Source organism: Eleginops maclovinus, chromosome 3 (genome assembly GCF_036324505.1).
Source record: "Eleginops maclovinus isolate JMC-PN-2008 ecotype Puerto Natales chromosome 3, JC_Emac_rtc_rv5, whole genome shotgun sequence".
NCBI classification, from domain to species: domain Eukaryota; kingdom Metazoa; phylum Chordata; class Actinopteri; order Perciformes; family Eleginopidae; genus Eleginops; species Eleginops maclovinus.
The window spans coordinates 4,058,521-4,113,985 of NC_086351.1; the positions used below are offsets into that span (position 1 = coordinate 4,058,521).

Below are 55,465 nucleotides of genomic sequence, written 5' to 3' on the forward strand. Positions count from 1 at the left end.
TCCATCACTGTCAGCTAAATTAACTGATCTCCCTTCCTTTGCTCTTCCCCTCTCTCCCCTCGCTCTCTGTATATATTACAGACCTGACGCCCTGCCAGACATTGGTTTAATATAACACACATTCTCTGTGCCTTCCACCCGCTCTCACATTACCCTCTCTTTCCAGCTCCCACCACCTTGCTTTCATATGGGCACTGGCCGCTTGCTTTTTTCCATACTTTACCCACCGCAAAAGGAGCTTTTTGTTCTTGAATAGCTCCCTCATTGCCATGGTAATCCAACAGAAAAGAGAGTGTTTGGTTTTTCTGTCCAGGGCCTCGCGGCTGAAAATAGTAAGTCATGATGGATTTCTTTAAGTGGCCCTGAAGCTCAGAAATCAGTCGCTGCATATTCTGAGCAATTATGAAGAAGTCACAAGTTGATATTTGAGTGTAAGGTGTGTGTATAAACTTTAGATTAGTCACATCGTCTTCTTCTTCCAGGTGGATTTCTTGTTTCCACTTCGGCCTTCCCTGTTGATCCCTCTCTTCCTCTGTCTCACTTGTCCTCCAACGTCACCCTCCTCACCCCCCTCACCCCCCTCACCCCCCTCCTCCACCACACATCACCACTCGCTGTGGTAATCCCATTACTCATGTGCGAATACCAGCTGGGGAAGAGAGGGAGGAAAGGAGGGAGGGAGGGAGAACATAGACAGAGGGATAACTGTGTGGAGGCCTTGAATCTCAACTAGGCAGTTTTTTTGTAATTCTTGCTCTTCGACAAGGAAATGAATATTGCAAATTGTTTCACTGTAATTTAAAACTCCCCTTATGACCCCAGTTTGAGTAAGGAGGGCAAAAAAGTGATTCAGAGGGACAGGGGGAGTGAAATCTGGCCATGTCTCGCGACGGTTAGACTGGCAAGCTTGAAAATAAACAAGTTCTTTGATGACAAAGAACCCATTGACTCTTATTCCCTCTCTCTCACTCTCCCACTCCTTATTCTCCACAGCTTTGCTCTCTTTTCCTCTCTCTGTGTTTTTTATTCCTTATTCGAAAGGGGTGAGGTTGGAGGGTGTGTGTGTGGAGGGGGGAGGCATTAACCGCCACCCTGCTGCACTTGTTGTCCCCTCAGCTGCCGGCTTTTTCTTTCATCCGGTGTGCTCTCGCCCTGCACGCCTTTTAGTCTAGCGACCCATCTTCCCTTCTCCTTTCACGCGCGCACTAGAAGTAAAAACCTTTTTCTCCCCACTCAAGGTTCTCCACGTGAAGGATTGAAGCCGAACAAGGGTTTAACTTTGCAGACTTTTCATACAATACCGCCTGAAGTTGATTATGTAAGATCACTTGCTGGAAGTCAGAGATAATTGAAGCACTTTCAAAGAATAGCTGAATAATAAAAAGAAAGCCAAAGCAGGAGAGAGTTTAAAAGAGTGTGTGTGTGTGTGTGTGTGTGTGTGTGAGTGTGTGTGTGTGTGTGTGTGTGTGTGTGTGTGTGTGTGTGTGTGTGTGTGTGTGTGTGTGTGTGTGTGTGTGTGTGTGTGTGTGTATGAATCATCACATGTACATATAACACCTACGCTGGTTGTTTTACACCCTGTCCAGGAATTATAATCCTGCCTTGCTTCCACTGGTTGCTGAAATTATGTTCATCATGCATGTACATACATTGTGTGATCATGTGTGTGTGTGTGTGTGTGTGTGTGTGTGTGTGTGTGTGTGTGTGTGTGTGTGTGTGTGTGTGTGTGTGTGTGTGTGTGTGTGTGTCTGCACTGCCTGTGGTGGCACTGGTTAGTGGGCTACCACACCCATTGTCCACGGTAATTACACTGACTGGAGCCATCTGTGTTGTCGAGGCAAACACCAGAATAAACCAGTGTGTGTATTAGTGCTAAGTGCATGGCATGCTATGAAGTAACCTAAGAAAAACTCTGTAGGGTTTTTGACCTTCTTGAACCACTGCATCAGTTATGATTGTTTGGCACTGATTTAAATCATGTCGTCCAGATTGGGGGAATTCGCATGAGATAAAAAGTGCAGAGGATGGGGGGTGGGTGAAATCTTCAATCTGAGATATCTGGTGATGTTCACACCCGGCCCCAACGGCGTGCATTCACATACACACAAACAGTCCAGTGACAAAATCTCCGCTCTCCCTTTCATTCTCCCCGTCTTTCTCTGCGGAGCGTCTGTCTGTCACTCTGATTAGGAACGGACAGAGTCACATAAAGCACGCAGGGGATGAAAAAGGGCGGGATGGGAGATAGAGGGAGTTACAGATGATGTGGAACCAATAGGACAAGGCTCTTCTGTGATACACTCTGTTTGTCAAACACATCATCAAGATCGCTCCCCGAGATCCAGCCGGGTCTGATTTAATGACCAAATGCATGTCCATGTATTCAAAGAGTAAATGTGAAAAACTCATTGCATACATGGAAAATGAGCCTTCTTCTACATTGCAGATCATAATGCTTAATATCAAACCTCCTATCCCATCTGATCTTTCTGACTAGGCTTTTCCAAAACACACATTGTAAGTTTTAACACATTCTTTAGGACATCTTATCTACATTTTAGAAAGATGGCAAGAAAGGGAGATTTAGAAATTAATATGAAAAAAAAGCTTTTATTTCAGTTTCAAAGCGAAAGGGCTAAAAGGTACTTACTGTAATTTGGCAACTTCTGAGAGAGAGTTTTCTTTGAATTGAGCTGACATTTGCCTCCCATGGTAACTACTCCATTGCTTAGAATGATTCTTGTTGTTTTTACTAAAAAAAACATTCTGTCATTGGCAAGCGCTTACATCCTAATGAGACACTCTGTGATAACTTTATTAAAAGCAAGCACACTGCAAAGGTCCACCATCTGTTACGAAATGCACCAAAACAACAATAACAGACAGCGCTTTCATTAACAGGAGGACAAATACAATTTATTTTGTCTGCTATGTTTGCCTAATTTATAAAGCGTTGTCTAATATGATTGTCAATTTCCAATAAAACAAAGGGAATGACCTTCCCAGATATCCACAAATGAGACCCCAATGGTGCTATTACATGAAACCTGATACCTTTAAGGGTATTAAAATGAGCACAATTATTTAGATTTAAAAAATGGGGATGTGCATAAACTTTGACTCACAATGCTTATAGGCCTACACATGAAAATGTATAACCACGCTTAATATTTTCTCACACATTCAACTCGTGAGTCCATCAACCTTGAGCTCAAATAATAATGACCTGAAAATGAGTGTGAGGGAGGCAAAGAGAGGGAGGCGTGGAGCGGGAGGAGAAACAGAAGAGGTGTGAGAGTGAGGGAGGAGGAACGGACGTCTGGATGAGTGGTGAAAGACGACAGGACTGCAAACAAACAGAGGGAAGTAAGGAGGGAGAGAAAACAGAAGAGGTGGATAAACAGTGAGGAGGAGGAAGAGGAGGAGGAGGAAGAGGAGGAGGAGGACAGAGAGAGGCTGCTGAGTGTAGCGCTGTGTTTATCAGTGTTCTGAATGTACTGTGCTGTAGATTTGTCTGTAAATGTCATCTCTGTGCTTGAGTTACAATAGAGCCTGCTCACACACAGGCACACACACTGTTTTCCAACCCTGCACTCAATCGCTAAATCCATCTTATTTGACTGTCAGGTGTTTTTTCTCTCTCCTTGTCCCTCTGGAGCTTTACCTCTTGTCCTCTCCGTGATTTCTTCTCTCTCATCTTTCCCTCGGTGTGAAAGCCTGGGGGATGCTGAAGAGCTCCTCACCTCAGTCAGAAACACAGGCATCAGAAGATGGGAAATTATAGTTATGTAGTGGATGCATGCTCAAGGAACAAATAGAGAAACAAGGGAATAATGCCAGTCTATTGTTTCTCAGCCTCATCGTGAGAAAATGCTTCAGTGTAGAGGGTTTTTCCTGCTCTGAAAAAGAAGAAGAAGACAGGACAGTATAGCTGTTTCCTGAATGTGAGTTTGTCTCTCTCTTTAGGTCCAGTTCCTTATCAGGCAGAGCAGAGTGGGTTTCCTGTGACTGTCAGAGAATGGCCAGTGAAGGGAGGAGAAATCCTGTTTGTAAATCACCCTGCAGGGACCTGCTGCTGTCAGGGGACTTTGTTTATTTTGTTTTACTACTGCTGTCTTATCCTGTTGACAAGGCAGGGCAGTGGTGTGTATCACTGATGTCACAACAAATGCACCAAAAACACACATAAAGCCTCCATCCACTGCCCCAGGTGTGACACGAGAAGGCAAAAGAGGAGATGCACTTCACCTCCCATGTATGACGCCTCACACACCCACTCATCTGCACTTATCGATAACATGTGACATCAGGGGCACAGGAGGAAGCAAAAGGTCACAGTGACAGGAAACAAGCCTGGGCATGACACCGGTCTGCACAATCTAACGAGCCATGCTGAACATCTGATCAGATGAAAGAGTTACATATGGCATGACCGGATATCTCTGTGCTCTGATGCACATGCTTAAATATAGCTAATACACACACTACGTTATTGCACGTGTGTGTTTCATTGTGACTTAAACGCCTAATTTAGTTGGTTGCACCTTAAGAAAAAAACCAGACGAAAAGGTTGTTGGTGCCCCATGATAAACTGGCGTCAGAACAGGATTCAGGTTTATATTCAGATGCAATGTAGGCTATATTGAGGCCTTCTCCACATCAGAATTTCAAGGATTACTCCATAGCAATTACAGGTAATGCCTGCAGGAAAGGTATTCATTATTTTGTAACTGGGTACCTTCTTACAAGGAAAAAGAGTGTAGGCTGTAAGGGGTTAACACACTTTTGTTAAGGTGGACATAACCATGAATTACATCTAGCTTGCCTTGTTTTACAATTAACTTTTCAGATGAATAAGAAATGTATTTGAAAAATAGGTGAAAATTACAATATTTGGAAGAAAATAATGTATTATGGCTTTTCTAGGTTAGAAAAAGCAGAATTGGATGGTTTCTTCCTTAGTAACTATAATAAAAAAAACATATTGGACTTAATTGTTTTATGTATGTACCTTCCTCCAAACTAAAATGAATAAAATAACAAGATTAATAGAAATTCTGATTTTGAATTGCTTGTTGTTGAGGTTGGTCAATAACTTAGGTTTTCATGTTTAATTTATCAATTAAAAAAGTGTAATGATCTGATGTAAAGGGACCTCATCAGAAACGTAACCGAGGATTGTTTACGTAAAAGGCCGAGCGGCTCTCGAATCTTTTAGGACCCGGATATGACGTTATCACGGCAGCGCGCTTTGGCGGTCTCCAAGGCAACGCCGCGTGCTGCAGTGACGCCAGCCCAGGCCCCCGGCTCGTGGTGAGTGGGCGTGACTCGCCACGTTAGCCCCCCCCTCTCGGTCTCTCCCGTCAGTGTGGGCGGGCCCCGCGCTCAGAGGGAGAGAGAGCAAGAGAAACACGACACCCCGAGGACGGAGAGACGCACGGGGGGGAGGAGAGAGCAGCATTGAATGGTGTGAGAGAGTGTGGAGAAAAAGTCCGTTAAGAAAGAAAGAGAGTTTCTTCTTCTCCAACGTTAATTCGTGTCAAAGCTTTTGCGGCGGAGTGATGTCAAACAGCGACGAAGATGCGGAGTGAACAGCTTCTGGACAGTTAGCGAAACTACTTGTTCAAAGAGGCTCCGGACGGGACGGTTAGTCGTTTTCCGGCGCAGATTTCAACGGTCCAAGTTACTAGGAGCAACAGCGAGGTGTTGACGGTCGGTTTGGACGGTTGGCAGAGAATCCGGGGAACCGGACCGAGAGCGCGCGGCGGCGGCGGCTCGTGAAGAGAGAGCCGCTGAAGCTACAAAAGTTTGCTGTGTTTCTTCACCTACTTTTCCCTGATTGCAAACTAGAGAGAAGGGGGGAGGAAGAGGCCGAGACACTGACTTTTCTTTCCACAGGCAACTTTGTGGAATTCAGCACCAACTTTAGCTTCTGGCTGCACGAAGCTAAAACATGAAAACACCTGGAGATAATGGTAAGTTTGCGTGACTGTACATTTCTATCCGCCATTGTGTTTCTTGTTTACTCGCAGAGGTGGGAGAAGTACTCAGATCTTGTACTTAAGTAAAAGTAGAAGTATCAGAGTTTAATAATACTCAGTTACAAATGAAAGTCCCTGCAATCAAAATATTACTCAAGTATAAGCATCAAAACATACTTAAAGTACCAAAAGTAAAAGTACTATTTATGCCCATTGGCCCATTTTATATGTTTTGATTATAATTATTGATGCATTAAAGTGTTATCAAAGCTGGTAAAGGAAGCTAGTTTTACTCACTTTGTATACTGCAGGGTAGCTTGTGAATTTACTCCAGGTTTAACTAATGTCTTATTTAAGAGTTTATTATATTCCACATCATTAATCCAAATCTGCTAAGTAACTAAAGGTATTAGATCAATGTTGTGGAGTAAAAGTACATTATTTACCTCTGAATTGTAGTGTAGATGCACGAAGTAGCACATTTTTGAATACTTAAGTCAAGTAAAAGCCCCCAAAATGTACTTAGTTATGATACACCACTGTGAATTTCTATCCTCCATTGTGTTTCTTGTTTAGCTGACAGTAAGTGCGTCGCTGATAAACGCACAGTAGTTATCAACATCCGCTTCCAATCAAAAAACCTGTTGATTTTAGGTTGCTTTCAGGATCAGTGCAATAGTCCGTGGTTTGTATAGATAAGATACTGAAATCTGGTGCAGCATTTACTACTGTACTCTGGTTCAAGAGGAAGTGGTTTAACTACTGTACAGTTGTTACAGCGACATCCTCTCTGTCACCCTGACAACCTTATTTCACCATCCACCCACTCTCAGAGAATAAAATGAAAATCCTGAAAGCACGGCAAGTTTCTTTTACAGACTGAGAGAGAAATAAAGATTTGGATGTGTTGATTAGTTAATTTCAGAATGTTTTCCTCTTGGTGGTTGTGTGGAGGTGATTGGATCTACACAGGTCTGCACAGAAAAAGCTGATCTGACCCAGTAACTGTCTAAGCATACATTTGTCAGGTACTTCTCCTGGGAGCACGTTGAAGTGAGAGCAGCAGGGGGGTTTCCAGTAGTCAGCTGAGGTGTGTGTGTGTGTGTGTGTCTGGTATTGTCTAATTCCTGAAATGCTTGCATAAGTTTGTTCTTGCCCTTTTCTCTTGAAGCCAAGGCGAATTTTCCATAGAAGGAGGAAGTGAAAGAACTATAATGTTCGCCAGCTATTCAGTTCATTATTTCAGTAATAAAGTGCCTTACATTTTTTATTAGAGACACAACAATCACTTTTGACCAAATAGACTTTAAGCACCATGGACAACATTTGAAAGTGTCTAACACACATTTATTGTCTGTGCCCTTTTGTGTTAAACCAAATATACATATTTAATATGTTTTTATTCCTGTTGGAGCAACGTGAGGACTTCCTAAGTAGTTACTGGCAAACATTTGGCACGCGGCTGTGTGAGTGACTGACAAACTGTGTGGGACCCTTTTCCACTTGGGACGATCCCCTCCCTTCCCCCACCCTGTCCCCTCCTGACTCCCGCTGCACCCAGCCTCAGCCCCTCAGCCCTCCACATTCCTGCACACACACACCCTCTCCGCCAGCAGCCTGAGGAAGCTGCCATGACATCACACCACATCCCACCACAAGTAGCCCTTTATTACAAGGACCTCAGTGTTTGTGTGGCAGCATATATCTTAAGCCCTTCTGGGAAGCTGCTAAAAATTGATTGTGTGTGTGTGTGTGTGTGTGTGTGGTAGGTTGGCCGTAACAGTAGCTGGACCTACTATATTTAGGATTAGGGTAAAGTTGGTGGATGGGGCAGCTTTTAATGTTTGTAAATAAAACTTTAAAAGTTAAGGATTTCTTTTGCTTGTAAAATAGACTTAAATGCAAAGCTTTTATCAACAAGAAAATAGTCTACTAATCAGCCAGTACAATAATTTGCTATTCATTTCAGCTCTGATGATTTGAAATGTGGGAAAGCAGACAGCATCTTGTCCATGTGCAGGCTTAAGATCCATTGAGGTATTTGTCAAAGTGTTACATTTGATGAATTCTTGTAATAATTGTTTAATCCTTTCAGCACTAACTGATAAACATCAGAACTGTGCCTGAGAGGCATTATCTAAAAACAACTCTGATCTTATAACAGCACCTTTAAATAGTTGAATTATGGAACTGGTTAATCCGTGGTGCTTTTTCTGGTCTGTCTGATCTCCTGCTGTTGCTGTTGCGGCGGTTGCAATCAGTACACAAGTTTTAACCTTTAACTTGTGTAGATCCCATCGCCTATAGTAAACACATTTCTTGAACATAGAAGACATAATGGTGCCTGGATATGTGTAGGATAAAGAATGTAATCATCCCTTCCTGGGACATTTGGTTATGTAGGATTATGTCCCATACGGTAAGCTGCCTCTGTATGGAGCTTACCTCCTTTCTCTCCATCACCAGACACTTCCCCTTGCACTCCTGTTTTCCACAGTCACTTCATTAGTCTGCATAGATGATAGGATTTCTGCTGAGATAGAGAGTTGATATGATGAAGCAGGAAATGGCGGAGCTACAGCTGCATCTGTTGTTGTAGGCAGATCTGTGTTGGTTTTGTGGTGTTGGAAAGTATCCGATTTAATTTAAATCTTATCATTGCTGTTTACAGTTGTCTGGTGTGATTTGTTAGATGCAAAGTATTCTACAGGTTGCAAATGTCAGCAGACGGTTGTATCTTATCTCGGCTAGACTAACACCAGGTCTGAAACTAGTCATTATTTGAATAGCAAATAATGTGCAGATTCTTTTCTAGATTAATCAGATATATCCCCTATAAAAATTTCCATCCCAGTTTAAAAAGGTCCAAGCTAATGTCTTGTTTTGAATTTTCAAACCTGAAAGAATTTCAGTTTATTATGATATAAAACAGAGGATGCAAGAAAACTCAATATCATAGCATTTTCTTCCTTGTGTGCATGAAAAATGACGATTAAATCACATTAAAAATAGTTGAAGATTATTTGTTTTTAATGGGTTTATCTATTAGAAAACTAAAATGTTCAACTGACTTACAAATGAATATATCAAACATTTTGTTGATTGATTTACTCATGGATTGTTTAAACTTTAGAGATAAGGTCAGGACACACACTATTAGCTTGCTGACTTGGCCTCTCGCTCCCTAATATGTTATCTACACTCCTGCCACACACACTTTGCACTTTGTGTTTCAATCATTTTCTTCCATCAATCCCTCCCCAAGGGTTGCAATTTTTCTTCTGCCACCTATATCATTCTTTTCTCTCTCTGACAGGATAAGGACTGGTGTGTGTCTTTGTGTGATGGAATTGCATAGTGGGACCGCTGGCTCTGGAGTGGCCATTGTGTGTGTGTGTGTGTGTGTGTGTGTGTGTGTGTGTGTGTGTGTGTGTGTGTGTGTGTGTGTGGAGAGTATGGGACAATGGTGGGAGTGGGGCAGGCCTTGGGGTTGATTGTGTGTGGACTTGTGGGGCCAGGGACCTCTCATTGTACTCATAATGGTGCGGAGTAGCTCATAGTTTGGTGGTGCTTTTGACAAGTGAAGAGACTGCACTTCTGTGTGTGAAATGCATTTGTGTGTGTGTGGAGAGAGAGCGAGAGTGTGAAAGAAAGCGTCGTAAATGTGGACATCCCAGTAGATTTTTCATCAGTCATTCAACTACATAGTTTAATGATTATTGTTTTGTCCCAGTACCCCAGAAAGATTGACATGCTGTGGAGCCAGTTTATCATTTATTCTAGACACACACACACACACACACACACACACACACACACACACACACACATATATATATATATATATATATATACATATATACATACATACATACATACATACATACACACACACATACATACACACACACATACACACACACACACAGTCCTGCTTTATGATGTGGCATGGCAGGAGACAAAAGGCCTGCTTGTGAGCAAGTAATTGAGAGAGAACATTTCACCTTTTCCCTACCCCGTGTGGGTTTAAGTGTGCGTTTGGGAGCATATGCTTTTCAATCTCAACACACAACCACTGTGACGATAAGCGCAGCGATTACCCTTATCTATGAAAACTCCCTCGCAGTGCTGACCACAGCAAAACCACTACCTCCCATTATCCCAATACCGTTTTACAGCCTGGTTTATGGGACAGTGCCATGCTGTGATCAGGCCCAGACAACATGGTTTAAGCCTGAAGCAAATGATGTTGAACAAAAGTTGTTATCTTCTATCTGAAAAGGCTTGCAAATTGAGTTGGTTGCCAAGAATTAACTTTGAATGTGAACATATCGAGTATTGATAGAATACATTTACTGACAAAACTGTCGACTAAAATCTTATGCATTACTTTCTATCTCTATATTTGCACTGTGATAATAGTGATTTTCATTTTGAAGTATTGCATTTAACGCTCGATAATAAAAAGTTTGTTTTGCTCACAAACAGAGAAAACACTCAGAGTGGAGAGGAAGCATGGCCTACTTGTACTTGTCACAACAGTTCTTCATAAAAATTTGATATGGTCGACTCGTCCGTGACGCTAAGTTGACAAATGACTTCTGGTAGGGGGACTTCAGTTGTGGAAATGTCTGTATTTAGCCAGGAATGTGACCAAAGGGAACAATGTGCTTAGCCAGTCGACACTAACGGACCTCCCCACATTAGTCCTGTGCCGCCCTTGACCAGAGAGAACTCAGCCAACAAGGCAGCGTTACCCTTGGTGGCCCTGGTGCTTCTGACCACTGCCCAGCACTGCTAGCGGCCTGTCATTCCCACCCCCACCACCCCAGGGACCCACACATTAACCTCAGATTTGACCATTGAGTCCCATAGATTATTGGCCTCTCAGACCTGTGTGATCAGCTGCAGGGTTGTGAGGTTCGACACTAAAGACCTCCATTTGAAATTCACTTTTCACACACTCAACACAGCAGTAGAACTAAATGTGTCCTGAGGCAATGCGTCTGTGATGTGTGTGGAGCCTCATTTACTGCGATGCCATTGGTTGTAGCCACAACATGACCCCATATTGACAGTATTGGTTATTGGTCTGGCATGGTAAAAGGGTGGGTCGGAATGGAAGGGACTGTTGATGGATAACTGTAACAATTTGAGTAACATATGTGTGAGTACACATAGAGAGATTGCACACACTTGCACACACTGCTGCTTTTTATTTGAATTCTTGGACCTCCCACATTCCTGCTTAGAAGGTTAATAGTTGCCGGCTGTGTTGCATTACACATGAGGGGAAAACACAACAGTCACTATCTCTGCAAGTCTTTCCTGAATACATTTAAAGACTTGCAAAGGCATGCATGCATTTATATAGAAACATCATTTTAGTACCCAAATATGAATAAAACAGATTCAAATAGGGCCTATTATTTTGAAGTAACATTTTAAATTGAAGCTTACTCTTTACCATTGCACACACACACACACACACACACACACACACACACACACACACACACACACACACACACACACACACACACACACACGTGCACACACACACACACACACAGGGTCTCTCTTCAAATGGGTATCAGAATTCATGTTGAGAATGCAGTAGGGTGTGTTGGTTGACCTGCACTGTTGCGCAGCTGTTTGTGTTTGCGCATGCATGTGTATTGTAATATAATATGGGGAGTTTACAGAGCTACATTGTTGTAGAGGTGACTCAGAGTGAGAAGCAGGATGGCATGTTATTGTAAAAGAATATCAAGTGTGTATATGAAGGAGACACGGTCTTCTGGGTGTGTGAAGTTATTACTTGCGAACAAAGTGTATGTGCCTCTGCATATGGGTGTATGTATACAGTTTTTGGTGACGGCGGCGCCACTGAAACTGATCTGAGTCTGATGACATGCACACACACACACACACACACACACACACACACACACACACACACACACACACACACACACACACACACACACACACACACACACACACACACACGTGAAGATCAGGTAACTCTATTCCTCTGATCCCTCCAGATGAGAGGTTTTATTTTGGATCCTCACAATGACCTGTCCTTTAGGTTAGATCCTGGAGTGTCACCTCTCCGCTGGCTGGTCATTACAGCACTTAGTCAGTCAATCAGTCATGAAGACAACTTCCTTCACCCCTTGGTCATTGCACCACAGCCTGGCCTGTTATGCACACACACACACACACACACACCCACACACACACACACACACACACACACACACCCACCCACACACACACACACACACACACACACACACACACACACACACACACACATAGGGGAATTTCTCATAATCCTCTTCCGATGCCGTTGTACCCAACACAGTGGCCGTTTCTTGCCAATTGAAAAGCTCTGCCCGCATGTTGTTGTAATGTATACTCCTAATCTGCTTAGATTAACCCCAATAATACTGGTCATGCTGAGGGCTTCTTTACAGGAGGGATCAGCACCCAGTGGGCTGCTAATGTACATTCCAGGCGGGATCAGAACAAAAGGAAAGGACCTTTCTTCCACTGTGAATTAAAAGTAGCAGCATTAAGTTTTTGACTAACTTTCATATGGCCCAATTGGACAATTTGGAAACAGCAGTCAGAGAAAGAGGGTATTTTTTCTTGTAAATTCCAACAATGACACAATGATTAAATGCTTGATTGGTGCGTTTGTCTGTGAGTGTATAAGTGTGATAGATCTTTGGCTGTCCCAGGCCCTCTGGTTCAGGGAGGTGGTGAGTGGGGCTCCTAACCCCTCTCTAACCCCTTAAGTCCAGGGCAGTCAGCAGACACTCCCTGCAGAAAGGCAGCAGTGTTTGAATAGTTCCTCCGGCTATTTTTATCTGGGAATCTGCCTCTGTGCTGGACCCAGGGAGTGGGGGTGGAGGGCAAATATCTAATCTAATTTCAGCCGATGGGAAGTCACCAAAAGAACTTCTGTGCCACTTGCATAGTGTCGATATTTTGTGCGAGCGTCTGTGTGGTTGCCTGTCGGGCACTGAAATGCTGTCTGGCGCCAAGTTAAACTTTCTCACTTATCACTCCCTCCTTTTCTCCCCCCCCCCTCTCCCTTCCCCCATCCCTCCCTCTTTTTTCTTCACCTCTCTCTCTCCTACCCTCCACCCCATGTAAGGAATGTGAGATCACGTTTGGAGTTTTTCTTTTCAACCAGTCTTTCCTCTTCCTCTGTCTTTCAGTGCGCCTTCTCTCTGTCTTCACGTTGTTCTTCTCTCCCTCCATGTTCAGACCTGTTCTCCTTTGTACGGCAGAGCTCATTTTGAACTTTGAGCCAACTCATCGCAGCCTATGTGAGTGAGAAAGTTATGTGCATGTGAAAGGCAGGGCTGTAGGTGAGGGAACAAACTGTCCCAAAGAGCTGTGATTAAAGGATTTGATTCTGTGTACCTTTAGGCGTTTTAAACACACTTTGAATTTCAGTTAACACTACCTTGAAGCCATGGAGCCAGATTTCTGAAAAAAACCTAAAGTGCACAAGACTGTTTGACACCACACAGAGATCACATAACTGCAAACCAAATGGCACTCTGTCCACTATAAGCAGTAACAAACTGCGTGTGAGGGAAAGAGATAAGAGGACATCCTCTGCCTTTTATCAGCTGTGGCTGCTTGATGTAATTTCATCCTTCTGGACAACCCAATACGGTATATATTGTCTTCTATACTCTAGATTTAGCAACACAAACCAACCGTCTCTCCGCCTAAATTAGACCAAGTGATTGCTAATCTATGTCTTGTTGGAATCACAGGCCTGCCGCTGAATGCTGCTCCTTCTTTTGACTTTGGAGCCAGATGGAGCCATCCTACGAAGTGTGTGTGTGTGTGTGTGTGTGTGTGTAGGAGAGATAATGTTTTCATTTGGATCAGGCTGTTGTGTGTTTGCGCACACATGTCCCTGTAGGGGAGTGAAACCTTTTTAGGCATCGATTGACCCTCCCATCCTCTCCTCCCTCTCACTATCGTTTCTGTGTCACCAATCCATGGACTAATACCCCAGTGGCAGCTCCTCTTCCATTAGCCCCCCCCCCCCCCCTTTCTCCTGCTTCATGTCACCCTACCCTCTTTCTTTCACTGGACACCTAGATTTACCAGCCAGCATGACTCGATGAGCAGATCCAGCATGGTTGTCTGCGAACACGATTTAAAGAGTATAGAAAGCTGTCAGTCGCTGTCGAAATAGGTGGTGGCTGAAAACTCAAAATATGAGCTGAAAGTCACAAGCACAAGCTAGTGCCAAGTGCAAGTTTCCCTCAGTGCATGGAGCAGTTTGAACATATGTTTATACCCACACACTCGCAACCTTGGGCCCTTTCCAAGATGTGCGGTCATGGGCAGAATAAAGTGCATTGGATTGCACTCCCAGCAGGACAAACATCTGACTCTATTTTTGCCCGCTGGCAATCGTCATCTTAAATGTTCATAAGACTTCCTTCCTCCAGGGCTTTTTCTCTATGCTCTCCAGGTGTGTGTCTCTGTGTTTCTCCGTGTGTGTGTGTGTGTGCGTGCGCATCTGTTGGTTAGAGAGAAACTGAATAATGCATTGTATCATTGGAAAGGTATTTATAGGGAGACAGAATGATTAAAGTTTAATGACAAAGCAGACCATCAGTGCTGCACATCATATATCCATGCACACACAAACAAACACACCTGGACACTTAGCTCATCACATATTTCCTTCAGTGATCCTTAATAAGTCAGTGTGCCAGCCAGTCTGTGTGATTCCTCTCTCTGCTCAGTCCATTCACACAAACTTTTTCCCATATCCTATTTGTCTTGTCATCACAGTCTCTGTTTGAGTACATTTTTAGTGCTGGAGTTTTTCACTTTGTTATAGAGAGATTTTTGTGTAATAAATAAATAACTGGCTGCTCTTTCCTTTTACCAATCCTCCATCAATTTCAGTGTAAACTATACAGACTGTACTTAAATACACAGTCTTTACAGTTTATTCTATCATGTTTAAGGTTTTCATTAAAGAAAAAAGTGTGCATTCTGTATCCTAGAAGCCTTTAATGCTTTAAATCAACTATTGAATATAAACATGTGTGTCGAGTGATTAAGGGAAAAGTTTTCAATTTGCGTTTGATTCATGACATCAGGGTTAAGCAGCTTGACATGCCCCTGCTGTCTGTGTGTACATGTGTCCTGTGTGTGTGCGCCACAGCCTCTTTACAGCAGCCCTGCCCTCGGCCACAATAGTTTTATCCATGTCCATTTTTAGCATCAGATGTGGCCCAGTGAAATTACATAACAACCAGGCAGTTGCATGCGGGTGGGCGCACACACATATAGGCCCACTGTACATACACACACACACACACACACACACACACACAGTGATTGTTGTTTTAGGGGATTAAAGCTTTTGATGTGAGCTAGATCCCCTGACCAGTCACAGGGTGACGGGGAAAAGGAAAGTAAGGAAGAATGGATCAAGGGCAGCAGAAGAGGGATTTACTAAGCATGAGGGGAAAGATGACGAGCTAAACGGGAACAACCAGAAATAGGGTAGAGGAAGAGGAAATGAACAGGAAAAAAGGAAATGAATGTTCTGCAACTGGGTTCATTAGAAATTATAGCAAGTTCTTTCATGTATCCGCGATTTAAAAGCTAATCTGGATTAGGGTGTTCTGGTTTACAGGGCACGTAACATCAATAAAAATACTAAATGGCATCAGAAAACTCTTTAGCAACATAAATCCTGAGCAGTCAAGTGTGTGTGTGTGATGACTGTCGGCATATGCATCTGTGGTAATTGTGGTAAATAATAACACTTTGTGTTTCCTTGGAAACAACCCCTTAGTGCAGCATCTTTTACTGCCAGAGATGTCATTCAAATGTTTTCTATTATTACATCCTTGACTACAGGCTACAGAAACAATGCAAATGAATTTAAAAAATGTAACTGTACTATTAGTGAATTACTTTTGCTCATAAACACACTAATATACTCAGCTCTTTGTAATCTCTCTCACACACGTGTGCACCTAACATCACACACACACACACTCTCGCACTCCTCTCCAGCTGGCCCCCAGCTAGCATCCTCACTGTTTGTGTGTGGGTGGTGTGTTAGTAGGGTTATTGTGTTCGTCTGGCCCAAGTATTAGCCGGGTTCTGTGCGAAGGTACACTCTCTCCCTTAGGTTAGTTGTGAGTGGAGGCAGAGTGCAGAGGTGTGTGTGGGAACGTGGGATCCTTACGTACGTGAGCGTGTGTGACTCATTGATGTCAGGGACATGAATGTGGAAACTAGTTTCTTTGTTGTACAGGGTTGGGCAATAAGTCACAAAATTGTTGACACCCTCATGCATTTAATCTGTAATATAAATAATTACAAATATTTGCTGCAAGGTAACATGTCTGTGTCAGATTAATCGGAGCCAATCATATTGCTGATATGAACACCATGCCCACATTGTGCTTGTCGGTGACAGGTGTCTTAGACCCTTTTTACTGCCTGATGACTGATAACGTTGCAGGAAGTGTAAATTAAAACTGCCAACATAAGAAATATCTACAGGTGCATTCTCTTTGATGGTTTATTTAACATACTTTTACAACAAAAGTACAATTAATCAGCATATTTACTCAAACACATAATGAAAGACAGCAGTTTGTTTTAAAGAGGTTTTGCAATCAAAAATGATTATTATTTATTCAACAGTTTGGTTAACGTGCGGAAATATTGCAAGAAGGGGAAGGAATATTCAAGGGCAATGTTGATGCTCCTTTAAGACAGTCAAATGTTCTGCAACGGTGATTTCAGAGCTTCTACAATAATCAAACTAAAATAACACAAGTTAGATTTTAATTGGAAGTACTTCCTGATTACGCAATGCTCATTCAATGTGGATGTGGACGGACTCAGCCTGAGCTATTGTATGCATGCGTGTCATCAAACTTGCATTGTGGAGGTGTAACTGTAAGCCGGTGCAGCTGTCACAGCATGGGGAACCTCCCGTGCTACCTTACACCTAGGACTGATGATCTGAGCCCTTTGGAATAGGGACGGAAGTTTGTATGTATGCGATCTGTACGATATGCTTGTCCGTGTCTTTGTGCGTGAAATTTAACTGAGAGCTCTCACCATTGTATGTTCACACACATGTACCCACACACAAACTCATGTTATGAGTTCCACGGAGCAGAGGTAATCTCTTACATAACAGCATCTGAGCAGTATACTAACGGAGGGGTGACAGTTCATTGCTCTCCCTCTCTGTGCTTTATCTCCGTGAACTTCCTTCCGCATCGCTCATTCATTTCTCTTCTCTTTTCACTTCCTTCCTCTGCGTCTCTTCCTCTTTCTGTCTCCTGACACCTGTGTATTTAGTTTGTGTACTTGACATGCACACTATTTGCCAATTGGCATAACAGCATTAAGCATTGGGTATAATGAATAGATTTGATAATATACTATACTTAGAGTTGGTACCCACTCAGAAAAATAGTGATAAAATAAGTAAGTACTGTCAGGGGAAGAGAACGTTTTGTTGAGGGCGAATCATTTAATGTGGATTTAACTGTATCATCCTTCCTGATGTCCAATATTCAATTTATAATGACTTATAATAATCATTGAATCTTTGGCCATTTCTTTTAACGTTTTTTTTGCTGGACAAATACCCCCAACAAAAAAACTATTATCAAAATTGTTGCGAAATGTTTTTCGTATACTCCTTTCATTGCTAAAATAAGTTCAAACGCACTAAATGTTATTGTAGAATTAATGTGAATTTACAACATAACCTTTATCCAGCATTTTCTCCATCTGTGGTGTTGAGTCTAAGTTTCTCCCACACAATACTTTAAGTCAGATGGTTTGGTGTCGTGATTTTCTGTTCAGTATGTCTCGCTAGTTTGTTCCATTGTTTTAGCAGAGAGGACAACAATTGTTTAGTCTACTGAACAGGGCAGAACATTTCACAAACACCCCCACTCGGCATGGGCTGCTGCACTTTCATGCTGTGAATTTTAAATTTGATCACATCATTACTGATTACATTTTTTCCTTTGTTTGAACTGTGAAAAGTGACGACCCTTATGACTCACAATATCCATTACCATGTGACGCACTTCGGTGGATGCTGGTCACACACTGTCCATTTTACAGTGAAAGCACCGAGATCAGAGCCACTTCCGTTGCATTTACTGCCCCGCCTGCCTCTGGCCACATGGAGCACATTGTGCGTTGAATCAGGAACATAATTGTCTCATATATGTCACTTAGGGAGACCGTAATGACACCATTCACCTGCAACTCTGAGATAGACATTAATTTGTGGGTAAAAGGGTGAGAGAGAGTGAAAAGAACCTTTCTCTGCTACTCGAGGGCGAAGTGTGTTTACTGCTAAGCTCATTACATAGAGCTGATACCATTGTTCCGATGAATGACTGGCACCTTTTTGACTTTTGTAAGGTGACCTGCCTCAAGGCGTCCCATCACCTCTTTAGAGCTTCTTCTCTTTCTCCCCTGTTATTCATTTCAGTATTTTGCTCTTCTCTCAAGTTACATCATCATCAGCCTTTCTCTCTCTCTCCTGCTCATCCTCCCTCTCCGGGCTCTTGCATAACGTCCAGCTTTATTTGCTCCAGCTGAGGATTCTAATCTTTCCCACGAGGCAGAGCGCGAGAGCAAACCAGGAGAGGAGTCGAGTCGGGCGAGTCGACCTTTCTAACCTGCCTGTGTGCGCTGCCTCGTTACCTCAATCACTCAGCCAATTAATGAGATCTGGAGCAGGGCTTTATTAACAAGCACCACCAACACAGTTGTGTGTGTGTGTGTTTGATTATTTATGCCTTCAGTTTGGCATGTCAAATGTGCTGGATGCAGTGTGTTGTGGTCTCTTTTGGCAGCCCAATGCTAACTGGGGGATAAGTAGTGATTATCAGCCCGCAGTCAGGGTGCACACACACATTCACACACACCTTGGGAGACCATGATGATGTGCACATTCCACCATTAGGGCCAAATGTGCTAATGTCAATGAGACCATGCGCCGACTTGGCTCCAATCCAAGAAGACATAGTGTTACCGTAATGCATGCACACAGGCGTGTGTGTGTGTGTGTGTGTCTCTCGCAACTGAAATACTCCACGCAGAGCAATGTTCATTGAAGCAAATTTTTCCGTCTCTGATTTCTCTCACACACATTCACAGAGGCACAAAGACCCTCTGCTGGCTGGCTGGCAGCGACGTCTGTGCGAGGTGAATGTTATGTAAGGCTGATCAACACTACTTAATCAGCTTTGGGAGACGTGCTTAACAAGCTGACCAAGTTGAGGGTTAGAGGAGAAGGAAATGGAGGCAGTGTGGAGGCTAAGGGGGCACAGGAGCAGGGCCTGATGGCAAAATTAAGTAGAGGGAGAGAACAGTAGGGAAGAAGAGAAAGTGGTGACAGGCGGTGACACGGCATGTGTCTCTCGTCCCTGTTTACGACAGGATAAACACAAACACATAAACACGCTGTGCTCTGCCCTCTGTGTACCCCTCACAGCCCACTGCTATGCACAGTCGTGATTTCCAGGATCCTGAGTGTGTGTGTGTGTGTGTGTGTGCATTTTTCTATGTGCATGTTTGTCTATAGCTGTGTAGGAGTATGTGTTTCTTTGCTGTGTCCACGCGGGGTGAAAGACGACCATGTCACCCACATTCCAGACAATGTGAGTCTTTGTTTGGGCCACGTCTTACAGCGGACACATGTAGCCTCCTGCTGACAAAAACCTGATATTTGTACGATCTGCGTTCAACAGGACAGCACGATGAACGTTGAATTCACCGAATCAGCCAGCATGTGTTGTTGCCGTTTCAATGAGTCACCGCTGTAAACACCACTCTTGCAGCTATTAATGTTCTGGGAAAATGAGCCAAGACTAATAACCAAGCTTTACCGTAAAAAAATCCCTACAAGTTGGTCTTAATTAAACACCAGTTTTTTGGAAAGAGTTTTACTGCATTTGCTGCTATTTACTTTTATGCACGTTTTTTCGACTCTCCTTTCTTTCCCTCAACCGTACCTCATTGAGGACAGAGCTTTATGCAACTCAGCAAAGTCATTTTTCTAATTTATTTGAAAAAGCAGCTTTAATCTGTAAAAGCTTGCGTGCTGACTGAAATTCAAACACAGCCCACTCGCCCCCAAGGCAGTAAACATAGAGGACACACCTTCATCATGTAAAGGTACTTTTTTTGTTTAATTTACTCAGAAGTATATCTTTAAAACAGCACTTAAAAACCCCTGCAGAATAGGAATGTGTTGCGTACTATAATTCTGCTGCGAAACAGACATTCCTCTACTCGACTTCTCCTGTGGTCAGCATGTCCAAACTGTGGTTTTGCATTCTCCCTCTTTCTTTTTCTTTGGACTACATCTTCTACCAATTTGGATGATTGACGATCATTAGAGAGAGAGCAGTGTTTCCAAGCACTCTGCCTTCACATTTGTCTTCTCTCAGGGCAAATTGAGTTAAATGATGATGTTTAGTTTATCTCGCACTCTCTTTACTTGTGATGGCAGTGTGTTGCTCTTGTGGTTCACCACTGTCAAGTAAATGGAGAGAAAACACTCCAAATCTGAACGATTGTATTTTAGTCATGATAAACGTTTGTTCTGGTTGTGACAGCGACTCTGTCTTTACCCCTGGTTGTTTTATATCTTTCCTTTTTATTTCTCTTTCAGCACTTATTCCTGTGCTTCTTCTTTCTTCTCCCTCCCTTTGACCTTTCCCTAGTTTCCTTTCTCTCTCCTCTCAATCCCAAACACACACACAATCACAAAACTCTTAAAGAATGACTAGCAGATGTGGACAGAGCTTTTTCCTTCATCTAAAATTAGCTGGGATAGAAGAATGGCAGGAAAAGCGCACAGGGTTGGACGCACTAACAGGAGGGGTGGCGGGGTTGGGATGGGGGATTGATGGAGAAATAGACTAAAAGCGGAGGAAGGAATAGGTTGATGGGACTCGGGGAAGTTGTGTGTATTTTTGGTGCTGGTCACACATTGCTGACGCACAGGAAACACTCCGAGTGCAAAGTCTAGCTCCGCCTAATGCTTTGCTTGCAATGCTGTTTAATAAGTTGCGTTTAGTTATTTCTGTGGGTGTGTGGACCTGTGGGAAATGTAATATGTCAAGGAGCAGCTAGATTTGAATTGTTTATCAGAATGGATCTTTTTTTTAAACCTTCTGTATTTACATTCTGCACACTTTGTGACTTAGTTGAAAAGTATATGAAAAAAGTAATATTTTTTGCATGATTCCTTTAGAGAAAGTAACTTAAGAGAAACTGGTTCATACAGGAACATTTCCCTACAAGGTTTGTGATTATGAGTATCTTTGGCATGGTTGATGGAGGAAAAATACTCAGCATTTTGATGAATGCTGAACTCCTGCTTCTTATCTGTGAAAGCAAAGCAGACCTATGAGCTCCAGTCTGTTTCTCTCCCCCTCCCCATGATGAAATGCTGCTGTGAAACTTCACATCCTTCTATTTTTCTAATTACTCATCAATTAGCACTATGGAAGCTGGATGTTGTACACAGCTCCAGAGCCGCTCTCCCCCCGCCAGCAGCAGAAAGGTGTTAGGGACAACAGGGTTGGTTGGCAAGCTGCCGATGTCCCCTGTTCACTCGCCACCCAAGGGCCCGCAAGCAGACCTCTGCTTCACCCTGAAGTTAGCTCCATGTCTCCCCCGATGATTGCATAGTCTGCGTGTGTGTTGGATGGTTGTGTGCTCACGTGGGCAACAAGTGATACTTTTCATTGTGTTTTCTGCATTCAAGAACCGTCAGTACATTTTTGTTTTGCAGAAAAGTATGCAGCTTTTATGACAGTTGTCATACTTTTTCAGAAAAACACTCAGTAAGTGTGTGTGTGTGTCTATGTTTCTACTCACCCTGAATACCGTGTGAATGCAAGCCCTCATCAGCACTTAGCAGCATCAGAGAAAAACACAACTCCCCAGGGTCACCTATTGCTCTCTCACCTCCAGCCTGAACAACAGCTCATAACAAGAGACACACACACACACACACACACACACACACACACACATGCATTTAGTTCATCCACACGCTTCCCATCGGAGCTTTGGAGTTATTTTAGATGAGTGTGAAGATGTTTTTTTCTGTTGCTGTTTTGAACTGATTTGAAATGTAGCTCCAGCTGAACGAGTTACATGTAGAAGAAAATGAATGGAAGCTTCTTCTTTTTTTTTAAACACAGTAGAGTACTGTATCAACATTTTTCTCCATGCATGCAAAGTCAAGCGGGGTGTGATAGAACTATTGAGCTAGTATCATATTGCGATATGATTTATTTGTGATACTGTATCGATTTTCCTAACACTCAAATTTCTATGAAATAAGTTTAGATATAACTCATTTCATATTTGATTTCATTTGCAAAAAGCCCCCTCTCAGTGTGTGTATCCTCTCAAATGACAGCTTTGATGTTGGTGATAAAGTGATGAATCCAGATCTTCTCTTTGTAAGGAAGACAACTATTTGACTGAGAATGTATGCATATGGTGTTTTTAGAGATCAGTTTTCCATTGTTGTAGGTTCGTAACTTTTTACTTATTTCCATCAGCATTACAAATGCAGTAAGTTGTCTAATGAGTTACCAAGCAGCTATGTTTCACTCAGGTACTTTGTCAACTGTGAACAGATTTGAGAACAAAACAACTATAAGAAAGAAGACTAGTACCATACTTCTCAGTATAGATGCATTCATTCAGATGTCACAGCCATGATATGTGTCACTGCGATGAATGTAAGGCTTTGTTCAGTCAAATGTAAAAAAGATCATTTTTGTAGATGCAGCAGCTGCACTTTTGAATTTGAATGCCATAAGTGGTTCTGTAAAGGCAAGATATTAAAAGCCTTTGTACAGGAGTCTAGCTAAGTGTCCCAAACATAAAAACATCTAATATTCAGCTGCTGCCATTAACAATTGGTTTGTCTCTCGCTTATTTTCAGTTCTCTGCCAAATGGTTTAAATTTCAGAGCCCTTTTTAACCGTTTTACTTCAGGAAACAAACCAGAAACAAGCAGATGCAATACCAGATAAAGACACATTGCACCGCCCCGATATGGCCGTAAAAGAACAAGAACTGCTCCTCCTACACTGTCAGACGTCTGGTGTAAAGATCAGGTGTCTCGCTGCTTTGTCTCTCACTTGCCATCACGCATCCAGAGAAGTTAATCCACTGAGGAATGTGTCTGCCTCACACAGCGGGCCTCTGTGTGTGCTCACGACTCAGTTTTCTTTTGCAGTGTTTCATAACATTGTTTATTTCATAATGTTGTAGGAAGAGGAGGGAAACGATCTCAATAAAAAGTGCTCGCCGTCAAAGAGACAAAGGCCTTGTTGAGTGTTTTTGACGTGCTGCATTTTATTCTCTTCAAACCCGGGCCTTTGTGCCCGCGTGTTGTTGGTTTACACTGGAGCCTTGTTTGCCTTGAGCGGCCAATGCTTTAGAAGAGGGTGGAAAAGTTCTGTCCTGTTCCCAGCCAAGGCTATTGGGCACACACACACACTCACACACGCACACACACATTGTCATGTAGTACAGATCTCTGTCTCCTGACGACTACCTGTTGCTGGCCGATTCCGCCCCCCACTCCTTTCTCTCTGCGTCCCTCCATCTCCTGCTCCCTCGCTCCGACCCTGCTCTTCCCCCTTTTCTAATACCTGTACTATTTGAGTCCATGTTCCAGGCCTGAAAGGATTAATTGCCGTTTATGCTTTATTTTTTTGTTCTGTTCGTTTCTGGGGGGTTATTTTTAGGCCTTAAGTGTCTGGTTGCTAAGAGACAGTGTGAGAGAGAGAGAGAATGGAGGACAGTTTGCGTTGTGAAGGCTGAATTACAAAATCATTCACGCACTGAGTCAGCACTGACACACACACAAACACACACACACACAGGGTGTTTGAGTCTGAGGTTGTTATTGTGGACTTGTTTTTCTGGTTCTGTGTATCTTTTCAGCGCTGCGTGTGTCACTGTTATTAATGTCTAAATTCTGGCTCATCTTCAGAACCTGCTGTTACGTGCACATCTGAACGTTAGTTGCAAATATCTAAGAGTGCCTTCTCAAGATTGTCTAGTGCAACAAGTGTGCGTCACTGTCATACTTTTTCTCTTTAAAAAAATAAAATAATGTTAGCATTCAAGCTTTTACAATTACACAGAAATGGGGAAAAATGGACACGAGTGAGCATGCCCACTAAGGTACCGGTGCCGCAATCAAAGCTTGGATGTTGCACTTAAATGCATGCCCGTATGCAAGGCCCTTTCAGTGTTAAGCCTGGTCTCGTATCTCGCTGCTTTGTTTGCAATTACATTGTTAATCAGCCCAGAGTTGGGGAACAACACACAGCACTTTCACCAAAAAGGGTTATTGGTGTCCATTGTGAAACCCAAAGTCAGCCTTACGTTCATTTAATGTATGTCCTTAAGTTAAATAAGATATAAAACATACTTATTTTATGCCCAACCATGTTTTTACAAAGCCTAACCAAATGCTTTTGCTGCATTATTCTTCGATTTACAACTTAAATGCTTGTTATTTCTAATGTCCTCTCAGTTCTTGCCTCTGTTACTGCCTGAGTTGGCTTTGATTCCTGCCAGATTTTAGCGTGTTTCAGAAAAGACATGCGTGGACACACACACACAGGAAACAGATATGTTGTTGTGGTGCATAACAGTTGCTAACATCCTGTACCCGCTCTACTACCACATTCCAGGAAACCACCTCCCAAAAGTGTCACCTATCTCTTACTCACATGCACACAAGCCTGACAGATATATGGTTCGATGATGCCACAGCTAATTTACTCCTGTGTGGAGTGAAGTCACCCTTTGACCCACTGACCTAACAAACACACACACACACAGACACACACACACACACACACACACACACACACACACACACACACACACACACACACACACACACACACACACTGCGTATTGGGCACCTTCACAGCCACATAAGCACAGGTCACATACTGATAAATGTAATTAAAAACATGTTATGTTTTTCACTATGTCACGAAATTATGAAATATGCCCATTTTAAATTGGTCAAAAGCTAAGAAAATATATAGTTTCTTATCAAATCCTTACATTTGAAAAGTAAAACCAGCAAGTAATTAGCATATTTGAAACATGCAAATGATTTAGTCAGCTGTCTAACTGTTCTATGGCTTTGTTATTTTTACTCTAAAAGTTAAGCTTGTTCAAATGAAATTGAAATTATGCAGAAATCGATTACAAGATATTTTCTGTGTGTGCGTCGTTAACACACAGAGGTGCTTGGCTAGTGGAGCACACTCTTACTGGCAGTAGTGTGTGTGGTCAGTGTGTTGTTGAAGGTGAAGCATCAGCTCTCTGCCAAGCTGTTGGCCGGAGAAGTACATTAACACCGGCGTGTGAGCTAGGGCGACAGAGTGAAAGAGAAGAGAGGCGCCTGTGGCCTCTAACATGGCTGTGTTAGATCTTTACAGCGTTCCCAAACTTTGAAGAATAACCCTATGATGGGTAGAAAACCAGCTCAGATGGGACTGTCTATATATGTTTCAATTCATCGCTAAATTCTAACGTTAAAACTTAAGTTCTGTCCTGCGCATGACGATCACATCGGCCACAGGTGTGTGTGTGTGTGTGTGTGTGTGTGTGTGACGGTAAACGTCCTGGGAGCAGCGTGACACTTTGGTGAGAGTAAATATACCTAACAGCACCCTGAGAGCACCAGGACTCTTCTCTCACTGACACAATATTATTCTGCCGTTCTTAAGGCACTCTGGGGAACACACACACTCTCCCAACAGGGTTGTTTATGAGTGTGATGATTTCACTAAGAAGAGTCCGATGGTCCGGCCCACCTGAGAGCGCACCAGGTGCGGCGCCTCAGGGCTGAATGTGTTTGTGCGTGGACAGCGCTCCGTGTTTTTGTTCACATGATGCTCGTCCTTCGTGCGTTTGTGACTTTTTGCTCTTTTTAGTCCTTCAGTTCCCGTGTGAAAAAGCTCCACAGGTGTGTGTGTGTATTCTCTAGTTCCCAGTTGGAGAAACAGCCGTTGTGTGTACATGTTGGTAGTTACAAGGTTGTACAGTGTGTTAAGTTATCCCTTGGGTAGATACTAGAGTGGTGGGACTCTCACAGCCTAAAATCAAGCTCAACACCAGGATCAGCCTCTTTAGAAACCAAGACTAAATTACAAAGTGCTCACTTAGTTAGGTTTACATCTTGATTAAACAGTTACACTAGGGGCAATAGCTTCAGTCAAGCAAAGGCTTCATGTCTTTCAGAAATGCTGAAAATGTACTTTAAACTTCCTTCGTGTCAAGTTTCTTTTTTTTGGGTCAAAATTCACTGAAATCTTTGTTTTTCTAAATAGTTGACTCAGAAGTAAGTTATGGACGTTTATTAGCTAACATAACAATCCAATTACTGGGAGAACCTTAAAACATAGAAGTGCTTAAGTCGGTTGATACACCTTATGTAGTCTGAGAGAATCTGCTTTCAACCTGAAATACTTGTCATCACACTTTAATGCCAATTTCCCTAAGCTAATATTCATTTGAATGATGTTACTGAACATGTTTCTAGTCCAGCATGTGAAATCCACGTGTATGGCTGCAGAAGAAGAGCTTGTTCTGTAAGAGACGATCCCTATGGATACGTGTACTTTTTTCTTCTTCTGCTCCTCCTCTACAATTTCCAGGAAAAGACTGCTTGTCTGTTCACTGGAAGACGAGCTATAGAGAGGTAGCGATATTAAATCTTACGTCATGTCCTTCTTATTCTCTGTCCCACTTGTTCCCTCATCTCCTCCTCTTCCTACTTCAGCCCTTCTGTACTTTCCCTCTTGTCCCCATCCGTGATGTGTGTTCTCTCACTGTTGAACAATAACCCCCAGTGTGTGTGTGTGAATGTGTGTGTGGGGCGCTATTTTTGGCCTATCCAAGGCCACAAAGCACTCTCTTGCTCTTTCTCTGTAACTCTCTTCTGCAGCTATATGGCAGGGAGTAAGAGCCTATAGAAAATGTAGACTGTGGGCGACCTCCAAGAATAGTTAAGCAGCCTGCGAGGCGTACATGTTTTTCTATGTGATGTGTATTTAACCCCCCCTGGCTCTCAGGTTAGGCAGGGGGCATGAGCGCTCTTGGCTCCAACAAGAACAATTGCTCCGAGGGAAATTAGTCTCTACCTGGATTATTTACAACCCACAGTTCTTCCAACGGCTGTTTAAAACCAGTAAAATCTACTCTGCATGCTTCAATAAACCATCACCACAGGTGTGTGTAAATAATCAAACAACTTGCCTTCCTCTTTGTCTTCAAACCATCTCAAGTTCTGCAGAATTTCAAGTAAACAGTGTGAAATTTAAATAGAAACTTTCCAAAACATTGGCATCTGATTCCAGCATTCCTTCCACTTGCAGAGAATGCACTTCTAACATTTTGAAAAGAAAATCCACTTTTAATTCGACTGCTCTGATGTATATTGTGAAAACCAAAGACTGATGCTGGTAATTCAAGCTGTTTTGATGATTGATTGATCCGTATGTGAACAAAAAAACTATTGCTTAAAGTCCGTCAGAAGTCCAACTCTGTTTATTTGAGTTGTATACTTAAGGGTAAATCTAAAATAAGGACGATATACCTCAAAATAAGTCAAATAATTGGAAAAGGTCATCTTTCGGGGCAGTTTTTCACATTTTAGCTGCCATTTTATCGACCAGCCAGTAAAATGTTAGGTGTTTAGTTGTGTATACAACAAGTTGCAGTTTATAGTAATCCCAAAGTACAAAAAGTTAAAAGTCATTGGGGATATTTTTTAAAGCAGCTTATATTTTAAGATTAAAAACATTGTTGGGTGAAAGTTATCCTTGGAATGTTTTACTATCAATATGTTTCCAAACTTTGAACGTTCTCCGTCCCTCTCCTGTGTCCCTGTCTCTCTGTCTGCGTCTCACTCTCCAGTCTTCCTCAAGTATTGGCCTAATGAATTTTTAATGGACTTGGTGGGAAGAGTCCAGACACTTTGGGATTCAGGCGTACGGGCTCTGATTACCCTCCTCCTCCTCCTGCCGTGGATCCCACCCTCCTCTTTTCTCTCCCTCCTTTCACTCTTACTTTCTCTGTCTCACCCTCAAAGTCTTTTATTATCCCTCCCCTCCACCTCCTCCTGGTCTTGTGTTTCTGTCGTCTCTGTTCCCTGAGCTCTGCGCTTCAGGCAGATTTACTTGTCCAAGCAGCTGTGACAAAGACAAGGCTGTGTATACTTGTATGAATGTGCTATGGGCAAACACCGACTGTCTCCCAAGTTTTAGTGTTTTTTCAGACTCTCCTCACCCACACACACTTGCACTGGTCGTTTCCCATATCCTCGCTAAAGCTAAGTTGGGTTAAAGTAGCGAGGTACTAGCCAACTGCCGCTAATGACTGTTCAGAGGCCCTTGCACTGTTTAAAAACCCTGAGTCTGCAACTCCACTGTTAGTTTGCCACAAGCCTGTCAGTTGATTTGCTGCTGAGTAGGACTCGCTGCTCTGGGAATCTCTCCTCCTCACCTCTTCTCTCACTCCACTACGTGTGACTGCCCGTCTGTCTCTGCCTCCGTCCCTTCAGAGTTCACCCTTTCCTGGCAACAAAGTCACCAGCATGACTGACTTGACTTGAAATACTTTCATCAATTCATTGTTTTTCTCAATCAAATAATGGCACATTTTGTCCCTGAAATGTAAGACAAATCAATATATATTTATCATCAAATTCGAACACGAAGCAGATTCATATAAATGTTCCCTAACAGCAGTTTTTGTTTTAACGTAAACAAACACTGTTTCTGTCCCAACTGCATTGTGTGTTTACATTCCCCTCCCTCATAAATCATCTGCAAATATTGCATTGTTTACATCCATGTTTGCTTTCCTGCAGTCGCTTCCTTCTTGCCTCTTGTGAAATGTTGGCAACTGTTGTTGTTGAATGTCAGAATATGGAAACCCTCCATCAAAACCGTACCACTACTAGTTGTTAACATTAAGTCAATAAATTAAACATTTATGTGAAAGAAAAGCAGCAAATCGTCACATTTAGGGAGCTAGAGCTGGAGAAAGTTGGACCTTTATGCTTGTTTAAGCAAACACACGGCAGACGAGACAAAACTTAAGGTTGATAGAAACTGCAATCACACTGCAAAGAACTCCAAGTTAAAGCACCTGAAATCATGTAAAACTGTGCCAAAATGCAACAGGCATACACCGACAAATCTTCATGGTGACCCATTGTAGAGGACCAACACGATGCCCTTCACGACTTCTCAAGTCTTTTGTAATTTTCTCTTTCTTTCTCTCACTCTTTTCTCACTCTTTCATCTGCTCCGTGTGTGAGAGTGGAGGTCATTGTTGGATCGGAGAGCGGCGCACATAGCTGGAATAGCATCAGTGTTAGAAGTCTGCCACCGAGATCACACAGAGGAAAAGAGGCATCCGCACTCGTAGAGGGGAGGAGGGTGAGGGTGAGGGTGGGGAGGGGGGGATAAGCAATCTGATCTGGATGACAACAGACTACCAGACGAGCTATGATCTCATCGCTCCCTCATAACCTCCCCCCTCCTCCTCCTCCTCCTCCTCCTCCTCCTCCTCCTTCCTTCCCTCCATCCACCCCCTCGCTCTTCTCCCACTCTTGCCATTGTCTCTCTTCTCTCTCTTCCCACTTTTGTTTCCCCGATCTCCCTCCCCCGTCTCTTTTTCCCTCTGAATTTCTTTTCTCCACCAGTCCCGGTCCTCACCCCTTCTCGTCTTGCCTTCTTCTCTTTCACCCCGACCCCCTCTCTTGCACTCCCTCCCTCCCCTTCATCGTCCTCCTCTTCATCCCATTTGCATCACTTTCTACCACCTGCCCCTCACTTGTCCTGACACACACACGCGCACACACACACACACACAGACACACACACACACACACACACACACACACACACTTCTTGACGCACTTGCACTCTCTAGTGTCCCAGGCCAGAGATTAGGCACACCCCTATCGTCAACCCTCCACACCACCCTCTACATTATTGATGCTGTGTGTGTGTGTGTGTGTGTGTGTGTGTGTGTGTGTGTGTGTGTGTGTGTGTGTGTGTGTGTGTGTGTGTGTGTGTGTGTGTGTGTGTGTGTGTGTGTGTGTGTGTGTGTGTGTGTGTGTGTGTGTGTGTGTGTGTGTGTGTGTGTTTGAGGGAGTGTGTAAGAGAGTGAGGCTTGTGTATGGATGCTGTAATGGCTATCTGGTGTCTCCCTTGGGGGGAGGGGGGGTTTGAGGGAGGAAAGTATCCAAAGCGAGAGAGGGTCGAGGTCACAGGGGTTAAGTGTGGTGGAGGGGCTTCGGTCGGGCTCTTCCCTGCTGCTCCTCTTTCTCTCTGCTCCGTCCGAACTTCACACACACCATTCGCTCACACACAGATCCCAAAATTCCTATCTGAAATTCTCCTATTTAGTGTACAAGGCACGATAAAGTGTGTGTGTGTGTGTGTGTGTGTGTGTGTGTGTGTGTGTGTGTGTGTGTGTGTGTGTGTGTGTGTGTGTGTGTGTGTGTGTGTGTGTGTGTGTGTGTGTGTGTGTGTGTGTGTGTGTGTGTGTGTGTGTGTGTGTGTGTGTGTGTGTGTGTGTGTGTGTGTGTGTGTGTGAGATAGATGATCCCCGTTGAGTCAGGACAGATCCGCCTGGGTTGGACTCTGGGAGGACAGAAAGACAAAGGCACCTGTTCTTGCTCTCAGCATTCCTTTAAACCTAATCCCTACCATCACACACACACACACACACACACACACACACACACACACACACACACACACACACACACACACTATGCTTTAATAAAAGGCTGTCGCTAATAACGTTGTAGAATGTTGCTCTTCAGGTGGAGAATGTCGTCTTGCTTTTATTCACACACCCTGACTTTTATTCCGTCCTCCAGAGATCCAGAGAGATCTGGTCAGTCGTGCAATTGCGCTAAAAATCCCAAACTCACATTGTCATGAAACTCTAAAAGCTGTAATGTTGTATCCTTTTTATCTGTTTGAATTCAGGTGATTATACTTACGTAATACAGCAAATATTTTCTTGACTAATTACCAGCTTCTCAAAACTCAAGTTGATGTCTTATACGTGTCTTGTCTTGGTGTCGCTTCTATGGATAAATCTGCCACATTAACCTGATGGTGTTTAATGCTCATGTTATTTAATTCCCATTGTCCCTTCTTGAATAAAGAAATACTAAATATTAAATGTAGTAAAGCAGATACAGAATGTTCTACCTTTTTATGAAAGATTACACAACAATTGATATTACGGTAGTTGGCTCCTTTTTTTGCCGTCCATCTAAGTTCCCAGAACAGACGGGGATCTACTCTTGGCCAGTGAGCCACTTCAGATAAAGCTAAAGTCAACAGCATTACTCATTTATTAATCGCAGCCAGATTGATCAGTCGCACCCGACTTATTTTGACACTATCAGTTTGCGATGTCTGGAAAGAATGTGTTGTCCTCTGCAGTAGGAGTGTGTGTGTGTGATTGTGTGTTATTGTTGCTCAGCCAGGCCAGTATGTTTATGATTACCCCCGGTGTGTTCCTCGGTGATTGTAGTGTTTGATCGAGCAACAAGTGTTCCTCTGAAAGTGAAAGAGGAGGAGGAGGGTGGGAGGAGAAAAAGGAAATAAAACGGCAGTGAGCGAGGGCTGCTTCATTCTCATGCTAACTGCTACCTACTTGTGTACGTCTGGAAAGTCTGAGAAATTACACACACAGTTTATGCCGTTTTTACACCCATTGTCATTTCACACTTTGTATTTTTTGTTATGAAGAACCTCTTGCTTCAGCCACCTCTGCATAATATCCAACGCTCATAAAATCCTGCATCGAATTTGAAGATTTCAAATGAGTAGGCCCATCGTTTGACTGAAATTCAAAAACAAAAATGTTGCTAAATCATTCCTTAGTAGGTGGGTTTATTGACCATCTTATCCAAATATATCACCCAAATTTGATGAAAACAACCAAGAAATAATGCTGAGGAATATATGATATCCTACATAAATGTCCTTTCTGCACATTTTACTAAGAAAACTGGAAGCCAAAATGTGCCCGCTTCTTGTGAGTGTCATTACATAGCACTAAAAAAAAGGGAGTTGAGTCATGTTGATGAAAGGCTTAAGTATTCTGTTCAGATTCATAAATGTCTGGCAGATGTGCTCAGCATTATTTAGTGTTATGCAACAGTGACTAAATGGTCAGAACATGCCAACGGAGATTATCAGAGCTATCCTTCTCTGCCTCAGGCCGCCATCCAGCAGATCCATTGACAAGCCTGCACATCCATTATCCTTTGGTTTGGGCGTGTTTGGTTTTTTTCAATTTCTACAGCAGCTTGTCTCATTTCCTCTGTTTGCATTTGCATGTGGTGCAGTTAAACGCATTGCAAACACTGATTTCATGCTAGTTTATATGTCTTTCCATGTCCTCCCAAAGAAGGAAGTAATAAGAAAATAAAGCATGGAAATAGAAAACCCATCCCTTGTAAAACAGCAGAACTGTAATGAATCCTACTTTTAACTTCCAACACCTTTTTGACATATTTTCTTCGATATGTGTAACTAATGCTTCACAGTCACTCGTAATAATATGGAACTTGTGCAATATTACAATCACAGAAAGAATAAAGATGTGTGAAGACATCTTTTGAAATGAAGTATTGACGAGCTACACAGATATCCAGGCCTACGAAGAGTATTTTACAGAATTAGAAAACATATTTTCTTGGTACAGATCCTCCTAAAAAATCACACCATGATCATTTTAATATACTCCTTTTTATAATCCCTATTTCGTAATTGCAATTCCCAAATCGTGCAGCCCTATATGTAACTAAATTGCATGAAATAATAAGAAAAGAACACCTTTCCACTGTTCCATTGCATTACATCAGATCAGTCAGTGTGATGTGATTATATGCACCAAACATTATGAAATAATATCATCTGGCATTACATATCCTGCGCAACAACACTTCAGGGTGGTTGCTTTTCCTTCGGTTACTCCACCTCTTCACTCGTGCCTCTATAACTGCTCTGAGGAGGATTGTTGGTGAAATAAAATCAGAGCTATATCTGGCTGAATATTAGTCTGTTTTGCTGGGTCGTGTCAAATTATGTTGACCACCCAGGCGACAGAATGTTAGTGGGAGACTTGCACAAACATTTTCAAACACGAGCTCTGGCACATAAAACTAACTTGTTCAACATTTGGGCACACACACACACACACACACACATGCTCATGAAAACAGTCATATGCCCACACCCACAGTCTCTTACTCTGCAGCGGGTGGAGAGAGATGGAGGGACAGACAGGAGAGATGACTGGCCATGTTGTTTTCCTTCTGGTCATAGGAAAGAGTGACTGCATGAGGGGAAAGAGGTGGAGGAGAGGTGGAAAGGCTTTGCATGTGCCGAACTGTTCCAACGAAGCCCACTAACACTACCACTTTCAGTATTGTAGTTTTAGTGTATGAGTGCGTTTCCTCTGAAGAGCTTCTGCGGTAATGACAATAGAGAAGTGCGGTTTATACAAAAGCCTTAGACTACCTCCACATTAAGCGCTCTACACATTTATTTTGCATCACCACTTTTCTAGGTTGTCTTGGTGACGTCCGCAGTCAAACACCTAAATAACATGAAAAGGGACAAATCTTTATCTCTGCAAAAACTAAACCGTACTAAAAGGGAGCCGGACCAAATCATTGTCTTTTGTTGACTTTATCATCATTGTGGAAAAATTGTGTTTGTCTTGTGCATGCTTGAAAAAATAACCCAGGTTTTCTGAATTTATGCTCCCCCTTTTTTTTAGTCTGGACAGATAGGTGAATCCGGAAGAAAATATACCATTACAAATAGCACAAGCTTAAATCCTCCACTGCACTCACCTGAAACAGCTACATCTGCTGCTGTAAACATATGTGTTCTCTTTAACCTGGCTTTAAAAGCAGTTTCCAATCGTCTACATTTCTCTGCAGAACCGAACAAGATACTTCAGGGCTTATTTGATAAAAGACGCAGACTTAGTGTTCTTCTGTTTGATTTTCAACATGTGTTTTTTAACAGCATCATTCACTGTTACGTACACTAACCGGCCCGCTCTCTTTATCTCTCTTTTATAGGGATCGCTTTCCCAGAATGGGCTTACAAGCCGGAGTCGAGCCCGGGGTCCAGACAGATCCAGCTGTGGCACTTCATCCTGGAGCTGCTCAGGAAAGAAGAGTATCACGATGTTATCGCCTGGCAGGGGGACTATGGAGAGTTCGTCATCAAGGACCCAGATGAAGTGGCCCGGCTGTGGGGGGCCAGGAAGTGTAAACCCCAAATGAACTACGATAAGCTGAGCAGGGCTCTCAGGTATGAAGACAAAGACATTGATTCATATGGTATCTGTAGGTAAAAGTGTGTATTCACTCAGTCATTTCCTCCTGTTCCTGCTCTTTAACTTCTCCTCTGGGGGGGACCAGCAAATGCACCAGATGAGCACATACTTATGATAAGGATCTGTGCTCCTGACAGAGGTCTATATTCACATGTAAATGACCATATGCTAATACTTAAAGAGCCCACGTGCTCCAGTTTAAAAGGGTTATTTGCAAATTACACAACTAATTACAATAGCCACGGTGCTTATATAAATACACAGTTCACTTAGAGAAATAGAATTAGGTAACGAAGGTGGAAATTCACTTTTATAGAAGAAATACATTACAGGTGGATCTGAATCCAGGCCTGATGAGTAAACTTGAAGAAATCTCTCAACACATTTAACATCTGTTGTGGGTTTGTTGTGTAGGGTTGTAGTGAGTGACCACAGGGACAGTATGAAAAAGCAGGAGCCTTGTGGGACTAGCTCCTTGCTCTCAGCACATCAGAAGAGCCTGCGCTCGTACTGTCTCTCTGGTTAATTGACAGAGGATGAAATTGCTGCTTTTCCATATAATTCGAGTAGGACAGGCAGTACCTTTCCCAGGCTCTCCTCGGCAGGAGAAGAGACCTGCTGACTGAATAGGGATATTGTCGGGTAAAGGAAGGATGCTTAAAAGAATTTCTAAGCCTATCTGACTAGCAAGTCTTTTTTATTATATTTAGGGGAATTGTATGACTATATTAGATCATGGGAAGTGTAGAGATGAGAGCAAATGAAGCGAGAGGGAATGACAAGCAGAAAGGGTCCCTAAATGGAAATTATACATACAGCCTGCGCCCAAACTCCAAGGACCACCAGGGTTCCTTAACCTGAGTATTTCGTCGGTGGAGGTCACTGAAGTTGTAAAAGATTCTGCAGTTACATGACGGAAGAGAACAATGAGATGTGTCCAAGGCTGTGAGCATGTGTTTAACTGCTCACCAACCAAGCTCTGCTTCTTTTAAAGTCTACCAGAGCTTAGAGAATTAGTCAGAACCCCACAAAAATGTGCTCACACTAGAAATGGACTGGAACCAGGCTTAGTTTGGCCTTGAGCGACACCACCTCTTCTCCTCCGACCGAGGTCGAGCTGTTTTTGTCAGAGCATGGTCAATCGGTCGAATATTAATGAGATGTGTCTGGATTGATCCAGCAAGAACTTTCTTTTCATTGGACTATTGTGGTAAAGAGAGAGCTGAGCCTGAAGGAGACGCATCAGTCGATACATGTTCCGACCTTATCCTTTGGTCGTGAACTCCTGAGCTGCCAGTCTTTAAAATACTTCGTCACGAGTACACTACCAGCTCCTTCCCAGCAGCAATGTGGTTTCCATGTGCGAACAGGCTGTGAGCACGTGTTGAGTGATGAGAGAGTTTCACACACGTAGATAACTAGCCCTGGTGCAACTATTTAGTAAAGGATGTTCTGACTCTTAATCACACACAGACACCCCCGAGGCTACACTCATTATGAAGAAACATTCTGTCGTCTAAATTGCGATAACCATCTGTGACTGACATTTGATTCCAGTCATATCAACGACCTGCTGGAAGCATTTCATTCAGACGCACATACCCCAATTGCTTTAACGCCCCGTCTCCGTTTCAGCCACACGTTGCATTAGTCATGCCTGAGGAGGCAATAATAGCCCTTAATGAAGTCTAAATAAAGTGTGAATGTGGCCGCATGCCTTCACACGCTATTGAGCTGGACAAGTTTAGATACTATTATGCTCCAAGTAGAGTAACAACACTGACCCATTTGGCCTGTCACACCTATAACAACTTTTCCCATTAAAGCAATTCCCCATCATGATCAGGAGTGGCTTTATCCGCTGATCTTGACATTATTATAAAGAATAACACATATTTCAAACTTTGTGTCCGATGTTTGGTTTGAGTTTTTCTCCGGGTAGATCTGCTTTTCCTTCTTTTAAAGGGCTTCGCTTTGTACGAGGTAAATCAAATTGGACTGATATGTCAATAAAGCAAATTGCTTCAAGACCAACAAAATAGTTTAGAGTTTTGCAAGAGAAAAAGTCCTTTAAAATAGATGAAAGCGGAGCTGCACTACACATGCTTCTGATTTTGCTTGTGCTTTTTTCTTTCACAGTGAGACAATAGGTCACAATATTGGTTGATTATAGAAAGAAGAAACGTCTGAAAGAATCTTGTGATCTATATTATTACACAATAACCTCTATATGACAGACGACACATATCTCTGGGGGACTTTTCTCAGCTGATGCTCGTTGTGCTAAGAAGAGCATCTCATTCTCGGTGTTGTGTGACCCCGGCGTTTTGTTTACAAACAAACAAAGCTAAGATTAGGCTAAGCACTTCAAAGAAAGCTTGCATAGGGAAATGCATTGAACTTCTTAATTTAGAATTAGCAGGGGGGGGGGGGGGGCTTATGTGTGTGTTCATTTGCGCTGGTGAGATTAAGATAATGTTCCGTACAGATGGGATCCTGTGGGAACATGGGGAATTACCATGGACTTCTAATGTGGGCATGTAAACATTCCGAGTCTGGATTTAGGATTCCTGAATTAGAGAGGAAGAGAATATAGACGAGGAAACGTGTGGTCAAGCTGTGTATTTATAGCAGGTCCATCCTCTAGAGCTGTAGGAGATTTTGAGCTTAGGCTGCAGTAAGTGCGTATATATAGCGGTACTTAGTGCCCTGCAATGGGAACGGACTTAGATGCTGATTATCTGAAAGTTTCCGACACAGGAGTTTCCCCTCTGGCACTCACGTGTCCTCATCCACCCTCCTTCAGCCAGGTTGCCTCCCTCTGTGCTTGTAATGTAGGCAGAGTCACTTCAGGCTTAGAGTGGGAGAACAGTCAACAAAAAAAGCACACACACCCACGTCCGCTTAGTCACCTGATTTGACACCAGAGCTTTGGTCAGGAGACACTTGAAATGAAGACCTTGCAAGATGCACATCAATAGTAATGTGGGAGGAGGATTAATGGCACTGAAGATTAATGAATGTATAAAGGAGGCGCAGAAACACATGTGCATGGTAACTGTCCCCATATGTAGCGGAGTGTTGGAGAGCAGGCCACCTTGTGCCCTTCATATGGAGAAAACCTGGAGTCTGCTTATAATGGAGAGCACAGTCGGCATGTGGCAATTAGCATACACACACATGCTCTCACACTTTAAAGGCACGCCTGTTTTGAAGTGTTCTTTTTATCACTTAGCCTTTGTAATTATTATTTTTACCTCAATGATCTTATGCTTTCCTGTCTGCCATGCACATGGTGGAAATTCCCTTAATCAGCACTGAGGGTGTGTGTGTGTGTGTGTGTGTGTGTGTGTGTGTGTGTGTGCACATGTGCTGGCTTTCCGTTGAGGGGACACAGCCTCAGTCCATGCGTCATCTTGTTCTCCCGCTCCCACGGCCGCTGTGATATTCCCACTCCTGTTGAGAGGATTACACTCTGACTGTGTGTGTGTGTGTGTGTGTGTGTGTGTGTGTGTGTGTGTGTGTGTGTGTGTGTGTGTGTGTGTGTGTGTGTGTGTGTGTGTGTGTGTGTGTGTGTGTGTGTGTGTGTGTGTGTGTGTGTGTGCTATAAAAAAGACTGTCAAGAGTTGATCGTGGTGAATCTCCATTACTGATGACTTAAAATTAGAAGATTTCTCTTTTTTTGTATTTCTGAAGGAGGAGCCTCTGTTTACCTCATTCAAGATTGTTTTCCTTTAAAGGATTTTCACAAAAAAAGACGCGTGTCCGATCTTCGATGCTACACACATATTTATTTCCCCAACAAAATGTAAGGAAAGGTTTTAGTGCCATTTTAAGAGGTTCAGTTTGTGTTTCTGACACACTGTTTTCATTTGATCCCATCTCCCTATACTCGTCACTGATTGGTTTATTTATACATGGGCTCTCCTCCTTTCTTAAAACCATGGAGGCATACAGGGAACTTCACTTGGGTCCTGAGGAGATGCAGTGTTTATCTAGAGAGAAACTGGCACCTACACTGTACATTTACTACCACTTGACAACTTTACTGTTCATTTCTCCTCCCAACACATGCTCGCTGTAAGCGTAGCGCATTCTCTCTCTCTCTCTCTCAATTCAATTCAAATCGCTTTATTTTGCATAACACTGTACCTTTTTCCAAAGCATATTTGAATGTTGTAATGATAACACCACCACCACACATACTCCGCACTGAACAAACAAGCTGTTACTCTAATGAAATGACAAACGCTTTGCAGAACTTCCTTTTATTGGTCCAAACCATCCAAAAACTGCTTTCACACTAGGAATAGACCGGACCAAGGTTCAGTCCGATCCAGAGCAAGACCCTCTCTTTTTTTCGTTGGACCCACGTCTGGCGGTCTGGTAAGGACATTCCCGGATGATTGTTAGGGTGAAAATATTGTAATTGCAACATTTCTTGGCCCCAAAAATATTGACATTATCTTTTCGTCCATATGAGCGCCAGATGATTCATAAATTCAGCTCTTTTAAAACCTTACTCACCTTATGATTGGATATTCAGGGCTTTGTGACATGATTTGTAAAAGTAATAAAGTACACAATCTTTGACCAGCTCCATGTTTGGGACGAGGAAATAAACCTGTCCACTTTTAAATGGCCAACCCCCCCCCCCCCTGCTCCTCATAAATGACACGTGTACCGATACACAAATGAGAGTGAGGAAATGAAGCCTGCTGCCAATCAGTCAGTGCAGCGTGCTGTCTTAATGAGCGTAATCATGCTAAGAGGTCCCAGCTTCTGAGACCTGCAGCCCAACACAGGGGTCAGAGGTCAGGTGGCCTGCCAAGCACAGCTGGCAAAGATTAACAACACAGCCCATGTGCACATTCACATACACAAACGTACCATTGTACAGACCCTTGCCAAAGCATGTTTCCTTGCACACATGTTTGTAGTGTTGGCTTAATGTCCAACATTCGCCTCACTGTGACGGGAAGCCACAGCTGGAACACTGCCACCACTGAAAATCACCTAAATAGAATTAATGTTCCACGAAGTTCCAGAGTTTGGTGATGCTGTGAATTCAGAGCAGTTCACCATTTATTGAAGGATATTTTACAACCCACTGTTCAGGTCTTCCAAGGAACCCCTGAAATACCTAACCATGTAAAGTGCTGCAGTGAAACTGGACCTGATTCAGAAGTAACCCCAGTTACCACATCCACAAAACATGCTGCAGGAAATTGTGCTGCATATACACACACTGCTACTCACCTCTGTGGCCGGGCTGTTTATAGGTCAGAAGGCCTCTCTGCATCAGCGCTTTGGGTGGAATCACCCAGGGCCGGAGAGAAAGTGCAGAGGGAGCAGCCGGGGACAGCGCCACTGTACCACTCTCTGTTCAACGTATGCCTGCCTGCATTGTCTCTCCATTGTCTTTATCTGCAGCATGTATGTGTTCAGCGTACATGAACGCTGTGTGTATGCCATTGTTCCGGACTGAATGAGGCCCTTTATAGTCAACAAGGGCGTAATACACACACACACGCCAGAGTATGCTCGAGTACATATTCACACCCACAGAGCATGTGATGCTAGTATCGAACCCTGACCTGATCCCCCTCCTCAGAGGAAAACACACACACACACACACACACACACACACAAACACACAAACACAAACACACAAACACTACAAGCTTTCCCTTCTTGAAAGTTAACACTGGTCGAACCACACAACCCAATGCACTCACTCACATGTGCAACTTGTACACACACACACCTGAGTGAGCAGCTGGTGTGTGTTTGTGTACAGAGAAGGATCTAGCTGAGATGTGTGTGTAACGTCATCCAATGCTGACGAAAGAGGCAGAAAATAAACACGGGGCTCATGGGGAGTATTGTAATCCCAACTTCCTGTCACAGTCAGCGCCTATTTACAGCCCAACAATGGGCAAGGCCCAGCCTGTCCACACACACACAAAGCGGGTTGGGTCACTCCATTTTTAGTGTTGTGTGTGTGTACGTACGTGTGTGTGTTTAGAGTGATACTGATATTGATTGGTTAACTTAAACATAAATCCTGTTATAGAACTAAACAAAAGGTTGGCCTTAGCGGGTAAGTCCTTTGTCCTTCAGTAATACCTAATACAGATGTGACTGCAGATAGAAGACATTCAGTACTAAGATGTGGGGAAGCAGTTTAAACTAGGGGAGGGGGGGGGGGTCCTGAGTGTACAAGAAAAAGACTAATGTATAGGTTTTAAACAGACCACCAGGTGAGCCACATTTATCTGAAGGACAGTCTGCTAACTGTTGGTGCTCTGTTGGACGTATACTGCGATACATTTTGAAATCGCAGCTATTTCTTGACAATTTGATTTCCAATAAAAACAATGGACAGAGCCATGAGAAACGTATTGATATGGACTCCTTTTGAGTAATTACACAATTCTATACAGTACAGAACTCAGGTGTGGAAACCAGCACACAAATATAATAAAGTGGACGATTAAATGGCTTCAAACTGTGTTAAGGGTTTTGAAATCAATGTCCAGTCATTGCTGTTAAGTTCCTGCACTCTCTGTGTGTCCCTGTCTACTTCGATCAAAATGTTTTGGACCACAGCAGTCGTGTGTAATCACAGCCTTAATCCCTGGCCTAGAATCACACAGTAACAACTGAGCTGATAGAAAGCTTCTCCCCGCTCCCCCTGAAGGCTTTGCCTAAATCCATACTTGCATTGATTGTCCAATGTACTATTTTGGTTAAACAGGGAGCGGGCTAAAGCTGTTTCTCCTGCCTGATAAGTTGTGATGGTGTGGAGAGACACACGTGTTGGACTAAGCCTGAATGAGATGGCAGTTATTGAGTCAGGATATGGGAGAAGTGTGTGTGTGTGTTTGTGTGTGTGTAAGGCGAGTGCTGTGGGCAGCTAAACACAGGCACTCAAAGAATCTCTTTCTTCTCGTTTGAAGTGAGTTCAAATGCTCTTCAAAGACTGTCTGCCTGTATGACGGCGCAGGAGGGGGGGTGGGGTGATGGAGAAAGAAGGGCGACCATGTGCTCTAAACACAGCTTCAGTTGCCCCGGCTAGGATTACAAAAAGTTGTCTGCTTCCAACTATGCATCTTGGCGTTCGTGTGTGTGTGTGTGTGTGTGTGTGTGTGTGTGTGTGTGTGTGTGTGTGTGTGTGTGTGTGTGTGTGTGTGTGTGTGTGTGTGTGTGTGTGTGTGTGTGTGTGTGTGTGTGTGTGTGTGTGTGTGTGTGTGTGTGTGTGTGTGTGTGTGTGTGTGTGTGTGTGTGTGTGTGTGTGTGTGTGTGTGTGATCTGAGTTGGCTGCACTCCCTGCTATCAGACAGAGGGTCAGACAGATGTGTCAGCACACTCATATTATGGCCTCTGGGATGAGTCCATATTATTACAATCATACACCCAGGACAAGGTTTTTTTTTTTAGAGAGAGGTCGGTTGAACTTTATGAACATCTTGGAAGCTTTAGTCTCTGTTGCTTGTGAATAAATAACTGAGAGTTGTTTAAAAAGGTTGAGAATGTTTAACTAAATGCAACACGGAGACATTTTGCCTGGAGGCTCTGCAGTGACAACAAAGTGGTGCAGTGTTAGGACAAACAGTTTAACCTTTTACCTGCTTTGTTGGAGAAGATCCTTATCTCAGTCTCTAGGATTACTCTTTAATATGTCGGCTACCTCAAAGACTACAGATCAAACAAAAACAACTTGCTCAGTCACACACAGTCTGGTAAATGTAAGGAAAACGTTGCTGGTTTATTTGCTAACTAGCACACTGCTAACTCAGGCAATGTGTGGGTCTTCCCCATTAGTTTTATTCAGGTTATTTATATTAAACTTGCAGCAATTTTCTATCATATTTCAGTGAGTGTGGTGCTTTAGAAGTTGATGAAAGTGCAGTATGTCATGTCATGTGCGGAGATGAACTGATGCACGAGAGAAATTATTTTTAGATTCTTCAGATGTTGTTTGTTTTCTACCTTTGTGATTCGTATTTTATATAAAACCCGTATACGTGGGCCCTGGCACAGCTTGTTGACTTTCCTGTCATCAGCTAATTCGATCACTGTCCTGTTGTGGTTTTAATTCTGCATGACTTCCTGCCTGTCTCTGTGCCTCTCCTCTCTCCAAGCCGCCTCTCTCTCCCCTCCTTCCCCGGCCCTTGTGAGTGTCTCCCCTAGAGCAGAAATTACATGCTGCTTTGTGCCTGGCGTAAACAATGTTTTCAACAGTGCAGGCCTGTCCTGTCTCTCTCTCCCTCACCCATCGCCTCGGGATGAGTGGAGAGCGCGGGGAGGGAGTTGGGATAAAGAGTGGGGGGGATTGATGAGAGAAAGAGAGAGAGAGGGTTATCAGTAGGATAAAGGGAGGAGGGTAGAATTGAAAAAGAGCAACAGTCTGTTCCCAGAGACAAATCAGCCCTACCATTCTGTGTAATAAGCATAATAAGAGGGGGTGAAGGGTGACACCTCCCACCTCCAAACACACACACACACACACACACACACACACACACACACACACACACACACACACACACACACACACACACACTGCCGTCTGGATAACAAGCATTCAGTATAATGATAGTCAATGGGCTTTGATTAACTCTGCATTACCTACATACCCTGCAGCCCCTGTCTTTGTCAGCACACTTCACTTAACTTGTGCCAGCAGACTCATGCAGGAGGAAGGGAGAGACAAGCGCTGTAAAAGCAGATAGGTATGCAGACATCTTTCTGGTTCAAACTTGACATTTATAGATGGTTGTTTTGGTGAGGAAGCCACAAAAGCTCGCTATCTTCCTCACAGACAAACACGGCGTCTTTGTTCCTTTCTTCCTCCTCCCTCCAGAGTGCGAGGGTTGGCAGAAAAGGATCTAGAGGTTACGTAAAGTGGATGTGGATCTGGGGAAGAGATGTTACATAAAGAGCTGGAGCTGGACAAAGGTTAATAAAAATGGAGCCTTGTACTGTAGGCAGGAGCCATTGGAGGGAGGGAGAGAGAGAGAGAAAGAGAGCTTGGAGAGGAGAAAACAGAGAATGGCCATTACATAAAGAGATAAAGATGGGGAGAATTATTGGTGGCTTTGCTCTGCTGTTACATAAAGACATGGGTCCATCTACAAACATGAATGATGGAAACTGTTGCTGTGTGTGCTGTTTGTCTGACCAAATCCGAACTTAAAAGACCCTAAAATACACCCTTTTTCCCCCCCGATTTCTGACTCGAGCATCTGAGGAAAATATGCAAGTGGGAACACAATGTTGAATGTCATGATAACATTATTACTCGTGATAATCAAACTGTACAAAAATAACCCAAAATGTGCTTTCGTTTGTTATAAAACACAACATAATGAACAGCAGTCTTTCTGAAACTATCTAAGACAGGGACACACACACACACACACACACACACACACACACACACACACACACACACACACACACACACACACACACACACACACTGCCCACACAACCTTACAACCCATTAACATCCACATTTCGTATCAAACATTGACCTCCGTTCGGCAGATTGTTTGTTTACCCCTCCGCACAACTTCCATCCACCGCCTCTCATCTATCTGTTCTCTCTTCCTTTCTCCCCCCCCCCCCCATACTGGGTCTGCTTTGTGCAAATGTCATACAACACTCTGTAATATCTATCATTAGAAGAGACAGGGGGGGGGGGGGGGGGGGGGTTGACATGAAAGACTCATGCTTATTAAAGTGTGTGCTTGAGTGTGCAGGCGCATCTGTCACAAGGTCCACGAGGAACAGAAATATAGTTAAAATGGGTATATTATGATCTTATTGGTGGTTGGGGTTAATGAAAGCAGGAGATCAACTGGTCTTAAGGCATGTGGGAGGGTCTTAAGAAATAATAAATCTGTTTTATTCTCTTTCACAGATACTACTACAACAAGAGGATCCTCCATAAGACCAAAGGAAAGAGGTTCACCTATAAGTTCAACTTCAATAAACTGGTGTTGGTCAACTACCCCTTTATCGACATGGGCTCCTCTGGTAAGCCTCTACGTGTGTGTGTGTGTGTGTGTGTGTGTGTGTGTGTGTGTGTGTGTGTGTGTGTGTGTGTGTGTGTGTGTGTGTGTGTGTGTGTGTGTGTGTGTGTGTGTGTGTGTGTGTGTGTGTGTGTGTGTGTGTGTGTGGAGATATACCTCCTAATCCCTCAGTAGGATAGCATGATTGCATAGGATTACGGCAGAAAGCCATATATTATTTCTGAGAATTCCGTTTTTTTTTCCTCCTTCCCTCAACGTCTCCAGGAAGCAACGTCCCTCAGAGCGCTCCCCCCGTCCCAACCGGTGCCGGGACTCACTTCCGCTTCCCTCCCTCCACGCCCTCCGAGGTCCTCTCCCCTAACGAGGACCTGCGCAGCCCGGGCGGCATGTTCAGCTCCGTGGCCCGGCGCATGGCTCGAGGTTCCGTGAGCGACTGCAGCGACGGCACCTCGGTCAACTCCGAGATCGAGGAGGGCAACACGGGAGCGGCGGAGGAGAGGGGGGAGAGGGGTGGAGGAGGAGGAGGAGGAGGAGGAGGACCTGGTGGTGGAGTAGGTTACCGGAGTCTTATCCATCCTCGCCTGTCTCATGAGACCCTGTTCCGTTTGTATGGAGGTCCAGGCAGCCACGCAGGGCACCATGGCTCCCGAGGCCACACCGGGCACCGCATCCACCCTGATTCTCTCTCACCCTTCCCTGTGTCCCCGCTGCCAGGCCCGGTGGGAGCTGGCCTCCTCGCCCCTCCTCTGTCCCCAGCGCTCTCCATGACCCCGACATCTCACCTTCCCTACACCCCCTCACCCAGCCTGTCACCCATGTTAGGCTCCCACTTCTCCTTCAACCCGGAGGACATGAAGCGCTACCTGCAGGCCCACACCCAGTCAGTGTATAACTATGGCCTGAGCCCCCGAGCTTTCCTCCACTACCCCAACATCGTCATCCCGCAGCCCCATAGGCCGGCTGCAGAGAAGGCGGGTCTGTCCGGAGAGAGGGGGGAGAGAGCAGAGAGAGCGGCGACAGCAGGGGGAGGAGAGAGGGGAGGAGAGCGACACCATCATCCGTCTCTGGCTCACTCTGCCCACCACCACCCACATCCACCTCACTCTGCCCACCCTCACATCCACTCTCACCCCATGCATCACCCTCTGCACCTGGGTGAGGAGTCTCAGCACATGTCCCCCTTCAAGTTCAAGCTGCAGCCCCCGCCCCTGGGGAAGAAGCAGAGGGACTGTCAGAAACCCAGGCAGAGCTCGCTCTCCTCGGGATCCGGATCCATGACGTCGACCTCCGGCCTCGGCTCCTCGCTGTCGTTCGGCAGCGACCTGAGCTCAGCCGGCTGCTCCGGACTCATCTCCGCCTCCTCGTCCACGCAGTCCCTCAACAGCGCGGGACTCCCCAAGATAAAGGTGAGATACTGACACCTTCTTAATTACAATCATCAGGTGTTTTGCCAGTTAAATGCCTTTAATGTGAAGCTGTAGGAAATGTGTCAACACAATCTCCACTTCCTTCTGATGTCATCTAAATGAAATATAATGCAGTACTTTTAGTGATCCATAGGTTTCATTTTCATTGTGTTGCTGAACAAACTTTTATTTTTATGAAAATCCTCATTATAAGTACTTTAAAAACTCCGTTTCCAGACATAGTTTTAAAGCAAGCTAGTAAAAACAAAGCTACATTTTAAATGATTTATACCATAACATCAGTTTTCACTGTTCACTATGACCAAATCTCATAATTCCTTGTGAGTGCGTTTCTATGTGCTGTTTTCCAGATGTGTTCATCTTTCTCTTTGTTCCCATTTCCGTCCAGGTGGAGCCCATCTCTGACATCGAGTCGGAGGAAGAGGTGGAGGTGACCGACATCAGTGACGAGGATCTGGACGAGAGAGATGAAGAATTTAAACTCTTCTCCCCTCGCTACTCCAGAGCCCCTGATCACCACCATCACCTCCACCTCCACCACCACCACCTGGCAAACGGCTCAGCCGCGCCCTCACATCACCCCCACGCCGATGAAGACCTGGACGAAGACGTCTTCAAAGCCCCTGCGCCGCCTCCACCTGGCCTGACACCTTTCTTCACCTCTCAGCACACGGCACATCGCACGCTGCTCCCCCTGAAGAGTGAACCGCTCGAATCAGAGAGCAGCACACCCCCGCCTCAGACCAAGTGCATCCCCCTCAAGCTGCGCTTCAAGAGGCGCTGGAGCGAGGACCAGCGCATGGAGGCCTCTCAGGAGGAGTCGGACGACAAGAAAGTACGACCAGAGGCAGAGAGGGAACGGGAGAGGCAGAGTAACGGGAGGATGGAGACAGAGGAGGACGGGACAGGAAGCGGAGAGGGGGACAGTCCTCCCCCGCTGGCGTACGAGGGATCTTTAGCGACGCCGCTGAGCTCCGTGCGTAGGGTGAGCGCCGAGCTGCACCGCGCCACCGCTCAGCTGTCTCTGGAGAACAAGGACTGCTGATGACACACACCGCCACGACACTACTGCTCCCGTAGCACTGGAGGTGGAGTATGTAAATGTGAGCCCCCTCCCACACTGACAAACTAGATTCCTGAAACCTCCAGTGAACTGAGAGCACAGTCCAGCAAACACCTCAAACACGATCTGACACCACCACTCCTCCGTCTGGACCAGGGCTCCAGTCCTCTTGGAGGTGAGACTTTAAATCAGAGGGCGCCTCCGAGTCCACCTCCCACCTGGCCAGTGAAGCTGCAGACCCTCAACGCCCCAGTAGCACAGCTCACACCCCATCCACAGGATCAGCAGCCAATCAGCACTTTTCCTCAGGAGGCACACACTCCCTTAAAGGAATACTTCTCCCTCTGAATGATGTGTATCAGTCCCTCACCCTGTGCTACCTTTAATATCTTGAAGAACATGTTGTTTTTACTGCATTTCTCCATGGTGAAGGAAGAAAACTCCAGACTTTTCTCTGTTTTTGTGGATTCCTCATTTACCCTGGAGGAAAAGAATTGAAGGTAATACGCAGCGAGTAACTGGTATTCAAATAGTCATTTTGTGGGTAAAGTGATCCTTTAAGAACCTATCATCACACCTGGGAGGAGGACGTGCACACTCTCCCTCTATGCTTCTTTTCCTATAAGCTCACGGGACTTTGATAAGTGCCTGTATCTAAAAAACCCACAGCCCTGGAGTGACATGGAAGACGAGTAATCAATCTTTCACTCATGAAAACCTTGTAAAAAGTTTGGCCGACACTGAAAGAAAATCAGAGAGGAAAAGACAGGAACGTGTGTCTCTGTGTGGCTGTCGGGTGTCCGACTCGTAAACCTGGCCCTCTCCACTCAGGGAACTATTGCTGTACGTCTATTGGATCCATGCACAAAAACACACACAAGCAAAAAAACACAGCCAACAGTGAAGGGACTCGCAGTGGAAGCTTTGGACTCTTAACGACGCAAACATTCACACACACACTCCGGCACAGCATTTTCTCAGAGCTTTTGACTTTTTATAACCTTCCTTCTGTCTCTCTGCTGTCCTGCTGCCTCTCTCTCTCTTGCGGACCACCTGTGGAAACATCATGACTCCACTCTCAGAAATGGTTTGAAGTGAGGAGAATGAAGGAGTGCTACAGGGTAGAGAAAGGACTACTGAGGGGACCACGGGGGGGGTCCGCTAAATAGCCTTCTCGCCTCACATGTTGTGCATCATAGTTTCTCCTCGAGTCCCAGCTGCACAGACTCCTAGTTCACCAGCTAAAGCTCCTCGAACAATCATAGTGTTAAACTAAACCAGCAAACACACACACACACACACACACACACACACACACACACACACACACACACACACACACACACACACACACACGACACTGCCTTTAGCTCTTCAACATGCTCCCTCTCTGTGTGTGTGTTTGTGTGGACCTCCAGCATCCACAGATCCTGAGAGCGTCTTAGGCCTCACACACACACACACATACACACAAACACATACACTCACTGCCTCTCTATGCCTTGTTTTTATAGCATGTACAAAAGTGCAGCTCAGAACACACACACACACACACACACACACACACACACACACACACACACACACACACACACACACACACACACACACACACACACACACACAGACTATATCTTTATATATTCAAAATGAAATTATTAAGATTTAAATGATTGATTCAGGTTTTTTTGTAAGTGGATTATTTTGAGTGGTGTCATGCCACTGGTAAGGTAATATGGTATGGAGAATGAAGAGGGGGGGGGGTCCATCTTGTACATTTGTTTCATAGACCATAACAGAAAATAACAGCCAGACGACCAGAGCAAGTAAACAAGAAACAGGATCTCAAACACACTGCTGAGGATTCAGTGGTGTGGCTCACCCCCTCAGCTCTTTCCTGTCTCGGATCAGTGTGTGTGGGGGGGTGCTCAGACTTAGGTCAAGGGTTATACAGTAGTAATCCCGTCTTTTCTCTTTGGCCACTTAGCATGATGCTCCTAAGTTCATAGCCGCTCTGGAGTGGGGCAAGAGGGGGTTAAAGGGTTAATCATTAAGTCAGAAAGATAGCCGAGAAAAAGTGGGTCATGTCCTGGAAGACCCTCTCCTCAAACTCTGCACACCAACACAGACTAGAAGAGCGCAGACCTCCACCTCACAGTGTGCATCTGGATACACACAGTTTATGAATTGACATTTTTGAAGTAGGTTAACTTTACAAATAATGACGGTAAAAGACATGCGAGTATAGAGTGGTGCAGGGATAAGGCCAACACAGAAGTTGGCATAGCAAGGCTTCCCTCGACAGAAAGCAATGCGTTCTGTTCATTGGATTTTGGATTATGGCAGAAAATAAGCTCTGTGGCCAACACACGTTTATGTGTTTTGTTGCGCAGGATAATCATTAAAGGATAATGCTTTTAAGAGTAAAAGCTAGAAGTAAAAAGCTACAGTTAGGCTAAGGAACTACGTCACAGTCACATGACTTCACGTGGCCACAGCTAAGCTAAGTTTGGTATTCTAATGAACTCTCTTGTTAGCAGCCATCGTTTTATGACACACAGAAGCTTCAGACCTTTAAGAGAGGGGTAAAACCCTACTGACATACTCATTTCTAGACCAACATTTTAAAATCTTAAGCTATTGTATTTCAGGTGTCTAACCAAAGACACACTTAAAACATCAACTTTTAGACGTGCTGAAATGCTAATTCATTTCCAGGTTTTAGGACTCATTCCTGCACCACTCTATTACCCTGATTGAATTGGATCCTCATTGACCCCTTCACTAAATCAGGCCAGTAGATTTCTGCAATCCTGCTGACAGACAAACCAAAAACATCCTCGGCCGAGGTTAATGATTCATACCTGTGTGATTGTGTTTTAACATCCTGGAGCTTTTCGTGCTCGCAGCGAGTCGTCTGATTGGTTAACAGCCTGTCCTCGCCTGACCGGTGACAGGACGGATCTATAGCAGCGAGCTGTGAGATAGATGGCCTGCAGGTGCTCTGTGTAGCCGAGCTGATTGAATTTCCTCATCAGACCCCTGTGGTCTGGACTGCAGCATGTCACAACACACACACACACAAACACACACACACACACACACACACACACACACACACACACACACACACAACCAGTCCTGTGTCTGTATATGAACTGACAGCTGCCTTATTACTACTTCTCATATCTGAGCAACAGATGAGGCATCAGTCCTACCTGCTCTGCACTCTCTCTCTCCTTTCTTTCCGTTTCATTTTCTCCTCGCTCAGGCGTCGTCTCGACCTCCTGCTCTGACTCACGACGAGGTGCAACGATTGATTGTAACGCAGGCGCTCTCACTTCCTGTTTCGGTCACACGATGGGAGACAAAACAGCACAAACATTTCTTTATCAATGGAGAAAAGGTTTATTTTTCTGAGGTCGATATTGCTATTGTTGTTGTTATTATTGTTCTCATTGGGTTATGTACCTCTCTCCACATGGCATTATTATTATTATTATTATTATTATTATTATTATTCCATGGCTCTGTTAGCTGTTGCTTTTTATGTTGATGATGTGGAAATACCCCCCAAACTCCATTCCCTGTTTCCAGCCCCCCGTAAAAAACCAGAGACCTGTTTTCTTGTCTTTAGTTTTCACAAATATAATATAACTAAACATGTGTAATGTTGATTTTAATGCTGACAGAGAAGTAACACCGGGGCGGCGGCGGAGGATTTTATTTAGGGGGCAGAGGGGGAGTCATTTTATCTTTTTTGTCATGTATTGTAATTTTTGTTTTATAATGTTACCTTTTTCTCTCTTTGCTTCTGTATATTTTTTCATTTTTGGGGGGAGGGAGGGGGTTGTATCATTTTAAAAGAAGAAAATAGATGTGTATTGTTTGACTGTGTAAAGGTCTCCCTCTTTCTGTCTCCCTTCTTCCGCCTCGTCTCCCCTGAGCAGTTACGTGACACTCACGATGAGAGGTGAGAGTTAACACCATGATGTAACGTTGAGTTTTCTCCACTTCTTTTTGTGTTTTGTTTTTTTTTCAAACTTGTAATTAAGCTGTAATCAGGGTTAATTAAAACCGGTTGAAACCCAATATGAATATCAGCGTGTTTGTTTTTGTTTACTGGATTTTTATTAATGACACATAATCCGATAGCGGAGTTTTATTTGTAAACAACAAGATTAACCCGCCCACTTGTTGTCTCGTCAACAACAAGCACACAGCTTCCTGTTCTGTCTAGAAGTTTGATTTCTTTCCCACAATATAAATACATCTATATTATTTTGTAATACTTCATATACAGTGTACTCTTGAAATTGATATATCCGTATCACAATTATTTTCTAAATTCAAAGATGATTTTTGGCGGGTCGAGTTTGTTAGAAACATAAAATAACAAATTCATCCATAAAAGAAATCTGAGAAATTATTATTATTAAATTAAATGATCATTACTTTTCTTATGAGAAGCAGCTCCCTACTTCAATCACTCAGTGTTATACCTTTTAATTGGCAAAAAGCAGGAGCAGGTCTTACAAATGGAAAAATATGTGTGTAGAATAAAATGAACGTTCAAAAATACTTGATAATCCATTTTTATTACTCTTATCATTCAGTACTATTATTACGAGAAACAGATTCATGCTTCCATCACTCAATGTTATCATTTTTAGTTTAGCAAACAGCAAGAGGACGTCTTACTCTGGCCTACACACACACACACCCCTGCTGGGGCCTCTGAGGCTGTACGTTAAGCTGTTAAAGAAAAGCACTTTGTCTGCAGTGCTGCGGCCCACTCACCCATAATGCTCCGCCATTTACCTTTAAAGGTGACGTCAGTACACGCTGCTCTGTCTTAAGCGCACTCACAGGCACATATTATATGGAAGAGGAGGAAGAGGAGCTGATGACCTTGAATGGCCCCCATATATTTTTTATGTCATGTGGGATATTTAAAGTTTGCAGAAACACGCAACACAAAACCAGAAACACTTCAAAACGCAGCTCCATACAAAAGCTAACGATAAAATGAATGAAAATGTAAAAATCAACTATTTAGTCGAGAGCTTTTTATTCAGAATAAAATTGTAAAGGTTCATAATTTCCTTTCATCAATGGTCAGTTTCAATATTACTTGGAACGGATTCCTTGCGGCCCATCATGTTTCAAAGATAAAAAACACCTTGAGTATAAATTAAGTTTTATTGTCTGTATGGAAATGAAGCATTCTTAGAGGGACACTTAAGGTGGTTTTTGTCCACGATAAACGTCATGGGAATAACACTTAGAAAAAAGAGTGACAGAAAGCACATCAGTTTTATCTTTTACTTCAAAGAAATAAAAGAAAACTTCTCTAGCTTCAACAATTCTTTAAGAACTTAATCAACAAAGGTGCGGTAATATGTAACGTTTGAACTTTTCAGGCCTACAGCAGTGGGAAACGTTACACCAGCAAAGGTACAGTGCAGATAAAAGGCTCAATGACATCTAAGAGAAAATGAAAGTTAGTAAATAAAAGTATTGAACTCTCAGAAGGCAATGACTTTAAAAAACAGTAAAAGTGTGTTGCACCTAGCAGTGTTAATGACGTTCTTATAGCCAATATCAAAGATGTGAGTAGTGGTCAACAAGGGGGGGGGGCGGGATACTGCTTTATTTTAAGGGGTCACCACAGAAAAACGCTCTTTAAAAGATTCACTGACACACACGCTGCTGTGCTCCCAAAATGTCAACATGTGACGAACCACTCCTGTAACCTGGATTTACCTTCAGTGACCTTGGTGAGGGTCACTATATAGGTGTGTGAGTGTGTAGAGATTGCTGCCCCGTCTGTCTTCCAGGTGCTCCATTCACAGCAGAGAGAGAGAGAGAGAGACCACAGGAACCACTGCTCTCTCACCTGAGCCACATCTCTAGTTCCTCTGAGCGCCTGCCTTCGCGGAAACCTGCTCACCTCCGCTTCACTGCTCCACATTCAACCACAACCTGTGCATTGTGCACATGCTGCACGGCAATGAGCCCTATGTCAATGCACACACAACACACACACACTCTCTTTAACTAAGTATACACACTCTACCCATAGTTAAAATGTACTTCTTAAATTGAATATTACCATTTAATGCTCCTTTATACTTTTCCACCCCAACATTTCTGAGGCTACCTGCAGTTATTTTACTGCTTTATTTACTTTGCAAATGAAGGTAATATTATAGTTGGTGTTGCACATCGCATTGTTGGAGTAGCCAGTTTTTTAAGATTTTCACTGCCAAAACTACCCTACAGCTATAATGCTCACGACAAATAAAGTCTTTGTGTCTTAAAGGTAAATTAAATGCTAAATGGAAATACATTATTCTGCAGTATATGAAGTAATTAGAAAGAGATCTAGCTTTAACACCTGCAACAAGGAAGTGATGGACACACTAACAAATCACTGATTATAATACAACTAATTAATATATATCTGAAATTGGTTCTTCTGCAAGATGAAAATGTTTACTTGAGGTATTTTTGGTTTATATTGATAATTGATTTAGTCTGTATACGATTTTCTTTATATATTTTTTGTACATTTACATTAATGTCTTATGTTCTTTAAAATGTTTTAATTTTATATACCTTTATTTTATTTGATCTTTTTATTATTATTGTTATTCATTTTATTGTTTTGTTGTATTTCTTTTATTGCACATTCTTACTTTAATTCCTATTTTCTCTAAATATTTGTATCTCTTTTTTGAATGTTTCTTTTCTTTTACTTCATTTATTTTTCACACTGTAGTGTTGCTGCTACTACTTACTACTACTATAGAGTACTTCTTCCACCTCTGCACACATCGTTGCTTCCTCTGTGAGATGGTATAGTGACATATAGAGAACTGCTAGTAGCTTCACCACATCCTCCACCATACGGAGAAGAGCTGCACCACACACACAGAGAGGCACTTTCACAGCGGCACACTCTTTTACACCATGCACAGACGAGTGTGTGTGCATTGATGTGGTTTGTTTGAAACTCCCCTACCTTTATTTCCTTTTTCACCTTCCTTCCCGCCAATCTCTCTGTTTGACCTGATTGACCTCAAAAGCAATATTGTGTTTTTTGTTCTGCTGGACTGGACTGTACTTATATATACAGGGGACTGAAATGCCAGAGACATATCTGATGTGAAAAGAGTAAATAAGACTTCATGGGATACTGTATATCACATCAAAAAATAAATTGGTTTACTCAGACATTTCACATTAAATGTCTCCCCCTGTTGTTGGAAAACTGCACTGCACAGCTTTAGCTTTAAACTATTGAACCCAACAGCATTTTTACAAAGCATTGCACTATTTAAAATACAATGAAGCATGCATCAGTTATAGCAAAACATAAAAGGGAATACATTTTAGAATAGTTGTTTCAGGAAAAATGTATTTTGGCAAAGTAAATCTTAGGAAAATGTGGGTTAAGAACAATTTCTTTTAGAGAAAAGTTCCCTTAAGGTTGATACATTTTTTACAAATACAATTTAGGAAAGAATATTTGTAATAAAAGAAGCTCATGCATTATAAATAAACCCATTTTATGGAAATACACTTAATTAAATTAAATCATGAAGCCTATAGATCAAAGATAAACCAAAAAGAAATAACAGAAACATCGTTTTATTTGACCAGAGTTACATTTATTTAAAAAAGAAGGAAGGTTAAACTGACCCCCTCTGTACCCCTGGATTTATAAGTTTAGTAACCAATCATTGTTGGTCTTGTCTCTAACCCAGGCAGGAGTCTGTGTGTCGGTGCGACGCCTGTCTTCAGCTGCGGGACGTGACGTGGCCCCTGAGGAACAGCTGATGGTGTAAAGTTACTGCGGACTAGAATTCAGTGAGGACAAAGAACTACTGTCCTCCATCCTGCAGCGCTCTGTGCCTCCTCTTTAAGGAGGGTCTCTCTTTTCTTTTCTTAGCCATTTAACAGGGACATGCATACAAGGATGTGATTATACTTGACTGGCAGATCAAGTCTCAACTGTGTCTTTCATCACAGCAGACTCATTTGCAACATCAATAAAGGACAAAGAATAGAACACAGATTTATGTTTCCTTTTCTTAAATATATGTATTTTGTTAATGTTGCAAATTATACAGTACATTTATTTTTCCTGATTCCATTTTTAGTTTTTAATTTTTTTTAATTTACATTTAATTTAGTATTTATTTTGGTAGTTTATTTTATTTTTGTTATTTGTTATTTTTAATATGTATTTTTTATGTATTATTATTAAAAATGTTTAACTCATGTGCAATGTCTGGTTAACACTGCTGTTACTCCCAATGTGTATCAATAAAGTATATCTAAGGTGATCTGATTCTAATCTAATAATGCATGGAGACAGTAACTGAAGTCTGTCCCCTTGTTTTTAGTGCA

The 55,465-nt window shown here is 43.3% G+C and overlaps 1 protein-coding gene across 1 annotated transcript; it reads left to right on the top strand.

Annotated features, from left to right (window-relative positions):
* Positions 1-5,432: 5,432 nt before the first annotated feature.
* erfl3 (Ets2 repressor factor like 3) lies at positions 5,433-51,139 on the top strand. The gene is made up of 5 exons (XM_063878287.1): positions 5,433-5,975; positions 34,255-34,489; positions 44,446-44,561; positions 44,822-45,963; positions 46,373-51,139. The coding sequence occupies exons 1-5, from the start codon at positions 5,954-5,956 to the stop codon at positions 47,027-47,029; spliced, it is 2,172 nt and encodes a 723-aa protein (XP_063734357.1). The 5' UTR covers positions 5,433-5,953; the 3' UTR covers positions 47,030-51,139.
* The last annotated feature ends 4,326 nt before the right edge of the window (positions 51,140-55,465 follow it).

Excerpts from the sequence above, each read along its gene's own strand:
- erfl3 (XM_063878287.1), top strand. The coding sequence starts at position 5,954 with ATGAAAACACCTGGAGATAATG. Across the intron at positions 34,490-44,445 it reads AAGCTGAGCAGGGCTCTCAG|ATACTACTACAACAAGAGGA; the intron begins GTATGAAGACAA and ends TCTCTTTCACAG. Across the intron at positions 45,964-46,372 it reads CGGGACTCCCCAAGATAAAG|GTGGAGCCCATCTCTGACAT; the intron begins GTGAGATACTGA and ends ATTTCCGTCCAG.